This window comes from Glandiceps talaboti, chromosome 21 (genome assembly GCF_964340395.1).
Source record: "Glandiceps talaboti chromosome 21, keGlaTala1.1, whole genome shotgun sequence".
Lineage (NCBI taxonomy): Eukaryota > Metazoa > Hemichordata > Enteropneusta > Spengelidae > Glandiceps > Glandiceps talaboti.
The window spans coordinates 19,024,025-19,096,113 of record NC_135569.1 but is presented as its reverse complement, the minus strand read 5'-3'; the positions used below and the strand labels follow the sequence as shown (position 1 = coordinate 19,096,113).

General features: G+C 34.9%; 2 protein-coding genes across 3 annotated transcripts in view; both read left to right on the top strand.

Annotated features, from left to right (window-relative positions):
• LOC144451394 (triosephosphate isomerase-like) overlaps positions 1–31,587 on the top strand; it is a 32,844-nt gene extending 1,257 nt beyond the window's left edge. The window contains exons 2-8 of one of the 2 annotated variants that reach the window (XR_013482293.1): positions 3,254–3,377; positions 6,450–6,534; positions 12,159–12,291; positions 16,709–16,794; positions 22,011–22,098; positions 28,440–30,150; positions 30,199–31,587. Coding sequence is in view for 1 of the 2 variants with exons in the window: in XM_078142224.1 (XP_077998350.1) it covers positions 3,254–3,377; positions 6,450–6,534; positions 12,159–12,291; positions 16,709–16,794; positions 22,011–22,098; positions 28,440–28,558 (635 nt within the window). In the remaining variant the exon portion in view is untranslated. Of the gene's footprint in view, positions 1–3,253; positions 3,378–6,449; positions 6,535–12,158; positions 12,292–16,708; positions 16,795–22,010; positions 22,099–28,439 lie in introns of both variants that reach the window. The other variant, XM_078142224.1, reaches the window with a different exon arrangement.
• A 3,739-nt stretch (positions 31,588–35,326) lies between these two features.
• LOC144451324 (kinesin-like protein KIF3B) lies at positions 35,327–64,591 on the top strand. Its single transcript, XM_078142129.1, has 13 exons — positions 35,327–35,371; positions 39,023–39,080; positions 41,218–41,261; positions 48,059–48,162; positions 49,802–49,926; positions 50,370–50,578; positions 51,011–51,090; positions 52,963–53,047; positions 53,464–53,684; positions 54,932–55,016; positions 55,436–55,656; positions 62,751–62,926; positions 64,530–64,591. The coding sequence occupies exons 1-13, from the start codon at positions 35,327–35,329 to the stop codon at positions 64,589–64,591; spliced, it is 1,515 nt and encodes a 504-aa protein (XP_077998255.1).
• The last annotated feature ends 7,498 nt before the right edge of the window (positions 64,592–72,089 follow it).

The following is a 72,089-nucleotide window of genomic DNA, read 5'->3' as shown; positions in this document are numbered from 1 at the left end:
TAGTGCAACCCCTTTGCCAAACCTTTGTGACGCCTATCACACACGATAGTGCAACCCCTTTGCCAAACCTTTGTGACGCCTATCACACACGATAGTGCAACCCCTTTGCCAAACCTTTGTGACGCCTATCACACACGATAGTGCAACCCCTTTGCCAAACCTTTGTGACGCCTATCACACACGATAGTGCAACCCCTTTGCCAAACCTTTGTGATGCCTATCACACACGATAGTGCAACCCCTTTGCCAAACCTTTGTGACACATCCACACTCAAAGGTCATTTGAAGGTTCACTGGCAAGCTTGTTCAAATCTTTTTTCGATAAAGCTTCAATAGTTTAAGTTTAGTTTAAGTTTTAAGTTTAGACGAAGGTTTGTGGGTAAAGCTTATGTGAAGCTTACTTTCAAAGGTTAAACTAGGTTGTCTCTAAAGATTTGTAATGAAGCTTCGAAAGAGGTTTGTGGATAAAACCATGTTCGAAGCTTATTTTCCAAGGTCAAACTAAGTTGCCGCGTAAGAACTTTCGGTAAAGATTTGTAATGAAGCTTTGACTGAGGTTTGTATTCACAACTAGTTATGAAGCTTACTTTCAAAGGTTATACGAAGTTGCCTCAGAAGAACCTTCGGTGAAAATTTATACTGAAGATTAGACAGAGGTTTGTGAGTAAAACTTGTTACAAAGCTTATTTTCAAAGGTTTAAAACGAAATGCCTCTCAGAACCTTCAGTGAAGATCTGAACGTATAACCTCAATACAAGCTTCTGGAAAGAATATTTGTCTGTATGCGTTTTAAACGTAAAATTTGATGGAATTAGCAACCACGTCGACAACTTTGTAACATAACTTTATATATCTGCGCATTTGAAATATCGATTACTGGTATGACCTCTCAGATGTCTCAGAAAGCTGACCAATCAGTATGACGAACACAAATCTTTTTTACCCCTTTTTGGCACACAGCCAGCACGTGCATATCAAAACAGACGCGACGCGTTGGCAACACGACATCAACCTCTGAGCTCCCAACTAAAGATGATGACCTGATATGGAATTATGGATAATTTTTCAACATTCCCTTGAAATGGAAAATATTGTGACTGCTGTCAATGCCAATTGAAACAAATGACACAATAACTTTGTCTTGAAAGGTTTATGCATTGCGAAACGGCACGTTAGTCGGCCAAATAGAAGCAGACGACACATGCGTTGTAACAGATGGCCTGTACATCTGATGTGATGATCTGTACGTGAAACCAGTGAGATGTATTCATCATAAATGATATATCTGGCAGATATGGTTTGAAGAAAACCACTAAAGAATTGAAGCCAGTGTGGGTATGAAGTGACCTGTATGTGATTATTACATGTAAATATAAATGGGTAGATACACTACATGTATTAGAGAAAAATAAAATACATTCAGTTACCCAATGAATTCAATGAAAGAAATTAACTAACCAAAAGAAAAGAAAGCATAAACATATCAAAATGGAGTGATAAAAAACACGACCAAAACATTATCAAATTACTCTTGAAATAAACTCAGTAACATAGATACACACAAAATTATGGCAAATTGTTACACACTGGTAAATAATTCTACATTATTTTTTTTAACAACACCTTTTTTTTTATAACCATTCTATAGCTTGTTCTGTATTTGTGGAGATGTCAGACCATATATTACACAACCAAATGTATTCTTAATTTAGCAGCCACCAAGGCAAAGCAAGAATTTAATTTTCTCAAAATATAAAAATATTTTTACACCAACAGCTTCTATACATTATAACATATGAACTCATTTTTCCACCAGTTACCAGACTTTGCATGAATGGGATAGACACTATATTTTATTAGTTTTATTTGTGCAACAACTGGGTAATAATTGAAGGACCTGATTATATGTAAGAAATAAAAAGGCAAATCATATTGTTTGGTCTCTTTCACAAATACCCCAAATTATATGTGTCCTTGAACTCAACACATGGAAATTCATGGTGTGAACAAACAAGAAAATTCAAAGTGGCCATAAAAAAGTTGTATTTATTTGCTATTTTAAATTAATAAATCAATTATGTTTTTCTATTTAAAAAAAGACTAAACAATAATATAATACAAAGTCCACGTTTGTAACTAATTAATTTGTAAAAGGTTTAATACATGTTTAATACATGCAAAGAATTTATTTAATTAAACTATGTATGGTGGTAGACTTTGAGGTACAAATATAGACTTAATTTGATAAAATGAGACATCTTTTAGTGTAGGAATATAGAGATGAAACACATAACATAGCAAGAGAATTGCATATTTGGCCAAAGACCGGACTTTGGGTTAGTTCATCTTTCTGTTTGTTGTTCACTTGTGAGATTCATCTAAGAGTAAAAAAAATGTGAAAATTAGTAAAAGTCTGGATAGCCATTGTGTAAAAGTATATTTGTATTTGTAACAATAAACAGCAAAATGTAAGTCAATTACAACATCCACACCAACCATGTTGGTGATATAAATAAAGTACAAAAACAGAAAACAGCATGTTCAAGGACATGCAGCATAAAAGGAGTATTTAGTTTAATTTTAAAGTTCAGTGACTTTTATCTTGTAGACACTTTGCCAATGCCTTATTTCCTGCTTTCTCACACTTTGATTTAAAGACAGCCTGTACATTATTAGTTATTCTGGTACCATGGTATGATGATACTGTACTTTAGTCACTAAAAAGTATGTATGGGCTGTCTTTAAAATCAATATTGAACAGGCGGAATAAAGGAAATAAGGTTTTGACAAAGTTACACGAGATAAAAGTTATTGAACCTTTGGCAAAGGTTGCCAGTGGTGTGTAAGACTAGTCAAAGGTTGGTACCTTGAAGATTCAACAAACCTTGCTCTGCAAGATCTTCAACTCACCTTGGCAGTCCATAGCTTCGGCAAAGATTAGGAGTCCAAAGCTTCAACAAAAATCAGTACTCCAATGCTTCAACAAAGATTGGCAATCAAAAACTTCGAAAAACCTTGGCACTCCAATGCTTCGACGAAGGTTAGCAGTGCAAAGCCTTTGACAGAGATCGGCACTCCAAAGTTTTTTTTAAAAATCGGCACGCTGAATGGTTAATAATGCTTTGACCTCAACCTTCATATGACCATTGACCAAGCTTCAACAAAGGTCATGCACAATCGCGTGAGTACCGTTGTCATAATTTGTTTGTTTATTTTTTATTTCTTCCAATGATATGTTTGTTTTTATCTACAGATGTAGTTGTGTCACCACCAACAATTTACCTGGACTACGTTCAACAGAAGATCACAAAAGGTGTCTGTGTTGCAGCTCAAAATTGTTATAAAGTACCAAAAGGTGCATTCACAGGAGAAATTAGGTAAATACAGATTTGTTAAAAGGGCATTCACAGGAGAAATTAGATAATACTGATTTGTTAAAAGGGCATTCACAGGAGATATTAGTTAAATACGGATTTGTTAAGGGGGCATTCACAGGAGAAATTAGATAATACTGATTTGTTAAAGGGGCATTCACAGGAGATATTAGGTAAATACAGATTTGTTAAGGGGGCATTCACAGGAGATATTAGGTAAATGCAGATTTGTTAAAAGGGCATTCACAGGAGATATTAGATAATACAGATTTGTTAAAAGGGCATTCACAGGAGATATTAGTTAAATACGGATTTGTTAAGGGGGCATTCACAGGAGAAATTAGATAATACTGATTTGTTAAAGGGGCATTCACAGGAGATATTAGGTAAATACAGATTTGTTAAGGGGGCATTCACAGGAGAAATTAGATAATACTGATTTGTTAGGGGTCATTCACAGGAGATATTAGATAATACAGATTTGTTAAGGGGCATTCACAGGAGATATTAGATAATACAGATTTGTTAAGGGGGCATTCACTGGAGAAATTAGATAATACAGATTTGTTAAGGGGTATTCACTGGAGAAATTAGATAATACAGAATTGTTAAAGGGGCATTCACAGGAGATATTAGATAATACAGATTTGTTAAGGGGCATTCACAGGAGATATTAGATAATACAGATTTGTTAAAGGAGCATTCACAGGAGATATTAGGTAAATACAGATTTGTTAAAGGGGCATTCACAGGAGATATTAGATAATACAGATTTGTTAAAGGGGCATTCACTGGAGAAATTAGATAATACAGATTTGTTAAGGGGGCATTCACAGGAGATATTAGATAATACAGATTTGTTAAAGGAGCATTCACAGTGGTCTATCAGCTAGCCCTCGGATGTTCTTCCGATAAAATACGACACACAGCCGAACAACGCTATCGAGGATGGAACATCCGAGGTCTAGCGAATGTCATCAGGATATAAATAACTGCCAATCAGAGAACCGTATTAGCGACAAGCACAAACAGAGGACAATAGCTAAATTTTCATGCATATTCATCTTAAGGAGGGGCTTGTAAAAATAACCACCAATGCGTTAACTAAAATGTGTGAATGACAACGTCTACACACTCATCAAACACAATTACCATAAACTGATAAGACATAGTAAGACATAAATGTGTTTGTCAACACCTGCATGCAGAGATTGAATATATTAAAGTATATATATATGCATATATGGCCCAACCCACCGCTTATCGTAATCTCAATGGAATGTCCGGTCTGAAAATGACATTCGCTAGACTGTTCGGGCAGGCCCTCACATGCGAACTTCGTTCGCTTATAGTTATAGCATCGAAAGAAAGCCCGAACGTCTAGCAGCAAGACTACATTCACAGGAGATATTAGGTAAATACAGATTTGTTAAAGGGGCATTCACAGGAGAAATTAGATAATACAGATTTGTTAAAGGGCATTCACAGGAGAAATTAGGTAAATACAGATTTGTTAAAGGGGCATTCACAGGAGATATTAGATAATACAGATTTGTTAAAGGGGCATTCACTGGAGAAATTAGATAATACAGAATTGTTAAAGGGGCATTCACTGGAGAAATTAGATAATACAGATTTGTTAAGGGGGCATTCACAGGAGATATTAGATAATACAGATTTGTTAAGGGGCATTCACAGGAGAAATTAGGTAAATACAGATTTGTTAAAGGTGCATTCACAGGAGATATTAGATAATACAGATTTGTTAAAGGGGCATTCACTGGAGATATTAGATAATACAGATTTGTTAAAGGGGCATTCACAGGAGATATTTGATAATACAGATTTGTTAAAGGGGCATTCACTGGAGAAATTAGATAATACAGATTTGTTAAAGGGGCATTCACTGGAGAAATTAGATAATACAGATTTGTTAAAGGGGCATTCACTGGAGAAATTAGATAATACAGATTTGTTAAGGGGGCATTCACAGGAGAAATTAGGTAAATACAGATTTGTTAAAGGGCATTCACAGGAGAAATTAGATAATACAGATTTGTTAAAGGGGCATTCACAGGAGATATTAGATAATACAGATTTGTTAAAGGGGCATTCACTGGAGAAATTAGATAATACAGATTTGTTAAGGGGGCATTCACAGGAGATATTAGATAATACAGATTTGTTAAAGGAGCATTCACTGGAGAAATTAGATAATACAGATTTGTTAAAGGGGCATTCACTGGAGAAATTAGATAATACAGATTTGTTAAGGGGGCATTCACAGGAGAAATTAGGTAAATACAGATTTGTTAAAGGGCATTCACAGGAGAAATTAGGTAATACAGATTTGTTAAAGGGGCATTCACTGGAGAAATTAGATAATACAGATTTGTTAAAGGGGCATTCACAGGAGATATTAGATAATACAGATTTGTTAAAGGGGCATTCACAGGAGATATTAGATAATACAGATTTGTTAAGGGGGCATTCACAGGAGATATTAGATAATACAGATTTGTTAAAGGGGCATTCACAGGAGATATTAGATAATACAGATTTGTTAAGGGGGCATTCACAGGAGATATTAGATAATACAGATTTGTTAAAGGGCATTCACAGGAGATATTAGATAATACAGATTTGTTAAGGGGGCATTCACAGGAGAAATTAGATAATACAGATTTGTTAAGGGGGCATTCACAGGAGATATTAGATAATACAGATTTGTTAAAGGGGCATTCACAGGAGATATTAGATAATACAGATTTGTTAAAGGGCATTCACAGGAGATATTAGATAATACAGATTTGTTAAAGGGGCATTCACAGGTATAAAGTGTTGAACCTTGGACCATTAGCAAAACAATGCTGTCAAGCAGTGTGCAGCGTGTATCTCAGTTTACTTCCCATACATGTAAGTAATTGCAAGAGTGAACAACTGTCCTGTCAGTTTTGTCTATTTTTATTGAAAAATCTGAACAAGGAATCTGCAGATATGATTATCACCTTCAACTTTTCTTAAACTGCTGTTTACCATGTATATTATTTCATTTGTATTATTTGTCTACTATAGTCCTGCAATGCTGAAAGATATGGGTATTGGATGGGTTATCCTAGGTCATTCAGAAAGAAGAAATGTCTTTGGTGAAGGTGACCAGGTAAGTTGGAATCTTTACTTATATGTAGTATTATGACAGAATGCCATTTATGCCGTATTTGGAGTATTATGACAGAATGTCACAATGTGTGAGTTCCAGTGTGGCGGATTTGGAGTATTATGACAGAATGTCACAATGTGTGAGTTCCAGTGTGGCGTATTTGGAGTATTATGACAGAATGTCACAATGTGTGAGTTCCAGTGTGGTGTATTTGGAGTATTATGACAGAATGTCACAATGTGTGAGTTCCAGTGTGGCGTATTTGGGGTGGTATTTGCACAAATGCATGCTGTGTCCTCTGCAGCAGTACTTTCACGTGTGTAGCGAGTGAAAATGCAGCATACATGTAAAACACTGCAAGCACTCATGCAAATATCCCTGAGTACATCACACTTGCACTCAAGCATCATGGGGTTCTGTTATTATTATATATGTTTATCCGAAACAACAAATATCCCCTCTAAAATATGACACTACACAATCATGTGGTATTTTGTGTAACGAATGAATGACTGCATCCTTATTTGCATATCATTTGCATGCAGGTATGCAATAATGTTGCAATAATGTACTGTACATCAATAATGTACATTATTACACATGTACCAGTGATTACTTGCATTGATGCATAAACTCTTGGTATTTGCACTACAGTGTAATACTGAAAATATTACATTGTATTATTCATGTTCAGTCGTTCTTCATCAACTGTCGATAAATTTAAGAAGGATATCAAGACACATCAGTTTGCAAGAGCTTTTTCTAACTGTTCAGATTGATCTACTATTGTTCCTGTTAAGTCCCATAGAACATTACAGTGTATTGGATTTTGGTGCCATACAAATTCTTTTGATTGATTGATTGATTGATTGATTGATTGATTGATTGATTGATTGATTGATTGATTGATTGATTGATTGATTGATTGATTGATTGATTGATTGATGTATGCAAATGAGCAAATGTATGTATGATCTTTCCTTTTACGCAAAATTGTGTGAGTCTCCAGTAAATATTTGATTGTGTGAGTCTCCAGTAAGTATTTGATTGTGTGAGTCTCCAGTAAATATTTGATTGTGTGAGTCTCCAGTAAGTGTTTGATTGTGTGAGTCTACAGTAAGTGTTTGATTGTGTGAGTCTACAGTAAGTGTTTGATTGTGTGAGTCTACAGTAAGTGTTTGATTGTGTGAGTCTACAGTAAGTGTTTGATTGTGTGAGTCTACAGTAAGTGTTTGATTGTGTGAGTCTCCAGTAAGTATTTGATTGTGTGAGTCTCCAGTAAGTGTTTGATTGTGTGAGTCTCCAGTAAGTGTTTGATTGTGTGAGTCTACAGTAAGTGTTTGATTGTGTGAGTCTCCAGTAAGTATTTGATTGTGTGAGTCTCCAGTAAGTGTTTTATTGTGTGAGTCTACAGTAAGTGTTTGATTGTGTGAGTCTCCAGTAAGTATTTGATTGTGTGAGTCTACAGTAAGTATTTGATTGTGTGAGTCTCCAGTAAGTATTTGATTGTGTGAGTCTATAGTAAGTATTTGATTGTGTGAGTCTACAGTAAGTGTTTTATTGTGTGAGTCTACAGTAAGTATTTGATTGTGTGAGTCTACAGTAAGTATTTGATTGTGTGGGTCTACAGTAAGTGTTTGATTGTGTGAGTCTACAGTAAGTATTTGATTGTGTGAGTCTACAGTAAGTGTTTGATTGTGTGAGTCTCCAGTAAGTATTTGATTGTGTGAGTATACAGTAAGTATTTGATTGTGTGAGTCTACAGTAAGTATTTGATTGTGTGAGTATACAGTAAGTATTTGATTGTGTGAGTCTACAGTAAGTATTTGATTGTGTGAGTATACAGTAAGTATTTGATTGTGTGAGTCTCCAGTAAGTATTTGATTGTGTGAGTCTACAGTAAGTATTTGATTGTGTGAGTATACAGTAAGTATTTGATTGTGTGAGTCTCCAGTAAGTATTTGATTGTGTGAGTATACAGTAAGTATTTGATTGTGTGAGTCTCCAGTAAGTATTTGATTGTGTGAGTCTACAGTAAGTATTTGATTGTGTGAGTATACAGTAAGTATTTGATTGTGTGAGTATACAGTAAGTATTTGATTGTGTGAGTATACAGTAAGTATTTGATTGTGTGAGTCTCCAGTAAGTATTTGATTGTGTGAGTCTACAGTAAATATTTGATTGTGTGAGTCTCCAGTAAGTATTTGATTGTGTGAGTATACAGTAAGTATTTGATTGTGTGAGTATACAGTAAGTATTTGATTGTGTGAGTCTCCAGTAAGTATTTGATTGTGTGAGTATACAGTAAGTATTTGATTGTGTGAGTCTCCAGTAAGTATTTGATTGTGTGAGTCTACAGTAAGTATTTGATTGTGTGAGTATACAGTAAGTGTTTGATTGTGTGAGTCTAGAGTAAGTATTTGATTGTGTGAGTCTCCAGTAAATATTTGATTGTGTGAGTATACAGTAAGTATTTGACTGTGTAAGTCTACAGTAAGTATTTGATTGTGTAAGTCTACAGTAAGTATTTGATTGTGTGAGTATACAGTAAGTATTTGATTGTGTGAGTATACAGTAAGTATTTGATTGTGTGAGTATACAGTAAGTATTTGATTGTGTGAGTCTCCAGTAAGTATTTGATTGTGTGAGTCTACAGTAAGTATTTGATTGTGTGAGTCTACAGTAAATATTTTATTGTCTGAGTATACAGTAAGTATTTGATTGTGTGAGTCTCCAGTAAGTATTTGATTGTGTGAGTCTACAGTAAGTATTTGATTGTGTGAGTCTACAGTAAGTATTTGATTGTGTGAGTCTACAGTAAGTATTTGGTTGTGTGAGTCTACAGTAAATATTTGATTGTGTGAGTCTCCAGTAAGTATTTGATTGTGTGAGTCTACAGTAAGTATTTGATTGTGTGAGTCTACAGTAAGTATTTGATTGTGTGAGTCTACAGTAAGTATTTGATTGTGTAAGTCTACAGTAAGTATTTGATTGTGTGAGTCTACAGTAAGTATTTGGTTGTGTGAGTCTACAGTAAGTATTTGATTGTGTGAGTCTACAGTAAGTATTTGATTGTGTGAGTCTACAGTAAGTATTTGATTGTGTGAGTATACAGTATTTGATTGTGTGAGTATACAGTAAGTATTTGATTGTGTGAGTCTACAGTAAATATTTGATTGTGTGAGTATACAGTATTTGATTGTGTGAGTCTACAGTAAGTATTTGATTGTGAGTCTACAGTAAGTATTTGATTGTGTGAGTCTCCAGTAAGTATTTGATTGTGTGAATCTACAGTAAATATTTGATTGTGAGTCTACAGTAAGTATTTGATTGTGTGAGTCTACAGTAAGTATTTGATTGTGTGAGTCTACAGTAAGTATTTGGTTGTGTGAGTCTACAGTAAATATTTGATTGTGTGAGTATACAGTAAGTATTTGGTTGTGTGAGTATACAGTAAATATTTGATTGTGTGAGTCTACAGTAAGTATTTGATTGTGTGAGTATACAGTAAATATTTGATTGTGTGAGTCTACAGTATTTGATTGTGTGAGTATACAGTAAGTATTTGATTGTGTGAGTCTACAGTAAATATTTGATTGTGTGTCTCCAGTAAATATTTGATTGTGTGAGTCTCCAGTAAGTATTTGATTGTGTGAGTCTACAGTAAGTATTTGATTGTGTGAGTATACAGTAAATATTTGATTGTGTGAGTATACAGTAAGTATTTGATTGTGTGAGTATACAGTAAATATTTGATTGTGTGAGTATACAGTAAATATTTGATTGTGTGAGTCTCCAGTAAATATTTGATTGTGTGAGTATACAGTAAATATTTGATTGTGTGAGTATACAGTAAGTATTTGATTGTGTGAGTCTACAGTAAGTATTTGATTGTGTGAGTCTACAGTAAGTATTTGATTGTGTGAGTATACAGTAAATATTTGATTGTGTGAGTCTAGAGTAAGTATTTGATTGTGTGAGTCTACAGTAAATATTTGATTGTGTGAGTCTCCAGTAAGTGTTTGATTGTGTGAGTCTACAGTAAGTATTTGATTGTGTGAGTCTACAGTAAATATTTGATTGTGTGAGTATACAGTAAGTATTTGATTGTGTGAGTCTACAGTAAGTATTTGATTGTGTGAGTCTACAGTAAGTGTTTGATTGTGTGAGTCTACAGTAAATATTTGATTGTGTGAGTATACAGTAAGTATTTGATTGTGTGAGTCTACAGTAAGTATTTGATTGTGTGAGTATACAGTAAATATTTGATTGTGTAAGTATACAGTAAGTATTTGATTGTGTGAGTATACAGTAAGTATTTGATTGTGTGAGTCTACAGTAAGTGTTTGATTGTGTGGGTCTACAGTAAGTATTTGATTGTGTGAGTCTACAGTAAGTGTTTGATTGTGTGAGTCTACAGTAAGTGTTTGATTGTGTGAGTCTCCAGTAAGTATTTGATTGTGTGAGTCTACAGTAAGTATTTGATTGTGTGAGTCTACAGTAAGTATTTGATTGTGTGAGTCTACAGTAAGTATTTGATTGTGTGAGTCTACAGTAAATATTTGATTGTGTGAGTCTACAGTAAGTATTTGATTGTGTGAGTATACAGTAAGTATTTGATTGTGTGAGTCTACAGTAAGTATTTGATTGTGTGAGTCTACAGTAAGTATTTGATTGTGTGAGTATACAGTAAATATTTGATTGTGTGAGTCTACAGTAAGTATTTGGTTGTGTGAGTCTAGAGTAAGTATTTGATTGTGTGAGTATACAGTAAGTATTTGATTGTGTGAGTCTACAGTAAGTATTTGATTGTGTGAGTATACAGTAAGTATTTGATTGTGTGAGTCTACAGTAAGTATTTGATTGTGTAAGTCTACAGTAAGTATTTGATTGTGTAAGTCTACAGTAAGTATTTGATTGTGTGAGTATACAGTAAGTATTTGATTGTGTGAGTATACAGTAAGTATTTGATTGTGTGAGTCTACAGTAAGTATTTGATTGTGTAAGTATACAGTAAGTATTTGATTGTGTGAGTATACAGTAAGTATTTGATTTTAACACAATTTTGTTCTTTTGGATAAACATATGTAATAACGACAGAACCAAATGACGTGGGTGCCAGAGTAGCAACTTGAGGTATTTGCACGTCTTTTCTGCTTGCGATATTTTCTGATTCACTTTCATGAGCAAAGCCAGTGAAAATATAGCCACAGAGAACACCTCAAGTACTTGTGCAAATAATATTTCCAGTATGCCACACACACACACTCACTTATTATGGAGTTCCGTCAAATAATATCTCCAGTATGACACACACACACACACACACACACACACACACACACACACACACACACACACACACACACACACACACACACACACACACACACACACACACACACACACACACACACACACACACACATTGTCATAGTATTTTATACAAACAAATACCGTAATATCTCCAGTATGCCACACACACACTCACTTGTTATGGAGTTCCGTCATAGTATTTTATACAAACAAAATACAAATATTATGCATCTGGTATCATTGTAGAAAATGTATTTGCAGTTAGCATGCATTTACTTACAGAAGCCTTTTCATTTTTCTTTCAATAGCTAATTGCTGAGAAAGTAGCCCATGCCTTGAGTGCTGGTGTTAAAGTCATTGCATGTGTTGGAGAGAAGCTGGAAGAAAGAGAGGCAGGGAAAACTGAGGAAGTAGTTTTCAGGCAAACCAAAGCCATTGCAGGTATGTTAGACTAAGTCAGTCTAAGAATAGCCCACAGATTACGTCTATCTGGCTTGACCTTTTGTTCTATTGAAACACCAAGCATTGTGAGATAGAATTCCTGTCATACAAAATTCAAATAGCAAGTGAACAAACTTTGAGTCATATTGGATACAGGAGGTATTTTTAGATTAGATTAGGTTAGATTAGATTAGATCAGATTAGATTAGATTAGATAAGATTAGATTAGATTATATGTATTTTACAAGTAAGACTGAAAGTAAAGCACTTTTTCTCTATGTGTTACACTCGTTTATAGCATTCACATTACAACAAGTAAGACTGAAAGTAAAGCACTTTCTCTCTGTGTTACACTTATTTATGGCATTCATATTACAACAAGTAACACTGAAGTAAAGCACTTTCTCTATGTACTACACTCGTTTATAGCATTCATATTACAACAAGTAAGACTTAAGTAAAACACTTTCTCTGTACTACACTCGTTTATAGCATTCATATTACAACAAGTAACACTGAAGTAAAGCACTTTCTCTATGTACTACACTCGTTTATAGCATTCCTATTACAACAAGTAACACTGAAGTAAAACACTTTCTCTCTATGTGTTACACTCATTTATAGCATTCATATTACAACAAGTAACACTGAAGTAAAGCACTTTCTCTATGTACTACACTCGTTTATAGCATTCATATTACAACAAGTAAGACTGAAGTAAAACACTTTCTCTCTATGTGTTACACTCATTTATAGCATTCATATTACAACAAGTAAGACTGAAAGTAATGCACTTTCCTTCTATGCGCTACACTCGTTTATAGCATTCATATTACAACAAGTAAGACTGAAGTAAAGCACTTTCTCTGTGTGTTACACTCGTTTATAGCATTCATATTACAACAAGTAAGACTGAAGTAAAGCACTTTCTCTCTATGTGTTACACTCGTTTATAGCATTCACATTACAACAAGTAAGACTGAAAGTAAAGCACTTTCTCTCTATGTGTTACACTCGTTTATAGCATTCATATTACAATAAGTAAGACTGAAAGTAAAGCACTTTCTCTGTGTGTGTTACACTCATTTATAGCATTCATATTACAAGTAAGACTGAAGTAAAACACTTTCTCTCTATGTGTTACACTTATTTATAGCATTCACATTACAACAAGTAAGACTGAAGTAAAGCACTTTCTCTATGTGTTACACTTATTTATAGCATTCACATTACAACAAGTAAGACTGAAAGTAATGCACTTTCTCTCTATGTGTTACACTCGTTTATAGCATTCATATTACAACAAGTAAGACTGAAAGTAATGCACTTTCTCTATGTGTTACACTCGTTTATAGCATTCACATTACAACAAGTAAGACTGAAGTAAAGCACTTTCTCTGTGTGCTACACTCATTTATAGCCTTCACATTACAACAAGTAACACTGAAGTAAAGCACTTTCTCTATGTGCTACACTCGTTTATAGCATTCCTATTACAACAAGTAACACTGAAGTAAAACACTTTCTCTATGTGTTACACTCATTTATAGCATTCACATTACAACAAGTAACACTGAAGTAAAGCACTTTCTCTATGTGTTACACTCATTTATAGCATTCACATTACAACAAGTAAGACTGAAAGTAAAACACTTTCTCTGTGTGCTACACTCATTTATAGCATTCACATTACAACAAGTAAGACTGAAGTAAAGCACTTTCTCTCTATGTGTTACACTCGTTTATAGCATTCATATTACAACAAGTAACACTGAAGTACAGCACTTTCTCTCTATGTGTTACACTCATTTATAGCATTCATATTACAACAAGTAAGACTGAAAGTAATGCACATTCTCTTTATGTGCTACACTCGTTTATAGCATTCACATTACAACAAGTAAGACTGAAGTAAAGCACTTTCTCTCTATGTGTTACACTCGTTTATAGCATTCACATTACAACAAGTAAGACTGAAAGTAAAGCACTTTCTCTCTATGTGTTACACTCGTTTATAGCATTCATATTACAACAAGTAACACTGAAGTACAGCACTTTCTCTCTATGTGTTACACTCATTTATAGCATTCATATTACAACAAGTAAGACTGAAAGTAAAGCACTTTCTCTCTATGTGTTACACTCATTTATAGCATTCATATTACAACAAGTATAAAAGACTGAAGTAAAGCACTTTCTCTATGTGTTAAACTCATTTATAGCCTTCACATTACAACAAGTAAGACTGAAAGTAAAGCACTTTCTCTCTATGTGTTACACTCATTTATAGCATTCATATTACAACAAGTAAGACTGAAGTAAAGCACTTTCTCTATGTGTTACACTCATTTATAGCATTCATATTACAACAAGTAAGACTGAAAGTAAAGCACTTTCTCTATATGTGTTACACTCATTTATAGCATTCATATTACAACAAGTAAGACTGAAGTAAAGCACTTTCTCTATGTGTTACACTCATTTATAGCATTCATATTACAACAAGTAAGACTGAAAGTAAAGCACTTTCTCTCTATGTGTTACACTCATTTATAGCATTCATATTACAACAAGTAAGACTGAAGTAAAGCACTTTCTCTCTATGTGTTACACTCATTTATAGCATTCATATTACAACAAGTAACACTGAAGTAAAGCACTTTCTCTATGTACTACACTCGTTTATAGCATTCATATTACAACAAGTAAGACTGAAGTAAAGCACTTTCTCTGTGTGTTACACTCATTTATAGCATTCACATTACAAGTAAGACTGAAGTAAAACACTTTCTCTGTGTGCTACACTTATTTATAGCATTCATATTACATATAAGACTGAAGAACAAATGTAAATCACTCTGTGTGCTACACTACTAGGTTATTGCATTCATATCAAGTGTAAAGGTATACTGTTTCTATTGGTTTGTTTACAAGCCTGAGCATGTGGCCTTTATAATGTGGTCAGTTAGCAAATGAAACAGTATGCTTTTATACTTGATATGGATGCTTTAAATGATTGTGGAAAATACAATATTTTTGTGTTATGGGCTGTATTGTCCATAGAAACATCGAAATTTGTCTTGGCCCTCCAGGTATATAAGACCCTATGTGAACAGTCTGAATCTGAGACTCTCATTTTGAAGGAAGTCCAAAGTGAGACCATACCTGAGAGTGAGACTCTCATTCTGTATTTAAAATAGTATTTGTGACAGCTTGTTGTATGTGTAGTGTAGTGTAGTGTAGTGTAGTGTAGTGTAGTGTAGTGTAGTGTAGTGTAGTGTAGTGTAGTGCAGTGCAGTGCAGTGCAGTGCAGTGCAGTGTAGTGTAGTGTAGTGTAGTGTAGTGTAGTGTAGTGTAGTGTACTGTAGTGTACTGTAGTGTACTGTAGTGTAGTGTAAACACTGGTTGAAAACATTAAGTTCATGACGTGATTTCATTTGGCAATGGGCGATTAAAGTTGCTCAAAACTATGATGAAGTCTACTGTACAAAATATAACTTCTTGAATTTACAGAGTGCAACATATTAACAGTCAGCGTGATCAATCAGGTATGGGAGCTCACAGCTCTATATGCTGATGCCACAGGCTTTGATGTTGATGTACATGTGTATGGGCATTAAATGAGAGTCTAAAAGACAATCTCAAGTTTGCACACAATTACAGTCTATTTGATATATACATGTAAGAGTCTCAAACTCAGTCTCGGTCTCACTTAGCATGTTCTTCATTTTGAAAGTCTCAGTTCTGATCTCACTTAGCCTGTATTTGGGGTCTTACATACCTTGGCAACAGGCAAACATCAAATGTAATAAAAGACAAGACACGTGTACAGACACAAATCACCAATGTAAAACTGTAGGTGTACAGCCAATTTATAAATAAAAGTGCTTGTCAGTGCTACAGAAAAATGACTGAGAACAGTAGCATAAAAATGTGTGGTAACTCTTTGCCAAGTCCAAGTTTAAAAGTTTTACAGCAGATGGAATAAAGGACTTCTTAAAAAACTGTTCTTTTGAGGTCTGGGCATCATTAGGTGACAACTTGATGGTAAATATTGGAAGTGATCATGTAGTGGGTGTAGTTAGCATGTCAATGGATTGGCACTGCATTGGCACTGGTAACTTCTTCTCAATAGATATCAGATAATATGTAAATTGTTGTATGCTGTAAGACTAAACTCCACCCTAAACTCCACCCTAACTTTTTAATTTAAATCATGTGGGGGAGACTTTTGTAAATTCTACTTGGGTTCTCATGTCATTTTACCTGCCAGGTTGCCAAACAAAATTACCATACATGTGTAGACTCTATGGGGAAACACTGCCATTTTTAACCCTTTCTCCCTTTCTGTTACCGGAGTTCCCCGACCCCGTGTTTTATGTTACTGGTATTACAATGTTTGTTTACTTTCTGTCAGATGCTATCACTGACTGGACAAATGTTGTGGTCGCCTATGAACCAGTGTGGGCTATTGGTACTGGTAAAACAGCCACACCTCAACAGGTAAGAAAGTTCTTATTATCACCATGTTATTTTGTTGAAATGGAAAACCATTAACTGCAATAACTACCTGTCTACTTGATGAACTGTGTACTATAGCCTGTCTACTGACTAAATCTGTGACTCCACTACACTCATTCACTATAGCCTGTCTACTGACTGAATCTATGGCTCCACAACACTCATTCACTATAGCCTGTCTACTGACTAAATCTGTAACTCCACTACACTCATTCACTATAGCCTGTCTACTGACTGAATCTATGACTCCACTACACTCATTCACTATAGCCTGTCTACTGACTAAATCTATGACTCCACTACACTCATTCACTATAGCCTGTCTACTGACTAAATCTATGACTCCACTACACTCATTCACTATAGCCTGTCTACTGACTAAATCTGTGACTCTACTACACTCATTCACTATAGCCTGTCTACTGACTGAATCTGTAACTCCACTACACTCATTCACTATAGCCTGTCTACTGACTAAATCTATGACTCCACTACACTCATTCACTATAGCCTGTCTACTGACTAAATCTGTGACTCTACTACACTCATTCACTATAGCCTGTCTACTGACTAAATCTATAACTCCACTACACTCATTCACTATAGCCTGTCTACTGACTAAATATGTGACTCCACTACACTCATTCCCTATAGCCTGTCTACTGACTGAATCTGTAACTCCACTACACTCATTCACTATAGCCTGTCTACTGACTGAATCTGTAACTCCACTACACTCATTCACTATAGCCTGTCTACTGACTGAATCTGTGACTCCACTACACTCATTCACTATAGCCTGTCTACTGACTAAATCTATGACTCCACTACACTCATTCACTATAGCCTGTCTACTGACTGAATCTATGACTCCACTACACTCATTCACTATAGCCTGTCTACTGTCTGAATCTGTAACTCCACTACACTCATTCACTATAGCGTGTCTACTGACTGAATCTGTGACTCCACTACACTCATTCACTATAGCCTGTCTACTGTCTAAATCTATGACTCCACTACACTCATTCACTATAGCCTGTCTACTGACTAAATCTGTGACTCCACTACACTCATTCACTATAGCCTGTCTACTGACTGAATCTATAACTCTACTACACTCATTCACTATAGCCTGTCTACTGACTAAATCTGTAACTCCACTACACTCATTCACTATAGCCTGTCTACTGACTGAATCTATGACTCCACTACACTCATTCACTATAGCCTGTCTACTGACTAAATCTATGACTCCACTACACTCATTCACTATAGCCTGTCTACTGACTAAATCTATGACTCCACTACACTCATTCACTATAGCCTGTCTACTGACTAAATCTGTGACTCTACTACACTCATTCACTATAGCCTGTCTACTGACTGAATCTGTAACTCCACTACACTCATTCACTATAGCCTGTCTACTGACTAAATCTATGACTCCACTGCACTCATTCACTATAGCCTGTCTACTGACTGAATCTATAACTCTACTACACTCATTCACTATAGCCTGTCTACTGACTAAATCTATGACTCCACTACACTCATTCACTATAGCCTGTCTACTGACTAAATCTGTGACTCTACTACACTCATTCACTATAGCCTGTCTACTGACTAAATCTATAACTCCACTACACTCATTCACTATAGCCTGTCTACTGACTGAATCTATAACTCTACTACACTCATTCACTATAGCCTGTCTACTGACTAAATCTGTGACTCCACTACACTCATTCACTATAGCCTGTCTACTGACTAAATCTGTGACTCTACTACACTCATTCACTATAGCCTGTCTACTGACTAAATCTATAACTCCACTACACTCATTCCCTATAGCCTGTCTACTGACTGAATCTGTAACTCCACTACACTCATTCACTATAGCCTGTCTACTGACTGAATCTGTAACTCCACTACACTCATTCACTATAGCCTGTCTACTGACTGAATCTGTGACTCCACTACACTCATTCACTATAGCGTGTCTACTGACTGAATCTATAACTCTACTACACTCATTCACTATAGCCTGTCTACTGACTGAATCTATGACTCCACTACACTCATTCACTATAGCCTGTCTACTGACTGAATCTATAACTCTACTACACTCATTCACTATAGCCTGTCTACTGACTAAATCTATGACTCTACTACACTCATTCACTATAGCCTGTCTACTGACTAAATCTGTGACTCTACTACACTCATTCACTATAGCCTGTCTACTGACTGAATCTGTAACTCCACTACACTCATTCACTATAGCCTGTCTACTGACTAAATCTATAACTCCACTACACTCATTCACTATAGCCTGTCTACTGACTGAATCTATAACTCTACTACACTCACTCACTATAGCCTGTCTACTGACTGAATCTATAACTCTACTACACTCATTCACTATAGCCTGTCTACTGACTAAATCTGTAACTCCACTACACTCATTCACTATAGCCTGTCTACTGACTGAATCTGTGACTCCACTACACTCATTCACTATAGCGTGTCTACTGACTGAATCTATAACTCTACTACACTCACTCACTATAGCCTGTCTACTGACTGAATCTATAACTCTACTACACTCATTCACTATAGCCTGTCTACTGACTAAATCTGTGACTCCACTACACTCATTCACTATAGCCTGTCTACTGACTAAATCTATGACTCCACTACACTCATTCACTATAGCCTGTCTACTGACTAAATCTGTGACTCTACTACACTCATTCACTATAGCCTGTCTACTGACTAAATCTATGACTCCACTACACTCATTCACTATAGCCTGTCTACTGACTAAATCTGTGACTCTACTACACTCATTCACTATAGCCTGTCTACTGACTAAATCTATAACTCCACTACACTCATTCACTATAGCCTGTCTACTGACTGAATCTATAACTCTACTACACTCATTCACTATAGCCTGTCTACTGACTAAATCTGTGACTCCACTACACTCATTCACTATAGCCTGTCTACTGACTGAATCTATAACTCTACTACACTCATTCACTATAGCCTGTCTACTGACTAAATCTGTGACTCTACTACACTCATTCACTATAGCCTGTCTACTGACTAAATCTATAACTCCACTACACTCACTCACTATAGCCTGTCTACTGACTGAATCTATAACTCTACTACACTCACTCACTATAGCCTGTCTACTGACTAAATCTATGACTCCACTACACTCATTCACTATAGCCTGTCTACTGACTAAATCTGTGACTCCACTACACTCATTCACTATAGCCTGTCTACTGACTAAATCTATGACTCCACTACACTCATTCACTATAGCCTGTCTACTGACTAAATCTGTAACTCCACTACACTCATTCACTATAGCCTGTCTACTGACTAAATCTGTGACTCCACTACACTCATTCACTATAGCCTGTCTACTGACTAAATCTATGACTCCACTACACTCATTCACTATAGCCTGTCTACTGACTAAATCTGTAACTCCACTACACTCATTCACTATAGCCTGTCTACTGACTAAATCTGTGACTCCACTACACTCATTCACTATAGCCTGTCTACTGACTGAATCTATAACTCTACTACACTCATTCACTATAGCCTGTCTACTGACTAAATCTGTGACTCTACTACACTCATTCACTATAGCCTGTCTACTGACTAAATCTATAACTCCACTACACTCACTCACTATAGCCTGTCTACTGTCTGAATCTATAACTCTACTACACTCATTCACTATAGCCTGTCTACTGACTAAATCTATGACTCCACTACACTCATTCACTATAGCCTGTCTACTGACTAAATCTGTGACTCCACTACACTCATTCACTATAGCCTGTCTACTGACTAAATCTGTGACTCTACTACACGCATTCACTATAGCCTGTCTACTGACTGAATCTATGGCTCCACAACACTCATTCACTATAGCCTGTCTACTGACTAAATCTGTAACTCCACTACACTCATTCACTATAGCCTGTCTACTGACTGAATCTATGACTCCACTACACTCATTCACTATAGCCTGTCTACTGACTAAATCTATGACTCCACTACACTCATTCACTATAGCCTGTCTACTGACTAAATCTATGACTCCACTACACTCATTCACTATAGCCTGTCTACTGACTGAATCTATAACTCTACTACACTCATTCACTATAGCCTGTCTACTGACTGAATCTATAACTCTACTACACTCATTCACTATAGCCTGTCTACTGACTAAATCTATGACTCCACTACACTCATTCACTATAGCCTGTCTACTGACTAAATCTGTGACTCTACTACACTCATTCACTATAGCCTGTCTACTGACTAAATCTATAACTCCACTACACTCATTCACTATAGCCTGTCTACTGACTGAATCTATAACTCTACTACACTCATTCACTATAGCCTGTCTACTGACTAAATCTGTGACTCCACTACACTCATTCACTATAGCCTGTCTACTGACTAAATCTGTGACTCTACTACACTCATTCACTATAGCCTGTCTACTGACTAAATCTATAACTCCACTACACTCATTCCCTATAGCCTGTCTACTGACTGAATCTGTAACTCCACTACACTCATTCACTATAGCCTGTCTACTGACTGAATCTGTAACTCCACTACACTCATTCACTATAGCCTGTCTACTGACTGAATCTGTGACTCCACTACACTCATTCACTATAGCGTGTCTACTGACTGAATCTATAACTCTACTACACTCATTCACTATAGCCTGTCTACTGACTGAATCTATGACTCCACTACACTCATTCACTATAGCCTGTCTACTGACTGAATCTGTAACTCCACTACACTCATTCACTATAGCGTGTCTACTGACTGAATCTGTGACTCCACTACACTCATTCACTATAGCCTGTCTACTGACTGAATCTATAACTCTACTACACTCACTCACTATAGCCTGTCTACTGACTGAATCTATAACTCTACTACACTCACTCACTATAGCCTGTCTACTGACTGAATCTATAACTCTACTACACTCACTCACTATAGCCTGTCTACTGACTGAATCTGTGACTCCACTACACTCATTCACACTTAGTAGAGTCACAGATGTATATGTGTGCATGGTAGTATACATAGGTGTATAGTCACTTTTCTGTGATGTCACTTTTTTGTAGGCACAAGAAGTCCATGAAGCTTTACGTAAATGGATGAGTGACAATATTTCAGCTGATGTAGCAAAATCAACTCGTATTATCTATGGAGGTATGTACTAGTGTTGATGTAGCAAAATCAACTTGTGTTATCTATGGAGGTATGTACTAGTGTTGATGTAGCAAAATCAACTTGTATTATCTATGGTGGTATGTACTAGTGTTGATGTAGCAAAATCAACTTGTATTATCTATGGAGGTATGTACTAGTGTTGATGTAGCAAAATCAACTTGTATTATCTATGGAGGTATGTACTAGTGTTGATGTAGCAAAATCAACTTGTATTATCTATGGAGGTATGTACTAGTGTTGATGTAGCAAAATCAACTTGTATTATCTATGGAGGTATGTACTAGTGTTGATGTAGCAAAATCAACTTGTATTATCTATGGAGGTATGTACTAGTGTTGATGTAGCAAAATCAACTTGTATTATCTATGGAGGTATGTACTAGTGTTGATGTAGCAAAATCAACTTGTATTATCTATGGAGGTATGTACTAGTGTTGATGTAGCAAAATCAACTTGTATTATCTATGGTGGTATGTACTAGTGTTGATGTAGCAAAATCAACTTGTATTATCTATGGAGGTATGTACTAGTGTTGATGTAGCAAAATCAACTTGTATTATCTATGGAGGTATGTACTAGTGTTGATGTAGCAAAATCAACTTGTATTATCTATGGAGGTATGTACTAGTGTTGATGTAGCAAAATCAACTTGTATTATCTATGGAGGTATGTACTAGTGTTGATGTAACAAAATCAACTTGTATTATCTATGGAGGTATGTACTAGTGTTGATGTAGCAAAATCAACTTGTATTATCTATAGAGGTATGTACTAGTGTTGATGTAGCAAAATCAACTTGTATTATCTATGGAGGTATGTACTAGTGTTGATGTAGCAAAATCAACTTGTATTATCTATGGAGGTATGTACTAGTGTTGATGTAGCAAAATCAACTTGTATTATCTATGGAGGTATGTACTAGTGTTGATATAGCAAAATCAACTTGTATTATCTATGGAGGTATGTACTAGTGTTGATGTAGCAAAATCAACTTGTATTATCTATGGAGGTATGTACTAGTGTTAATGTAGCAAAATCAACTTGTATTATCTATGGAGGTATGTACTAGTGTTGATGTATCAAAATCAACTTGTATTATCTATGGAGGTATGTACTAGTGTTGATGTAGCAAAATCAACTTGTATTATCTATGGAGGTATGTACTAGTGTTGATGTAGCAAAATCAACTTGTATTATCTATGGAGGTATGTACTAGTGTTGATGTAGCAAAATCAACTTGTATTATCTATGGAGGTATGTACTAGTGTTGATGTAGCAAAATCAACTTGTGTTATCTATGGAGGTATGTACTAGTGTTGATGTAGCAAAATCAACTTGTATTATCTATGGAGGTATGTACTAGTGTTGATGTAGCAAAATCAACTTGTGTTATCTATGGAGGTATGTACTAGTGTTGATGTAGCAAAATCAACTTGTATTATCTATGGAGGTATGTACTAGTGTTGGTGTAGCAAAATCAACTTGTGTTATCTATGGAGGTATGTACTAGTGTTGATGTAGCAAAATCAACTTGTGTTATCTATGGAGGTATGTACTAGTGTTGATGTAGCAAAATCAACTTGTATTATCTATGGAGGTATGTAGTAGTGTTGATGTAGCAAAATCAACTTGTATTATCTATGGAGGTATGTACTAGTGTTGATGTAGCAAAATCAACTTGTATTATCTATGGAGGTATGTACTAGTGTTGATGTAGCAAAATCAACTTGTATTATCTATGGAGGTATGTACTAGTGTTGATGTAGCAAAATCAACTTGTATTATCTATGGAGGTATGTACTAGTGTTGATGTAGCAAAATCAACTTGTATTATCTATGGAGGTATGTACTAGTGTTGATGTAGCAAAATCAACTTGTATTATCTATGGAGGTATGTACTAGTGTTGATGTAGCAAAATCAACTTGTATTATCTATGGAGGTATGTACTAGTGTTGATGTAGCAAAATCAACTTGTATTATCTATGGAGGTATGTACTAGTGTTGATGTAGCAAAATCAACTTGTATTATCTATGGAGGTATGTACTAGTGTTGATGTAGCAAAATCAACTTGTATTATCTATGAAGGTATGTACTAGTGTTGATGTAGCAAAATCAACTTGTATTATCTATGGAGGTATGTACTAGTGTTGATGTAGCAAAATCAACTTGTATTATCTATGGAGGTATGTACTAGTGTTGATGTAGCAAAATCAACTTGTATTATCTATGGAGGTATGTACTAGTGTTGATGTAGCAAAATCAACTTGTATTATCTATGGAGGTATGTACTAGTGTTGATGTAGCAAAATCAACTTGTATTATCTATAGAGGTATGTACTAGTGTTGATGTAGCAAAATCAACTTGTATTATCTATGGAGGTATGTACTAGTGTTGATGTAGCAAAATCAACTTGTATTATCTATAGAGGTATGTACTAGTGTTGATGTAGCAAAATCAACTTGTATTATCTATGGAGGTATGTACTAGTGTTGATGTAGCAAAATCAACTTGTATTATCTATGGAGGTATGTACTAGTGTTGATATAGCAAAATCAACTTGTATTATCTATGGAGGTATGTACTAGTGTTGATGTAGCAAAATCAACTTGTATTATCTATGGAGGTATGTACTAGTGTTGATGTATCAAAATCAACTTGTATTATCTATGGAGGTATGTACTAGTGTTGATGTAGCAAAATCAACTTGTATTATCTATGGAGGTATGTACTAGTGTTGATGTAGCAAAATCAACTTGTATTATCTATGGAGGTATGTACTAGTGTTGATGTAGCAAAATCAACTTGTGTTATCTATGGAGGTATGTACTAGTGTTGATGTAGCAAAATCAACTTGTGTTATCTATGGAGGTATGTACTAGTGTTGGTGTAGCAAAATCAACTTGTGTTATCTATGGAGGTATGTACTAGTGTTGATGTAGCAAAATCAACTTGTGTTATCTATGGAGGTATGTACTAGTGTTGATGTAGCAAAATCAACTTGTATTATCTATGGAGGTATGTACTAGTGTTGATGTAGCAAAATCAACTTGTATTATCTATGGTGGTATGTACTAGTGTTGATGTAGCAAAATCAACTTGTATTATCTATGGAGGTATGTACTAGTGTTAATGTAGCAAAATCAACTTGTATTATCTATGGAGGTATGTACTAGTGTTGATGTAGCAAAATCAACTTGTATTATCTATGGAGGTATGTACTAGTGTTGATGTAGCAAAATCAACTTGCATTATCTATGGAGGTATGTACTAGTGTTGATGTAGCAAAATCAACTTGTGTTATCTATGGAGGTATGTACTAGTGTTGATGTAGCAAAATCAACTTGTATTATCTATGGAGGTATGTACTAGTGTTGATGTATCAAAATCAACTTGTATTATCTATGGAGGTATGTACTAGTGTTGATGTAGCAAAATCAACTTGTATTATCTATGGAGGTATGTACTAGTGTTGATGTAGCAAAATCAACTTGTATTATCTATGGAGGTATGTACTAGTGTTGATGTAGCAAAATCAACTTGTGTTATCTATGGAGGTATGTACTAGTGTTGATGTAGCAAAATCAACTTGTATTATCTATGGAGGTATGTACTAGTGTTGATGTAGCAAAATCAACTTGTGTTATCTATGGAGGTATGTACTAGTGTTGATGTAGCAAAATCAACTTGTATTATCTATGGAGGTATGTACTAGTGTTGGTGTAGCAAAATCAACTTGTGTTATCTATGGAGGTATGTACTAGTGTTGATGTAGCAAAATCAACTTGTGTTATCTATGGAGGTATGTACTAGTGTTGATGTAGCAAAATCAACTTGTATTATCTATGGAGGTATGTAGTAGTGTTGATGTAGCAAAATCAACTTGTATTATCTATGGAGGTATGTACTAGTGTTGATGTAGCAAAATCAACTTGTATTATCTATGGAGGTATGTACTAGTGTTGATGTAGCAAAATCAACTTGTATTATCTATGGAGGTATGTACTAGTGTTGATGTAGCAAAATCAACTTGTATTATCTATGGAGGTATGTACTAGTGTTGATGTAGCAAAATCAACTTGTATTATCTATGGAGGTATGTACTAGTGTTGATGTAGCAAAATCAACTTGTATTATCTATGGAGGTATGTACTAGTGTTGATGTAGCAAAATCAACTTGTATTATCTATGGAGGTATGTACTAGTGTTGATGTAGCAAAATCAACTTGTATTATCTATGGAGGTATGTACTAGTGTTGATGTAGCAAAATCAACTTGTATTATCTATGGAGGTATGTACTAGTGTTGATGTAGCAAAATCAACTTGTATTATCTATGGAGGTATGTACTAAAATTTATAAGTTTACTGAGAGATAACTTGCATAAATTGTTGTTAATTTACAACCCATAACACCAAAGTAAAGCTTTTTCTGTATGTACCACAATTGCTTCTATAGAGCCCATAACATCAAAATAAAGAGTTTTTGGGGTGTACCACAATCATTTATAGCATCCATACAACCCAAATCACCAAAATAAAGAGTTTTCGGGATGTACCACAACCATTTATAGCATCCATACAACCTATAACACCAAATAAAGAGTTTTCGGGGTGTACCACAATTGCTTCCATTCAACCATAACACCAAAGTAAAGATTTTCGGGGTGTACCACAATCATTTATAGCACCCATACAACCCATAACACCAAAGTAATGAGTTTTCGGGATGTACCACAATCATTTATAGCATCCATACAACCCATAACATCAAAGTAAAGAGTTTTCGGGATGTACCGCAATCATTTATAGCATCCATACAACCCATAACACCAAAGTAATGAGTTTTCGGAATGTACCACAATCATTTATAGCTTCCATACAACCCATAACACCAAAATAAAGAGTTTACGGAATGTACCATAATCATTTATAGCATCCATACAACCCATAACACCAAAGTAATGAGTTTTCGGGATGTACCGCAATCATTTATAGCATCCATACAACCCATAACACCAAAGTAATGAGTTTTCGGGGTGTACCACAATCATTTATAGCATCCATACAAACTTATCAAGTGTAAAAGTATACTGTTTCAACTGCTTATTGACCACATTAGAAAAGCCACATGCTAGGCTTGTAAATAAACCAATTGAAACAGTATACTTTTACACTTGATATGAATGATATAAATGAGTGTAGCACATAGAGAAAGTGCTTTACTTGAGTGGTACTCATTGTATTTGGATATTGGTGGATTGGTGTGGAGGAAGGAGGGATAGAATTATATACACTTATTCTAGGAGTTCATAAAAATGACAAACAAAGACAATATCCTATTTTTGTCAGACTTTGAAATATTACTCAGAAGTTCACTGTGCCAGTTTGAATATTCCAATTGCAATTCTCACTTTGTACATTTGTATGTGTATAAAATCCATAGAAATAACATTTATAAGCACCATCAAGTAAATTCATGTGTATGTTTGGGAAGGTTTGTTGGTAAATTTAGAAAAACAAACAAAATTTGTTTTGTTCAAAAATTCCACAGAAGGCCTTTTTCATACTATTGTACATGGAAAGACATTTGAGATGTCTTCAGAATAACTACACATATTTCTAAATAGTTGTCTTAAAGATGCCATATGGATCAGATTTGGGTATTTATTTTGGATGTTAAAATTATAAAAACAACTTTACTATGTTTTCATACTTGATAAAACAACGTGAAATAACATATGCCAAGTCTGTGTTTGTAACTCAGTAAATTGAAAAAAAAAGTTTTAAAAAGTTTGTTATTGTACATACAATAACAAATGTTTTGGAATGTTTTGCAATTTATTACTTTACAAACACAGTATAAGTTATTTCATGTTTTTTTTCAAGTACCCAATTCTCATCCATATGGCCACTTTAAGACAATCATACTTTGCATGTTGATATTTATATTTCACCTGTGCAGTAGATTTAGGTACAAACAGAAAATAAATCAACAGAAAATGGAGTTTTACATGACATGCTAATATTGTGTTTTTGTCTGTGTTTGATTTTTCCCTGTCTGTCTGTGTGGTTTTGGGGAACTTGAAGGACAACAAACAAAGTATTTAGTTAACTATAAACATGACTCCACACCTTCATTATACTTCTAGGTTAACTGGTATTTCTATGGGTCTTCATACATGTACAGTCAGATTTGCAATATAAAATGAGAAATACTGTTTCATGGTTGCAGAGAATACAATTATATGTACTGAGATAATGTTTTTTTATGGTGTTTAAGTTTCAAGTTTAAAGTTCATGTCTTTATTTTTTGTTCAAAGGTTCTGTAAGTGCTGGTAATTGTGTTGAGCTTGGAGGTCAAGGTGATGTGGATGGTTTCTTGGTTGGTGGTGCTTCCCTTAAACCAGACTTTGTGAAGATTATCAATGCAAGATGTTAAATATGTAACACTGGACATTTACTTACGTACATACTAGAGATGAAATCATGACGACTCTCTACTGAAATATATGTAAATGTCAATCATTCTAGAGAAGGCAGTAATTTGGGATGCATGTCTTGACTACTGAACATTTAGAGCTTGAAATAAATTGAATTAAAACTAAGTTGATATGATACATAGATTAGAGTATTTGATTGTTGCCAACCTGTTATTCAATAGTGTTATGATAAACACTGTTAATAATCATCAATAAACAAACCCCAACAAAGACACTTTGTAATTAGCCTACATCATGTTATGTTGCTGTCTAAATGCTCAACTACAAAATGTTATGCAACCATTCTTCTCTGTACCTTCGTTATATATCATGCCAACGTAGACATTTGTTTCTTACTGTGATATATTAAAGCCGAGTTTACACATTGTTTTAGGATAATTTTTGCTGTATATTGAATGGTACTTGTGGTATTCTCACTGAAGTTACCTAGTCTGGATGTGGTTTCTAACTAAACCACGTCTGGTCAAATTCCTTTAATCAGCACAAAAAGTTGTTCATCCAATCAGTGAACCCCAACTGTTATGGTGATGTAAACAGTGTATAAATAGCGTCTTGCGCTGACAAATATCATTATAGAATCGAGCCATTAACTAAGGAAGTGGGGTTTCTTATCTTTCTTATCACTGAATAATATTTGTTGGCAATATTTACAAATGTGATAAAGCACTATTACATAGCACATCAGGCAAAGCTTAGCTCAATTATCTAAGTGTGAAGCCCCTAATGTCATATCAGTTGTCATCAGTTTTGCAGACCCATTATCAGTGACATTGCAAATAACTTTAGAGATGCAAACAATTTTTATGACGCCCAACTTGCTGGCTCACCAAATCAGGAAAGTCGCACTTGAACTGCTAATGCAAAGATCCGTCATGACCATATTGGGACATTACAGTAACTTCCCCAATAAACACTAACTTTATGAGGGGCTGCTGTTATTTGTTAGAATTTTGTGATTGATTTACAAAGACATAATGTTAATGACTGTGTGGGTGGCTGTGCATGAATTTTAAATTGCATCTCAGGACTTCTAGAGTAACTACTTTGACTATTCAGTGAGTGGAGGTATAAATGGTAATGATACTGTATAGGAACTAGACTGTGAGTGGAGGTGTAAATGGTAATGATACTGTATAGGAACTAGACTATGTGAGTGGAGGTATAAATGGTAATGATACTGTATAGGAACTAGACTGAGTGGAGGTGTAAATGGTAACGATACTGTATAGGAACTAGACTATGTGAGTGGAGGTATAAATGGTAATGATACTGTATAGGAACTAGACTATGTGAGTGGAGGTATAAATGGTAATGATACTGTATAGGAACTAGACTGTGAGTGGAGGTATAAATGGTAATGATACTGTATAGGAACTAGACTGAGTGGAGGTGTAAATGGTAACGATACTGTATAGGAACTAGACTATGTGAGTGGAGGTATAAATGGTAATGATACTGTATAGGAACTAGACTATGTGAGTGGAGGTATAAATGGTAACGATACTGTATAGGAACTAGACTGTGAGTGGAGGTATAAATGGTAATGATACTGTATAGGAACTAGACTATGTGAGTGGAGGTATAAATGGTAATGATACTGTATAGGAACTAGACTGTGAGTGGAGGTATAAATGGTAATGATACTGTATAGGAACTAGACTGTGAGTGGAGGTGTAAATGGTAACGATACTGTATAGGAACTAGACTATGTGAGTGGAGGTATAAATGGTAATGATACTGTATAGGAACTAGACTATGTGAGTGGGGGTATAAATGGTAACGATACTGTATAGGAACTAGACTGTGAGTGGAGGTATAAATGGTAATGATACCATACAGGGACTAGACTAAAGGTTACCTAGCCATGCATCAATTGTTATCGGCAGAATTCAAACTTGGTATTCAGGAATAATGTATTGAGTGACTCTCTGACATTTCCTCTAATTTAAACCATCTATTGCACTAACAGTACCACTAGACATTGAAGGTATGAATACAACATTTGATTTTATTCAACTGGAGTACAAAACTATATAAACTCTGCCACTTAAGTCACTGTGTCTACAACACCAGTCCATTAGTCATGACACTCGGTGTCAATTACACATACCCCGGTATGTCTTGAAGAGACTGGACATTAAAAGTTGATGTGTCCAATAAATGAAGTTATGAATGAAATGCAGTCAGATACATTTATACAGCAAGATAACGTGGTTATCCACCAATAGATTCAACTATTATTGCAGTGCACACTTGACTTTACATGTTGACAATACACCATTGGAAAGATTTGTGTGTCAGTAACGTTAATATATGAAATCATACATTGAAATTCACATGACCAGTATGAAAGGAATAAACACAACTGTGATTTTCAAGATAAACTCAATTGATAAGACCCCTGTATATAAACAATTACACTCTTTGGAAAGTTCGGTCTAAAAATCAATGCCAAGTGTGGTACTAGTATCTGAATACAAGACGCTAATATCTAGACTGACTGTTACTTAGAACACTATTTTTTTAGACAATGTTGCAATACAATGGATTGAACCTTAGACTGAGATTGAACACAAGACATCTATTTTACAACCTCCTGTTATCAGATACCCCACTTGGCATTGATTGTTTGAATTGAACTTTCCAAAGAGTGTAATTGTTTATATACAGGGGTCTTATCAATTGAGTTTATCTTGAAAATAACAGTTCACGCTGGTCATGTGAATTTCTTTGTAGATTGTACAAACAGGACTGTGATTTATGGTATGCTGAACTTGACTCTGTGTGACATTACAAACGTTAGTAAGCCATATGATAAGTACTTGTCATCCATCAGTCAATCATATGCAGTATGTATATTTTATAGAATAATGTGACCATTGAGATTGTAACAATGCATGCTTGTGTGTTCTTAAATTCTATAGTTTTATTGTGTGTGCTGTAGATACTATGCTGGAAATCAGTATGTGATACATTGATATGATTCCAATAAACTGTTGGTCACACTATCTTTTCTTCCAGATGTATTTAGTGGGTAGAAGTCTGTCTGTCTGTCTGTCTGTCTGTCTGTCTGTCTGTCTGTGTGATCGTTTTCTCCATAACAGCTTGCTCAATTCAAACGAAATTTTGAAGACGTATTCCGTACGATAATGGCAAGATTTGATTAGGTTTTGGTAAAAATCCTGTGAATATTAATGAGCAATTTACACAATTAATGATTTTCGGTAATTAGGCTATATCTCAAGAATGCATGCTTCAAATTCATTATAAATTAGTACACACATTTGCGATACCAAAGCGCACTTGTCCTGAAAATATTATTGATGTAGCTTTTAGTTTTAAGAAGTTATTGGCATATTTTTGTAGGCCACTAAAAAGGAAAAAAAAGTTTCTCATCAGGAAATGTTGTCTAAAGTGGTGCGACAGTGCGATTATTTTTTTTACATTCTCAACAAATGTTAATCAATCTAATTATTATTGCAGTTCCTGTTCTTTTTAGTCCCCGCCGGACGAAGTCCGGGATGGGGACTTATGGATTGGGTTCCGTCTGTCCGTCCGTCCGCAGCCATTTCTTGGAGATGCCTGGACCGATTTTTTTCAAACTTGGTACAGGGGTAACATACAATGGCATACATATGCATGTCAATTTGTTTCATGATACGATCCAATATGGAAGCCTAGCAGCCATTTTGTTTGCAAATTTTCCCTGTCTAAAGCCATAACTCAGACATGCTTGAACAGATCTCATTCAAAGTTGGTATTAGGACAGTGTTCTATGACATACATGTGCATATCCATTTTCATCGTGATATGATCCAATATGGCTGCATTGCAGCCATTTTGTTTGCGAATTTTCCATGTCCAAAGCCATAACTCAGACATGCTTGAACAGATCTCATTCAAAGTTGGAATTAGGACAGTGTTCTATGACATACATGTGCATATCCCATTTTCGTCGTGATACAATCCCCCATACCCGACCAATCCTTTATTGTTGTAGGCATGTTCCATGTCCAACAAGCAGACACAACATATCTAAGTCTGCTTGATTTAGGTTCACAAGTGTTGTTGCGTGATCAGAGTAGTGATAATTCCTTAAAACCCAATCATAGCGGGGTCTATGTCATTCTCAATGACTTGTTTGATGAATGTCGTCAAGATAAAACAATCACATATATTTTCCTGAAACCAAGGAAAGCTTGTATTCTGGTCATAGGCTTAGACGGGGCCCTATACAACATACAGTACAACATATAGAGTCATGGGATTGCATGAGACCCAGTACTACTTAATGTTGGGCATAATCAGGTTTGATGGCCGAAGAAGCCGACAAGCTCTTTAGTCTACATGAAAACTTAATTTAATGAAGTTTTGACCCCACATCTGGGATGTCTACTTCAGGGTAGAATGGTGTAAGTTGGTGTTTAGGGTAAGAATATGGTGTAAGTCTGTGTTCAGGGTAAGAATTGTGTAAGTCTGTGTTCAGGGTAAGAATGGTGTAAGTCCGTGTTTAGGGTAAGAATTGTGTAAGTCTGTGTTCAGGGTAAGAATGGTGTAAGTCCGTGTTTAGGGTAAGAATGGTGTAAGTCTGTGTTCAGGGTAAGAATTGACAGGTGTAAGTCTGTGTTTAGGGTAAGAATGGTGTAAGTCTGTGTTTAGGGTAAGAATGGTGAAAGTCTGTGTTCAGGGTAAGAATGGACAGGTGTAAGTCTGTTTTAAGGGTAAGAATGGTGTAAGTCTGTGTTTAGGGTAAGAACCTTTTTTACTTTCTGCATTACCCTGGGCGAAAACCAAACAGAATTGTGGCAACAAAAGTAGGTGTTCAACATAGGTGTAAAAAAAATCCGGATATCTTGAAGAAGGAAAGAAAAAAAATATGCCAGGATAGGTGAAGAAGAAAAAAAAATTCACAGGCAAGCTGTTGGGAAAAATAAATCGCCACCAATTTTCCAAGCCCCCCCCCCCAGGATATCAAATGGTCTACCCCTAATTGCCTTTACGTAAACACTCAATAGTCAGTGTGACCAGTGACTTAAAATACTAGTATAGTTGGCGAGACAACTGAAAAATAAACTATTTTGGGTTGAATACATCTACTGAAAAACAAACTATAAATTCATTAATTTTAACTTGGCAGGACGTTACTACATTGTATACTGATACAGGGATGTGTTATGGCTGGGGTTCCATTGGGAATGAATACATGTGTCGGGAAGTCCGATCCTAGACCCCTAGTCCTGCTTACAGATGGTGCACCATTTCGCTCGCATATGGCAAAAATGTGTATCATGCAAACCAGTGAAACGCAAAAGGGGTTTATATCCCAAGCTGAAAGATGGTGATATTGAAGTAACAGAACCTTTGAAATTTCATGTGAATACCATACAAGCCATAGTTTTGAAGAATGAAATTAAAGTTTCAAAGTGTCATGTCAGTTTCATTTCAAGCAGTCGAAATCAAAGCAACTAAGGAGAAAATTAAAGAAAATGTTTTTGCTTGTTTGTGGGGAATTAGGGGGGGGGGGGTTACTCAACTTGGATGATTTTTGTAGAAGCAGACATTTATGACCCAGGGGTATCTCAGGGAGAAAGTCTTGGATGTATTTAGACGTTACGTTAATCTTGCAAACTCGTGTAATAAGCCCTTTTTTATGCTCTCGATGTAGTTTAGAATGTTCATATTTGATTAGCCAATCACTTCTTAATAGTGTAGATAGTTACCCATCTACACTGCGTAGTGCTGTCTAGTTCATAGATCCTCAAATTGTCTACTCTACCCCCCGCCCACATGGTCAGTGTTTGTTTGTTCGTTGGTTTGTTGTCGTTTACTCATGTATGTATCTACTCATTTGTCGGTTAAATTTGTTTGTTTGTTTGTTTTGTTTATTTGTTTGTTTACTTGTAAGTTCATTTGTCTGTATGTTTGTTTTTACTTCTTTGTGTTTTGTTTGTTTACTTGTTTGTTTATATTTGTAAACAAAACTAACTGAGCCTGAGCTCCCTGTGGTCTACTGCTTGGGGGCATACACTTTGCATTACAAAAATGTATTTAGTTGATCAAATGAGAGTATAGGAGAGAGTATAGTGTCTGACGAACGATCAAAACCCAGGGTAACATTTAAAACTCAAAAGATGGAAGGCATCAGAACTCGAAAGGTATTTAAAAGACCATGGCCTGCTAACATCTGGAAGAAAAGATTATTTGATTGAGCGAATGTGCCTGCATGAAGGCATAAGTGCCCGTACCAAACGTAATTCCTTCGTTTAGGGGGGAGGGGTAAGAGTTCATTTCGTTTTGCACGAGTCAACTTAATCGCTATAAGGATTTTTAAAAAGTGACACTTGTGTCGGCTGGTTAAATGTTCGACACGACATCCACTTGAAGAAAATACGTTACGGTGAAATCAGACAGGTCTTGTAGCTTGAGGACGCTATTTTCACAAGCATAAAACTTTTTGAAGATGGAAAACTTATGAAAAATGTTACTAAACCAGTATTCTGACCTCGTTTATTATACCCTAGTTGTGATTACCTCTGAACCTGGACGATTTTCTATCGCTTTATTGTGCCACATCATGTACCCGATGATCGAAGGGATAGTAGATCACGTGCTCAGTGTCATGCTCATTAATATGTTAATACATTAATAATCACGTGACAACATTATCACTTTCAAAAGATTCGCGCCAAAGACATTCGCGCAAGAGAATGTTTGAAGTTGCACAAGTGTTTGAAGTTGCAGAACATATAAAGGTAACTTTTCCTGCTTGTGATGAAATAACTTTTATATATAAAATAGACGTTTGTGGGGTTTCTCATACTACTTTATACTATACAGTCGCCAAATGCGAAAAAATACCTTGGTTTTTCATGTTTTACAAAAATCAATGATTCGTGTTGGCGAAGTCGTTTTTCATTGTGACAATTTACATGAGATCGAACAACATGCCGTAAATAACACCATATCTAGTTCATTTGATCACCGTTGGCTCTTTTTCACCACAACACTGACCAAAATTGACGTGAATATTATGTCATGCCACTTGATACGTGTTCGGCAGGTAAATCACTGTTTGGTTCCCTTTACTCTCAGACCACTTATTTTTAGTGGTCTGGGGTTCACCCGACCCCAGCCCGTTTTTCACTGCCGACACTAAATATTTACGTATTCGATGGATGCGGATATACTGACATCACCGTTCTTCCATGGATGTACATCTGATAGGAAGAAATTTAAATAAATAACACAGAAACGAAAGTGCTAACCATGGCCAGCCGTTCAGGCCAAAAATATTGTTTTATTTTTCGTACTTACAAACTTCAGTGTTCTCCACGAGGGGGTTTTGAGGAGCGCACCGCTCCTCTGTTCTCATGGACCGCCCAAGCTGCAATAATTGTAGCGTTTGATGCGATTTTGAGGGTTTTTTCGTCTATTTTTGTGCCTTTTTTCGTTCCGAAGTTTAAAGTTTCAAAATCGGCAAATACAGCAAGGCATGCAGCATTTTGAAACGGGCGGTACACTGACACCTCGCTCACGTTTTCAATGAGGTCTCGTCTATTTGCGTTTGCGTTAGAGGAATTGTAGCGTTTGATTCGGGTTAAACTTCGGAACCGAAAAAAACCTCAAAATCACATCAAACGCTACAATTATTGCAGCGAGGACCGCCCCTCTGTTTTACAGGACCGCCCCTTCGTTTTGGCGTGAACGTCTTCAAGAGATTCTATTCAATGCAGTCAATGAAGGAAGTGAACAGCGACACTGCGTCCTATCATCATTTATATGAACTTATTTATCGCCTTGATTATAATAATGGTAGCCGAAACAAAACAAGGTAAATGTAGTACCTTCGTAAAGTAGAAGACGGTACGTTGGTATTTTCTATGGCCGGGTATATCAACCCGGTAATTTCCAAGCCTTCCCGTAACGCATACGATGTACGATGCCACGGCAATTTTTGCATTGTATCGATGAATACGAACAAAAACCTAAATTTTATACATGTTCTTTAGAAATAACTACTCCGGTACGGTTCCATGGTAAAATTGATGTCCTAAATGGTCAAGTTTGGATGTGAATCGCGATCGTAGTACCACGCGAGGTAGCTCTCCGATATGGCAGCAATCATGGCATGCATTTGCACTGAACGTATTTGGTTATTCTTAGCCCAAATTCGTCATATTAAAAATGTGCGTATTTCCGGCAAATTTTGATGAAAAATCATTATTCATTCATGAAAATTAAAAAGATATCAAAGTTTAGAAAAATAAAGGGAAATGAATTGTTTTCAATCAATTTTTATGAACCAACAACTCATAACTAAGTGACACTGATAGCTAGCCTAGAGGTGCATACGTCAACAATGCTGGAGAATTTGTTGTGTGTGTAAAACATGCTTGCAAACATTATTTTTACATCGGCTGTGTAACTGTCAACCTCCTTCCTGAAATTTTTACATTGTGAATTATGTTAAAGGTTTGGAAATTGGTGATCTCAACACATTTCAGTGCATTTTAGTTTGCTAAATGGATAAAATAGGAGTTTTTGATTTTGAAAACTTTTTTCACTTCCTAATATTATGATTTGGAAATTTGCTAATGATATGCAAATAAATAAGCCTACCAAAACATGTGTTTACCCATAGCAATACATGGTATTTCGGTTTGCTCGCGATATAACAAAATGCCCAGGGGTGCGCGAGTGGCACCCGTCAGATATGCTAACAGGACACCTTTCTGAGGTGGAATCTGCAAAAAAAATCATATAACTCGCATTGCAAGGTTAACCCCCCAAACCACCTCTGGCAACTGGACTATATACTACAATGTACGATGAAGTAAACTGAATCTTTACAACAACAACAACAACAACAATAATAATAACAACGTTACAGGGCGATATAGAAATGCTGGTTTATGTTGATATGTAATACAACAGGTCGACGTCAACATGTGCGCTTGTACTAGAAGTAGTACCTTACTGACCCATTGGAAATAAGCATTCAATTTTCCTCACATTTTTGTTCCGAAAGCTATTTTGCTCATGCTCACAGTACAGTGTACCATCGTATTTCAATTCTGGCCAGTTTCACAATAATGAATGTTATTGATGCAACAAACTTTAGTTGTTTTAGATTAACTACCTTTAACCTTTGCACACTAACTGCGAGTGGTATATTTCTTTCAACAATGATGAAGTAACCAATAAATTCTCTAATAATAAAAAGTCCTTGTATCTCTGTAAATTAGTGGGCAATATTATCTGTAGGTGATGTTATACCTGCACTAGTTTGTAACTGACTATCTCTAGTATTGTTTTGCAATTAGACAACCACAATCTGTTCACTGAAAAGTAGTGATCTATCTTATCCATTAGTACTTTAATATTAATTAAAGTTTTAATCGTGATCACTGTTGAGGGCGCTGATTTTGGGTGCTGACCTAAAATCAATTTAATATGATTTATCAAGTATACAGCTACAAAAAATGTGTTCACTTATAAAGTTATAGGTGATTCAATACTGTTCAGGGTGTACAATATTTTGATTAAGTTATTGTAAGTTAATTATTACCAAACAAAATATTTAAAAAAATATATATATTCAGTTACAGCTAGTGCAGCTTTAAAATAAGTTGTATCAATTCCAACCAGAGATGATTTCAACTTCCAGAAGTCAAAACTGAGGTGGAAATATGTTACTATGATACATTACAGAAATATGTATATATGACTTGCACAAAGTCAGCTGTGAACCAATTGTTGGTAATTTTATTAATGATGAATTAAATACATTTGTAATCCATGAAAACAATTTTTTTGATTTATATATCAACATAGCACAGTTATTATTCATCCATGCTACATTGTATGCTACATGTATGTTATCAAATTTTGGCAAGTTTGATTGACCCTGAGAGTGACTATGTCAGACGTGTGATGTCATTCAAAAAGTTTATTTTATCCTGAAAGAAAAATTAGTTTAATTAGAGATGACAGCAGTGCATAAAAAAAGTGTTTCTTGGTCCTTTTACAACCATGATATTGACTTGCAATATCAATCGTCATATTGTATGAAAATGATGTCAGGAGAAGCTGACTTAGGTCTCAACATAAAATTTCTTGTACCCGGCATTGTGGCCTGATGACATCGAAAATCTCAGTAGCTTTTCCATGCCCACATACATCTTTTATTTAGCATTTCTCCTCCAGAACTAAACTATCCTACATCACTGTATGTCATCAGTTTAAAGCCCTAACATAATGGCTAATTTATTCACTGAAAGAAGCTAAGTTAAACACTTTCTGAGATTCACTAATTCAGTGTTTGAATGTTTGAATTTGCTAGCGAGAGCCCTGCAATAGTAGTACATGTGTATAATTTTTATCATTTATTTATGTCTACACAGATGTTGTTAATGAAAATTATAAGGTATATCATGAAATTAAGAAAACAGAAGAAAAAGGGTGAGTATCATGCTGCATAATATGTAACTCATTTTTAGACTTAGAACAACTGAACTTCTTAGGTTCATTAGTGCTATAGGCATGGAAAAGTGTCTGTCTGCCTGTCTGTCTGTCTGTCTGTCTGTGTGTAAATGCAATGTGCTTTTCTGGTATCATCACCTCCAATTCTAGTGTTCTAAAGAGTGTACAAAGCTGGGAAAGTTTTAGGCCAATTGTAATTATTTTGACCTAGGGAAACAAAGCTTGTTAGCCCGTTTAAACATTAGAAATGAGGATATTTGTAGCAGACATTGGTATTACTTCCAACAATACAATTATTATACCTGTGATATTGGAAGTACAGGCAGAAGATAATTTCTAGACAACATTTTCTTCAGAACTAAAAAAAGTACTGATCATCATAAAATAATATCAGGGTTAAATTTCAAAGTACAACTGATGCTCATTGGGAAACCATATTGAAATGACAATAAAGTTGATTTAAGTGCAACGGTAATCAGGCTATATTTAATAAAGTATCAGTCATCATAGAATGAAAAGAATAAATGTCATTGGCTAAAATTTATTGGACATCTGAGGGTTGTTATGTATATATCAGTGGATGAAAAAACAAACACTAATTTGGTTGCGATAGACTTCGATGGTAACATTTAAAATAGCACCAATCATAGAATAAAATTTAAACAAGAAATGTTGTTGACCAAAATGCGATGTTTTAACTCGGAACACTATTTCTATAGTGGGATGAGGTTTCAATGAGGTGGAAGTTTTCTTCTCGAGGCATCTTTTGATTCCAATGACCAAACTTTGATGTCAACTTACTAATTATCATCCACTAAAATTATATTTATAATTATATTATAATCCACCTACATTTTAATGTACAATCAATAAAAGAATGTCTAACTCATAAAATTGGCTTGAAATAGATTGCTTTTCAAACTAGAGGATGCCAAACAAGCCTATATGTATTTTATCATAGATGTACCTGGAATTGTAACATGTTACACATGATGCATTGCTGTGATTTTTGTGAATGCTGTGATCAGTAGCCAAAAGTTTGCTTTAGAAGGAAAAGTAGAAATGATGTTTTGGCATACATTTATATAGTCAACATGAATTCTATTATCTTTTAGTTGACTAGTTTCCTTGGATATTACCATGGCAACCATCATAGTATCCATAGCAACCTCTCCAGTTTACAGATATCACTAGTTTTGCAGTATCAAAAATATTTGCACGTGTGCATACCCAAATTTTTTAATTCTAAATTTGAATAATTTATTTGTGTACTTGCATACCAGTAGTGAATTTTGGTATTAAAGCGAGGGAATTGAGTATTTTTTGTGAGAAACCCATAGAAGTAATTGTTAAAAGATTTTACACTGGCCAGGGTTGTTAATAGAACATTGTAAACCCTGTAAGAAAATAAACCATAAAAACAAACAATGTCGTGTCACACAAAAACAATATATCTAAAAAAAAAAATGGAAGTATTGCAGATAAAAACAGAATTAAAATTATTGCAACTAGCAAAATCATAAAGTTGAAATATCTTGCTCTCATTTATTTCTACTTCTTTATTAACAAAATTATTACAGTTTGATATTAATGTATTAATACATATTCATATCATGTGCTGAAATACTATGTTTTGAAATTTAGGACATTTGAAATTGCCGACAAACTCAAATCCTAGAATACATAAAAATACTGTCACTAGAGGGCGCTCCAATCCCAAAATTAGTGTGGGACACTGAATATTTTTGTCATATATATTTTAATTTTTCAAGTCTTTGATTACACCTTTACAAATTTGGGAGAACCTGTAGTGTATTTTGATAATTAATAATGAGCCTCCTTAACTTAAAGTAAAAAAAAAAGACAACGTGGGACACCATATTTGGTGATTGTGTACGATTTTGGCAAACAAATTTGGTTTTTGGTAAAAAAATAAAGTTGCGCTACAATCCCATTGGTGCTATTTGTAAAAATACCTAAATAGGTAGCCAGAAAATTTTCGCCACCTAAGTGAATTTCCTGTGGTCATAGATAATTTGAATGACAAACAAATGTATGGTTATTATGATTTATAGTGTTTGTGTATAATGTTGAATGTTCCATTTCTTTACTGTAGTGAATCCAGAATGGATAGAAATGACAGAACTCAAACTGAAAAAGGTAATTAGAAATTAAGTTGATCAAATCAAATGTCTCCATGTAAATAATTAACTGTTACAGTGGACAATGTGACATAAATGGAAAAAACAACATATTTAAACAATAATGTATCCCAGCCCATAATGGACGAAAGCAAACTTTGAACGACATAATGGGCGAGGCGACAGCCGAGCCCATTATGGAGTGCAAAGTTTGCTTGAGTCCATTATGGACTGGGAGGGCGTACATTATTGTTATTATTTTATAGTTTTGCCAATTCCAGTGAATTTGTAGACCGAGAAACGCAAAACAACGTATAATATACACAGCGCTGAACATCGTCTGCCATTTTCGGCCCGGAAGCTGAATACTAATCATAGCGACACACGTACGTACACGTACACACATATACACTTCAATGAACTGCTGTGAACACAAATTTGTTTCATTTTAATTTCAATCTTTTAAAAAAAATATTCTTATGGTGTTTACCCCATAATTTCCCTGTTCTTAAATACCCACACCTTTATTGCCTTACGGAATAAGCTTGTATTGTTATGCTCGTTCCAGGCCGCGATGCCCAATAACGGAGTACATTATCAGTAATAATGTACAGCGATGACGTCACAAAATTCACTGGAATTGGTAATGCTATAATATAATACAACATAATGTATTTAATAATAGAAGACTAATTATTGAAAGGTTTAGTTAGATTATTGATTTTGATTAATCTTTGACCTCAAATTGATATGACCTCAATTAACATCACCATGACCAGCAGGAAGGGAACTATTAGTTTTTATGACTGGAGGTGGGCCAATGACTTTTTATTTTTGTTGTTCTTAATAATAGTGACCCCCTCCAGTTCATCCACAAAACAACCCCCCTTCCACACTGAGACCCTCCCCTCCTATCTGTTGACAAGAAACATTCTTTTTGTTCTTGCAAAAGACATTCCACATCCTGCATAGTTAATTTTACATTTCACATTTTCAGCAATTTAATTGTATCTGGTAATTTGCTAACCAAATCCATTGCTTTACAAGTATTTATAGACAAGAACCCTATGACAAGTATCATTATCTGTTCATGGACATACAAATATTCATAGTTTAGTAACCAAAAGTTCTCATGACACATGTAGACTTTTGAGTCTTGATTTTTGAAGCATTATGTAGCGATATGACTCACCTCTTTGAATACACGTATGGCTTTATAGTCAAGTTTTGACCCCATATTTTGAACATGGTTGTTTCCATGGGTTGTTTGAGGCCATCTTTATTGGGAAGTAGATGTCCCTCCCTCCAGCCCCGGGCAGCCAATGAACTAGCGATGACTGAAGCATGTATGTGAATTTGTGAAAGTGTATCAAAAGTGTTCAACACTCATGACCACTGAGGCAATTTGACCCCTGTTTCTGGCTTTTGACCCCTATTTTTGAATTTTTGTAGAGTTTGGGGTTGTAAATTTTGTCCACCAGGGTACATATGTACCCCCCCCCCCCCAGTTGGTACTCCCATAGAATAATGATAAAAAAAATATCATATAGAAATCATAAATGGGGTCTTTTTATTAACACGTTTCCATGGTAACCAAAATCACCATAATATGTGAATGATTTTTCCAAAATTGGACATCAAACATGGAAAAAAATAAAAATTAATGAAAAATTTTCCTTGTTTTTGACATGTATGATATGGGGCTATCTGTTGTAACACAGCCTATCAAATACAACTGATACTTTATTAAACAGAGTAGACTAAAAAATGTTTTCATTAAACACCTACATATCTGGAAAATAACATGATAAATTTAATTATAACAGTTTGTTATGCTGAGTTCAAAAATAGTTATCATTTCAGGAACATCTGTTGCCATGGTAACCTAAATCACCATATTATGCATTATTTGGCAAAATTTATGTAAAATTCAAAGAACAAATTTTTTTTTACAAAAAAAATTCCTTACTTTTGGGAGATATGCACTAGTGCTATCCATTGTAAGACAGATTATCTAAAATTGGATAGTGGCTTTAAGTTTCATGGAAACATAAAATACGCTTACATTACAAATGCCATGTTTTAGTAAAAAAATACATCTGACATACACCTAGAAACGAATGGGTTTGCTATTAAAATACCAAATATTTTGTTACTCTTAAGTCCAAATAAAATATGCAACTAGTGACAAGCTGAGTGGTTGTAAAAGCTTAACATGTATGTCAGAAGATCTGTGCCAATTACAAGGTCCAATTACGATCCCAAATTTCATTGGGCCTGGCCCGACTACATTACAACATATCACGCGCAAGGGTGCTACATGTACATAAACAAACCGATGTGTGGGAATGTGAAGAAAATTACAGGCCTTCGCTAGTTTTCTGTTAAATATTACATGTAAAAGCCTGCAACAGTTAGCAATAATCGGACAGTATAACACAGAACTAACAATATACTGCATGAAATTACAATTTAATACAAATTACTCAGCTTGAAAATACAACCCCATCTTGACTTATTCTTGTCCTTTTCAGTTGCGCTGACATTTACAAACATGTACGTTAATGAAGTCATCAGCTCTACATACCTTTTGCTATGAACATAGTTATATATATATATATATATATATATATATATATATATATATATATATATATATATATATATATATATATATATATTATATATATATTAATATATTATATATATTATATTTGCATGCACACGTAGTACATAAACTTCAGTTGAATATATGACATGACCGTGTTATATATATATATATATATATATATATATATATATATATATTATATATTATATATATTATATTTGCATGCACACGTAGTACATAAACTTCAGTTGAATATATGACATGATCGTGATGGATAAGCAATGTAACTTTCGATAATATGTAGTTCTTTGAGTAATAAGGTCCAGTTTGACACAACATTGACACCCGTGTATCAAAATATCAATCCAAAGTTGCGTTCAAGGAAACCGTTAGTTGTGTTATGATTGAACACAATGCCGCCGGATATCGTTGAGGATGAGTACGGTAGCCTTCCATACCTTCCATTTTAAAGGGAATATTGATAAATTATCCATGATTTCAAAGTTGTGTCACCGCCAAGGTTGTGTGCTCAGACCTTTTATTTGTGTAGTTTTAGTACGCGCACACTGCAGATGCACGTAAACACCTTGTGAATGTGATACAATGTTACACAGTGTAACAATATCATCATGCCTGGAATGACCTATATCAAGTTTTCTCCACATATATGCCGTACATTTCATAATTTCACATACGTTTTTGCATTCGGATTAATTAATATATACATGTTATCGGCTATTCATGAAAATACAATTTTTAATAAATGAAACAATATTCTTACAGCATTTTACAGTAGCAGAAGTTATGACACAGGTCAGGTCAACTTTCAATCTGATTAAAATCCGATGTTGATGTAGGCTAATCGTGTATTGCTATCTTACCATCGTTATTTAGCTTGAATTGACCTTCGTACAGGCTAAAAACGTAAACATCTACAATTCAAGCTAAATAACGATGGTAAGATAGCAATACACGATTAGCCGACATCTGCATCAGATGGGGTCAACTTTATGACATATATGGGTCAATATATGAATCATCAGTCTGTAACTTTGGCATCAACCTCATGCTTTAGAAAAATTCCCATGCGGCATCAGGAAAAGGTGACCAAGTGGAAGATTTGCCTCAAGAAGTCTCTAACAATTGATCTTCATTTTGCCTTATACATGGGCCAATGTTTTCATTGTTGGTGGCACACCCATGTCTAAAATTTGTCGAAAAACCCTTAATTTTGAAATTACCCTTATTTCTTATTCCTTTAGGAACCAGTCAGTTTCTTCGGCCTGGGGGGGGGGGGGGGGTCACCCTGTTTTTGAAATTGGCAGTAGGGGGGGAGGTCATACTGTTTTGAAAATTGTGAATGTGTGGGGGGGGGGGGTCATTGTGTTTTGGATTGTGGTGGAAGAAAATAATCCTTTTTCTACAATGGCATATAGCCTTGTCTGAAATGTGGTACATGTAAATATTTGTTCTTGTCCCTGTTTCTTACATGAATTCATTAATATTACTTATTAGTTCAATTATAACTATAAATATACATATATCATAACATGTATTACCTAGCTACCACACTAGTTACACAGAACATTTCATGTAAATGCTTAATGGCTGTTTCACAATCAGTGCTTCACTTATATTGCACTTTGGGGCAAAAGTGAACTTGAAGGTTTCATAGTGGTAATTTTCATAGATAGTTTATAAAAAAAGATAATCTAAAATGTTCCCTATTCGTCACTAAGAACTTGTCAGAACGGATTAATACACTTTCTATTTTGGAAACTACATGTTATTGACACTACAAATCACCACATCTCATCAGATTCCAGTTTCTTTTATACACTAGGTATGACCACCTAAACTTCTCTAACATACCGGTGACTTTACTATACATATTAATGTATTGTATGGCAATATAAATGCCACTATACCAAAGTTACAGGGCCATTTTTACGTGACACAGGAAACTCATTTAAAACTTACATTTACGTTAGCTATTTGAAGCTTGGAAATTACCTCAAAGGCTATGAATAACCTAAACATTGCCTTAATAGAAGCAAAAAACTGCAGATCTGCCAGGGGGAAAAACCCCCAAGGACTCCCTCACCCCCAGAGGTCACTCATGCATTCAACCAACAATCAGATGCACCAACAACCTTTTTACTGCCATAATGGTATTAAACTTTTCTTAATTTTTTTTTCCAATTCTAATTTGAGATGATAGTCTTTTAAAGATGTGAAATGTTTGCCAAGGTAGTCTAAAATTGCCTTAAACTCCAAATCTCCCCTACCAATGATACTACCAGTAGATGTGCTGACCTTTACTACATGTATATAATGATGCCATTTAGCGGTTTAAGAAACATATTTCAACCCTATGTAAGTTTCTGATACTTGATGGTGCTGTTTTGTAAAGCATGGATTGAGTTATTGCTTGAAAGGGTCTGAATACACTAAATATTGGCTTTAAGAGTAAAAAACCTCCAGGACTGCTAGGGGGAGGAGACCCCCCCCCCTCCACTACATGAGGTGTACATATCCCAGTCTCAAGCTCTTCCCCTACCTCTTACTGTCAAGATGCTATCAAACTTCAAAATATTTTTTTCTTTTTACATGTTGGCGCTGTCTTGTAAAGCTTGAAAATTATTGGCTGGAAGGGCCCAAATAGTCTCAAAATTGACTTTTCGGAGTTCTAGGGGGGCTTCAAGGAGGAGAACCCCCATACGATATATACATATTCTCTGCTCAGGCTTTCCCATACATTTCACTGTCAAGATGCCATTAAACTCCTTTTGGAATATATTTACCCTGTGTAGTCAATAATTATAATTATGATAGTGTTAACCCAGGATCTTATAAAGTAGATGCAAGACAGTCAAGCAGTCCATACTGAGTCACGATCAAAAAATACCTGTCATGTGAATATTATAATTATATCATTGGGGGGGGGGGGGGGGGGGGGGGGTCATCATGTTTTAGAATTAAGTGATAGGGGAGGGGGGGGGGTCAGCCTATTTTTGGTTTTACAGATGGGGGGGGGGGGGGGTCAATGACTTTGTCGGCCCAATTTAAGAATCCACCCCCATTCCCCAGGCTGAAGAAACTGATCAGTCCACTGTTAAGTTTAATAATGGCACTGACTCAAACTTCCCTCTCTTCATTGAGCAGACTGGAAATTTTAATGAAAATGTTTTTGAATAGGTTTGAATAATGAAATGTGATGAATGTCCTCGATTTCAAAATAGAAATTAAAAAATGTCATCAAAAAGTTTTCTGTACTACAACTGTTTCAGAACTAGATACTAGTAATTCAATTCACCTAATACTGGCAATGTTTTGCTGACAAAATTTTACTCATAGTATAAGGTCATTCAGTGAAGATACTCAATTTAATCCTGACTTTGTCCTAAGTGATAGTTGTTTGTACACAAGTAAATACTGTTTGGGAAAGACAGGATTCCATATGACATGAGCGAGATGTAAAATCTAATTTTCCTCATAACTTTGCACACACCGTGTCTGTACTATAAAAATCCTAGCTATAGTAATTAGCCCTTTCGTAGATCAGTTATCAAACAAGTCTGTGTTTCTAATTTAGTTTATCAATCATTCATATAATATATTGTCCAAGAATCCTGAGTGATATTGTGTTCACCTTGGAATATATCATTCTTGGTAGTTTATGGCGTAAAACAAAAATTTAGCAAGACAAAAGGGGTTTCATGTATTAAACTTGGTGACAATCATGGGTATCAGAGAAAAAGTGAAGACAAACACAGAAAGGTTATTTTGGATAAGAAGACATGCAGTTCATACCAAACTATAGTCCAGTCAAAATAAGGTTTGACCCGTACATAATTGCAATATAAATTATTTTTAGTGCAATGCTTACTCAGAATTTTATGCCGAACAACTTTCAAAAATCTAGAAAAATCTAATGAAAACATGGGGAAAATAAGGTTTTTATAAATTCCCAATCTTTTTTCTTTTTTTCTTCATTCAGCCAGAAAAAACTTGTGACCGAAGGGTTGTCACTACCCGTCTATAGCTACTTGAAGTGACAAAGCCTCTTAGGTCACTCTTATTTTCCTTGAATGAATAAAGAGAAATAGTGGGGAATGACATCTAAGTACCGGTATAATAATGACACTTTTCCTTGGTATTTATTTCTCTAATCAGAAACATATTTATCATATTTTGTTTTTCAGTCAGAAGAAGTGGTGGTCAGTCGTCAACCAATGAACCAGGAAGAAATTGCTGCAGGACATGAAGGAGTGATTGAAATGGACATTAACATTGGAAAACCACTCTGGTAAAAAAATGATGTTTGCAACCCCACCAATTTAATGTTTGAATTAATAGACCAATTCATATATACTCAGACAATATAACAACCTTATGATAATATGCATATCAGTCATTTACCCATTTATGGCCAAACAAATCTCTTCTTATGTCAACAGTGCTCAAACTGAAGATACATAACCACAAATTCACCAGGGACTACCTTGCATCTAAAGCCTTCAAACATCGTTATAAAATGAGTTCTAATCCTGTGTCAAAAAAACTTGTATTGGAAAAACAGTTCACAGGGATTTATTTGACCCATACTTTAACTCTACTCAATATATTAAATTTTATTTGCCAGCAGTTGAGTATAACATTTACAAATTACTAGAAAGTTTGGTTTCTATGAAGGAACACTACATCCTGTGTGCCTCATCATGTCTTTAAGTTTGTATACATCATGACTGTCTGGTAACTATACCCCTTGCTGTCTATGAATCTGTGATTTTCAGGGACAATGAGTGCTCCATACAATAGATGATCACTGAATATGTGTAATGTTTTGGCATAAAATCAACATCACTAAGGGGTTTATGTATGAATTCAATTGTTTCTCTGCCATTGAAGAGCTGAACATGTTTTTTTTTTTCTGAAGGACATCTGTTCAAAATTATATGAGCAATTAGTAACATACATGTACATGACAAATATGAGCTTCATTACACAACAGTTTATGAAATATCACTTTAAAAATGCTAACAAGTTCTGAAAATACAAGTACAATAAATGAATGATTTACAGAAAATAGAATTATAGTAAAATTCCCCAATGGTTAGTTGCATCTCATCTCTTATGGGTCAACAATTTCCATTGTGACTTCTTCCCCATTGTAAAGAAAAGTATTACCACCTATCAGCTATGATGACCTACAGCATGAGGTATCAAGTATACCACATATAAAGATGAACATAATCAGTGTTTTTAAAGTGGTAAAAGTTCTTGTATTCCTGATCAATTTATTAATTTTGTGTACATGTGCCCCATGGTCAACGTGAAATAACAGAAAACATGTACAAATGTAAAATGCTTTGAAAATTGTGTTTCAACTAATAAAGAAGGCAAGTTAGGTTCATAAAACATCGTCAATATGATGGTAATTTTTTTTGAAAGACAATGCGGTTTGATTGTATGTTTTGCTTTCCAGCATATGGTACTAGTATATTAGTCAATTGTTTTTATTTTAATACATACCCAGTACATGTAGTATGTACCCCTGTTGCAATCACTGTAAAAAGACTTAAATGTTGCAATTTTTGTTGCCATATATCATATGGTGTCTACCTAGAGAATCACTGCATCATGCATGCTGCAAAACACAGGTTCATATGGACACAGCACAGTAGTGAACTTCATGCCAAAAAAAAATCGTACTGTAGGTCATGTCTAACCGTAGTTCGCTTCAGCATGTTCAGATTTTTTTTACAAAACAAAAATAGTCGGTAACGGTACCGTACCACACCACTGAACTGAGGCCAGCCACTAATCAGAACTAGTATTACCACTGTTGATATATGCACAAACTTGCCCTTGGCTAAATGTACCATCATTTTATTTTGATCATTTTAATTTGATAGTTATACATGTACATGCCTGAATCATTTCAGCTTTATAGAAAGAGGATTGTACGAAGAGAGATTCCGTGTTCTAGTCGACTCTGTACTAGAGGGCTTGAATGGTACGATATCTTCATATGGACAAATTGGTACAGGCAAGACGTTTACTATGGAAGGTCAGTTATTAAACATAACAATTATTTGTTGAATTAGATGGTGGGATCATCTTTGCTAATGTCAGGACCTTTCAGGATGTAATGTATACTATGTAATGTTCCAATTCCTAGTACATAGCTTAGTTTTGTGAGTTTTTGCTACTGTTTTTATTAATCAATAACTAATTGTAGATAGGTAATGCTATTAATCAGAATGATTTAATAAATTTCATAAAGATATTTGATGCTTTTTTTTCAACAGACTCCTAAAAGTTAATTTTAAATAAAAACAGCAAAAAGTTGCATTTTGCAAATTTACCATCATCTTGAAATTGATGTGTTAAACTCAAGTTTAACTTGTATTTGTCAAGATAGTTATGTCAAATATTGAGAATGAATACAAAATGCTCAAATTATCTGAGCAATGGTAATTGTAAACTTACATGTATGATATCATGTTTCAGGTGTATGGAGTGATCCAGACCTCCGAGATTTGATTCCAGATTCCTTTGACCACATATGTACACACATATCCCAGTCAGAAAATCAACAGTATTTAGTGAGAGCATCATACTTGGAGATCTATCAGGAGAAGATCAGTGATTTGCTTTCCAATGTCCAGGAGGAACGGTTAGAATTGATAAAACGACCAGATGTTGGTGTTTATGTTATGGTGAGTATTTAGAGTAAAATAGTTTAACTTTTCAACTTGCAAACTGCACTAGCTGCAAGTGGGACATTATTGTCTGATATCAGGATCATGTTTGTTCATTTGATTTCAGGGTACAGACCCAACCATCAGTTTGATGGTATTCATTGTAATATCATAAATGTATTCTATGTTTACCCATAGTTTGTTCAATAACTTCCGGCAAAACATATTTAAAAAAACATTTCCTGTTTCAGCTAGTGTAGATTTAACATTGTTATTATCATGGCATTCAAAGCTGTAAAACCAAAGTATACATACTAGCTATAAAGTCATATTTATATGTATTCTTATATTATTCTGTTTAAAAAACTTAAGTTGAAAAATCATAACTTTAATATTTGATGGATTTATGTAATGTTGTTTGTTCTCACTGTTTTTTTCATTTATTTACAGAATCTCATTTCATTTGTTACAAAAAGTGTGACAGAAATTAAGCATATGGTGAATGTAGGTAATCAGAACAGAGCTGTTGGGTAAGCAAGCTTCTTGTTATTCTTATTGAATTACAAGCATGAACTTGGTCTTTGTTGTTTCGCATTGTGTTGTCTAGAAAAACAATAATGAAGTAGTTTTTGTTAGCACAACTGAAGTGATAAGGTTAAATCTGTCTGTCTGTCTGTCTGTCTGTCTGTGGAGGCGTGTGTAAACAACTTAGTCAAATGCTGCTGAATGGATTGCCATGACATTTGGTGTGTGCATTACCTAAATTGGGTGTCTAGTCTAGTTGGGAATTTGTTCAAAGCAAAATGATCTTACCACCGGAGTGTGATTTGGGTCAAAAATAGTGATTTTTGGTGACAATTATTTACACCGCTGTGGAATTATTTCCACCACAGTGAATACATTTCCACCATGGTGGGTATTATTTCGAGTTGGTTTCTAGTTTCCGACATTTTCACTTTTTTTGTTAAGTTGTGTATTTTCCACATTTTCTGTTTTGAACTTTGACAATAAACTGAAACATTCACAGATGAAAATGTTAGAAATTCAAAATCATCCAATGACACCAAGGCGCAAAAAAAATTTGTGTGGTACCAATTACCTTCAGTTTTAAAATAGGTTGGGTATGTAGATTTTTTATTTTATTTTATTATATATTTTTTTCATGTGCGAGTGTCTAGTTCAGGTTTTCCACTGTTTTCCAAATGGTTTCTGTATTGTTTATTTCTTCAGATGTACAGCCATTACAGATTGGGAGAATAGTTTTATATTGTCTTTTTTTAAGTTGACGTCAGTTTCCACATCCTTTATTTCTTGTGAGATTTCATGATTTTTCTTGAATACTTAAAAAATAGTTTAAGGTTGTTGTGAAAAAACTAGTTATGGTCGGGTAACTGAAACCAAACAACTTTCTTTATTTGGCCTAACAAGCCACCGTAGTGTTGTATGAAACAGAAAAGCCCAACAGTGTTGTGAAATTTGCTCTATAATGTTTTTTGTTCTTTTTTTTTTTGGAACAATAAATGTGGATGTTTTTCTTGGACATTAATGGAGAAAACTTTAATGGGAGAAAATAAAGCAGTTTCTTTTATGTATACCGGTAGTATGATAGGTCTGCTGATATTCTAAATGCTTATTACTATTATAGTATAGAGATTGTTTAAAAGCTAGTGCAAGGTGCGTTGTCAAATTAAAAGTCATTCATCAACCACTGTACATGTACTGGTCTTGTTTATATTATAACTTGCCAAGTGTGTAACAAAGTATTTGCAATCAATCATACTTGACTTGCTGTTGTTTTGAATGACAACACTTTCACATAAAAAATGTATGCAAATATATCTAACAACATGACCACACCCATACCAATAGCCAAATGATCACGTATATTGCAAAGATAGCAACATGGATGGATAGGCAACTGGATTGTCATTCAGCAAATGAACACCTATTGTTAGCACATGGACTAGCATATGGATAAACATTAAAAAATATTTACAGTTGTGCTACAACACCATTGGTGGTATTTTTTGTATTTTAAATGGCTCTGATCACTGCTACTGTGGATTTCAGCCGCTATATAAATTTTTTGTATGATATAATATTGTTATTATTCCAATATATGAATATGTTGGTACTGATATATATATATATATAAATAATACTATACTCCAATTACAGGTAGCACAGTTTATACATTGTACAGCTATTAGCCGACAGATATTTTGAAAGTTTGCTTGTTTCAGAACTTTTTCCATTTCTGTATATCTTTAACTAAATGTTTGACCATTCAGTATACCAGGTAGGCCTGTTATGGTAAAGAAAAACATATTATATAGAATTGACTCGGAGGGCACTGTCACATGTATAGTGATGTCTAATAAATGGATATTTTTTTTTTACAGCGGTTACTGGCATGGTGATGTGGTTGTTAAGTTATTTAATGCAGATACTGATAACAATTTACAATTACTACCATTTAAACAAGAGGTGAGTGTACATTTGCTATTATTTTGTACATCATCTTGTTTTATTGTTAATATTGATAACATCTAACATATTGGGATGACTTTTGTCCATTCAACATAATGTACTTAATATTGAAGGAATGGTGGGGGGGGGGGGTGATAAGTGCAGTCTTCACACACAGCTAATCTGATGCTTTAAGCCCAGTGTAAAAGCTGTTATTGAGCTCTACTGGTGGAGTGGCTATTATTTAGTTATTTTTCTTGCTCAGTGTGACAAGGGGAAACTTTTAAAGTCTTTAAGTTAGTTTTTTAGTCCAAGCTTCCCTTACACCATTGATACATTGAAATGAAATAATTGATTCACATCTTCTATCCCAAATGACACAAGCAGTGATAAGTTGTGTGTACCTGTTCTTTTATTGGTTATTGTATCTTCAGGAAGAACATGCGAAAGAAGCAAAAGAAATTAATTTGTCTTTGGCAGCATTGGATAACGTTATCTCTGCTCGAGTTGATGGCAAGAGTACACACATTCCATATCGTGATTCCAAATTGACCAGACTTCAGCAAGATTCTTTAGGTGGTAATGCCAAGAAAGTGATGGTAGCTAATATTGGTCCTGCTAGCTACAACTATGATGAATCTCTGACAACATTGAGGTATGTGATAGTTTTCTAAGATTAATCAGTTGGCTTCTCACCTGGTATGAGGAAAGAGAGGTACACTTCAAGTTAGTCTAGAAGCCAACATGGTCTTTAACTAAATCGTGTCTGGTCAAAGTCCCTCACAAAAGGTTCAATCTTCATCCAATGAGTGAACCCCAGCAGCTCTAGTGATGTAAACAATGTATAAGGGGATGTGTCATTTTTAACAAAAACGTAATTTCTTCGTTTTAGTTTAACCCCCCCCCCCTCCCCCTAAAACAAAATGTCCTAATGCGAAATGGGAAACTGAACGACCTGTCCTACATAGTACATGTACATCATATAGTACATGTATGTTTATATCATATATACCATGACATTGATAAACACAATAAACTCTAATTGCAATTCAAATTGTAAAACATTTGGCTGTCTCTGCAAAACATTATCTAGCTTCAACTGGAAATTGTATTTACCAGTTCTCATGCTTTTTAGCCATCAAGTTGTTTCTGTTGAGTCCTTTTTATTCACACGTATCCGTACTTTATACACATTGATATTGACTGTCGCACCACAACAGTGATCAACACATTGACGATGGCCGTGGCTTTCACAGTCATGCATGTTTCAACTATCACTTGAAAACATCTTCAAATCTGTTATTTGGAAATACTAAACTATTGCTGAATAATCATTTCAGGCGATCAAACTTTTTGATTTTCACTTTAATAGAAGGATTGAATCAAACATCAGTCGAAAGATCAACTTGTTGTGAATGCTGAAATAAACATTCACAATACCACACTATCACACTATTTTATTTTTGTTAGGAAAGCTCAAATTATTTCAAACAATATATATGATTAGTTTTGTCAGGAAAGCTCAAATTAATTCAATTGTGAATATATTGGTACTGATATATATATATATATATATATATATATATATATATATATATATATATATATATATATATATATATATATATATATATATATATATATATATAAAACAATACTATAGTACTCCAATTACAGGTAGCACAGTTTATACATTGTACAACTATTAGCCGATAGATATTTTGAAAGTTTGCTTGTTTCAGAACTTTTTCCATTTCTGTATATCTTTAATTAAATGTTTGACCATTCAGTATACCAAGTAGGCATGTAATGGTAAAGAAAAACGTAATATATAGAATTGACTCGGAGGGCACTGTCACATGTATAGTGATGTCTAATAAATGGATATTTTTTTTTTTACAGCGGTTACTGGCATGGTGATGAGGTTGTTAAGTTATTTAATGCAGATACTGATAACAATTTACAATTACTACCATTTAAACAAGAGGTGAGTGTACATTTGCTATTATTTTGTACATCATCTTGTTTTATTGTTAATATTGATAACATCTAAGATATTGGGATGACTTTTGTCCATTCAACATAATGTACTTAATATTGAAGGAATGGTGGTGGGGGGGGGGGGTGATAAGTGCAGTCTTCATACAGAGCTAATCTGATGCTTTAAGCCCAGTGTAAAAGCTGTTATTGAGCTCTACTGGTGGAGTGGCTATTATTTAGTTATTTTTCTTGCTCAGTGTGACAAGGGGAAACTTTTAAAGTCTTTAAGTTAGTTTTTTAGTCCAAGCTTCCCTTACACCATTGATACATTGAAATGAAATAATTGATTCACATCTTCTATCCCAAATGACACAAGCAGTGATAAGTTGTGTGTACCTGTTCTTTCATTGGTTATTGTATCTTCAGGAAGAACATGCGAAAGAAGCAACAGAAATTAATTTGTCTTTGGCAGCGTTGGATAACGTTATCTCTGCTCGAGTTGATGGCAAGAGTACACACATTCCATATCGTGATTCCAAATTGACCAGACTTCAGCAAGATTCTTTAGGTGGTAATGCCAAGAAAGTGATGGTAGCTAATATTGGTCCTGCTAGCTACAACTATGATGAATCTCTGACAACATTGAGGTATGTGATAGTTTTCTAAGATTAATCAGTTGGCTTCTCACCTGGTATGAGGAAAGAGAGGTACACTTCAAGTTAGTCTAGAAGCCAACATGGTCTTTAACTAAATCGTGTCTGGTCAAAGTCCCTCACAAAACGTTCAATCTTCATCCAATGAGTGAACCCCAGCAGCTATAGTGATGTAAACAATGTATAAGGGGATGTGTCATTTAAAAAAACAACGTAATTTCTTCGTTTTAGTTTTACCCCTCCCCTAAAACAAAATGTCCTAATGCGAAATGGGAAACTGAACGACCTGTCCTACATAGTACATGTACATCATATAGTACATGTATGTTTATATCATATATACCATGACATTGATAAACACAATAAACTCTAATTGCAATTCAAATTGTAAAACATTTGGCTGTCTCTGCAAAACATTATCTAGCATCAACTGGAAATTGTATTTACCAGCTAATTCTCATGCTTTTTTAGCCATCAAGTTGTTTCTGTTAGGTCCTTTTTATTCACACGTTTCCGTACTTTATACACATTGATATTGACTGTCGCACCACAACAGTGATCAACACATTGACGATGGCCGTGGCTTTCACAGTCATGCATGTTTCACTATCACTTGAAAACATCTTCAAATCTGTTATTTGGAATTACTAAACTATTGCTGAATAATCATTTCAGGCGATCAAACTTTTTGATTTTCACTTTAATAGAAGGATTAATTGAATCAAACATCAGTCGAACGATCAACTTGTTGTGAATGCTGAAATAAACATTCACAATACCACACTATCACACTATTTTATTTTTGTTAGGAAAGCTCAAATTATTTCAAACAATATATATGATTAGTTTTGTCAGGAAAGCTCAAATTAATTCAATTGTGAATATATTGGTACTGATATATATATATATATATATATATATATATATATATATATATATATAAAACAATACTATAGTACTCCAATTACAGGTAGCACAGTTTATACATTGTACAGCTATTAGCCGATAGATATTTTGAAAGTTTGCTTGTTTCAGAACTTTTTCCATTTCTGTATATCTTTAATTAAATGTTTGACCATTCAGTATACCAGGTAGGCATGTAATGGTAAAGAAAAACGTAATATATAGAATTGACTCGGAGGGCACTGTCACATGTATAGTGATGTCTAATAAATGGATATTTTTTTTTTTTACAGCGGTTACTGGCATGGTGATGAGGTTGTTAAGTTATTTAATGCAGATACTGATAACAATTTACAATTACTACCATTTAAACAAGAGGTGAGTGTACATTTGCTATTATTTTGTACATCATCTTCTTTTATTGTAAATATTGATAACATCTAAGATATTGGGATGACTTTTGTCCATTCAACATAATGTACTTAATATTGAAGGAATGGGGGGGGGGGGGGGGGGGTGATAAGTGCAGTCTTCATACACAGCTAATCTGATGCTTTAAGCCCAGTGTAAAAGCTGTTATTGAGCTCTACTGGTGGAGTGGCTATTATTTAGTTATTTTTCTTGCTCAGTGTGACAAGGGGAAACTTTTAAAGTCTTTAAGTTAGTTTTTTAGTCCAAGCTTCCCTTACACCATTGATACATTGAAATGAAATAATTGATTCACATCTTCTATCCCAAATGACACAAGCAGTTATAAATTGTGTGTACCTGTTCTTTCATTGGTTATTGTATCTTCAGGAAGAACATGCGAAAGAAGCAACAGAAATTAATTTGTCTTTGGCAGCGTTGGATAACGTTATCTCTGCTCGAGTTGATGGCAAGAGTACACACATTCCATATCGTGATTCCAAATTGACCAGACTTCAGCAAGATTCTTTAGGTGGTAATGCCAAGAAAGTGATGGTAGCTAATATTGGTCCTGCTAGCTACAACTATGATGAATCTCTGACAACATTGAGGTATGTGATAGTTTTCTAAGATTAATCAGTTGGCTTCTCACCTGGTATGAGGAAAGAGAGGTACACTTCAAGTTAGTCTAGAAGCCAACATGGTCTTTAACTAAATCGTGTCTGGTCAAAGTCCCTCACAAAACGTTCAATCTTCATCCAATGAGTGAACCCCAGCAGCTATAGTGATGTAAACAATGTATAAGGGGATGTGTCATTTAAAAAAACCCTGCAATTTCTTCGTTTTAGTTTTACCCCTCCCCCTAAAACAAAATGTCCTAATGCGAAATGGGAAACTGAACGACCTGTCCTACATAGTACATGTACATCATATAGTACATGTATGTTTATATCATATATACCATGACATTGATAAACACAATAAACTCTAATTGCAATTCAAATTGTAAAACATTTGGCTGTCTCTGCAAAACATTATCTAGCTTCAACTGGAAATTGTATTTACCAGCTAGTTCTCATGCTTTTTAGCCTTCAAGTTGTTTCTGTTGAGTCCTTTTTATTCACACGTTTCCGTACTTTATACACATTGATATTGACTGTCGCACCACAACAGTGATCAACACATTGACGATGGCCGTGGCTTTCACAGTCATGCATGTTTCAACTATCACTTGAAAACATCTTCAAATCTGTTATTTGGAAATACTAAACTATTGCTGAATAATCATTTCAGGCGATCAAACTTTTTGATTTTCACTTTAATAGAAGGATTGAATCAAACATTAGTCGAACGATCAACTTGTTGTGAATGCTGAAATAAACATTCACAATACCACACTATCACACTATTTTATTTTTGTTAGGAAAGCTCAAATTATTTCAAACAATATATATGATTAGTTTTGTCAGGAAAGCTCAAATTAATTCAATTGTGAATATATTGGTACTGATATATATATATATTTATATATATATATCAGTTTCTACCCCTGATGAGTGAGGACTACGCACCTCACAAAACAGTTCTGTAGGGTCTATAGCATATAATTTGGTTCAAATTTTCAAAATCTGTATATAATTCGCTCTACTACCCGTATTGAGCACTTTTATGTGGTTTTATCTACATCCAGTCAATTATATATATATATATATATATATATATATAAAACAATACTATAGTACTCCAATTACAGGTAGCACAGTTTATACATTGTACAGCTATTAGCCGATAGATATTTTGAAAGTTTGCTTGTTTCAGAACTTTTTCCATTTCTGTATATCTTTAATTAAATGTTTGACCATTCAGTATACCAGGTAGGCATGTAATGGTAAAGAAAAACGTAATATATAGAATTGACTCGGAGGGCACTGTCACATGTATAGTGATGTCTAATAAATGGATATTTTTTTTTCTTACAGCGGTTACTGGCATGGTGATGAGGTTGTTAAGTTATTTAATGCAGATACTGATAACAATTTACAATTACTACCATTTAAACAAGAGGTGAGTGTACATTTGCTATTATTTTGTACATCTTCTTTTATTGTAAATATTGATAACATCTAACATATTGGGATGACTTTTGTCCATTCAACATAATGTACTTAATATTGAAGGAATGGTGGGGGGGGGGGGGTGATAAGTGCAGTCTTCACACACAGCTAATCTGATGCTTTAAGCCCAGTGTAAAAGCTGTTATTGAGCTCTACTGGTGGAGTGGCTATTATTTAGTTATTTTTCTTGCTCAGTGTGACGAGGGGAAACTTTTAAAGTCTTTAAGTTAGTTTTTTAGTCCAAGCTTCCCTTACACCATTGATACATTGAAATGAAATAATTGATTCACATCTTCTATCCCAAATGACACAAGCAGTGATAAGTTGTGTGTACCTGTTCTTTCATTGGTTATTTTATCTTTAGGAAGAACATGCGAAAGAAGCAACAGAAATTAATTTGTCTTTGGCAGCGTTGGATAATGTTATTACCTCTGCTCGAGTTGATGGCAAGAGTACACACATTCCATATCGTGATTCCAAATTGACCAGACTTCTGCAAGATTCTTTAGGTGGTAATGCCAAGAAAGTGATGGTAGCTAATATTGGTCCTGCTAGCTACAACTATGATGAATCTCTGACAACATTGAGGTATGTGATAGTTTTCTAAGATTAATCAGTTGGCTTCTCACCTGGTATGAGGAAAGAGAGGTACACTTCAAGTTAGTCTAGAAGCCAACATGGTCTTTAACTAAATCGTGTCTGGTCAAAGTCCCTCACAAAAAGTTCAATCTTCATCCAATCAATGAACCCCAGCAGCTATAGTGATGTAAACAATGTATAAGGTGCTGTGTCATTTTAAAGAAACGTAATTTCTTCGTTTTAGTTTTACCTCCCCCCCCCCCCTCTCCCCCTAAAACAAAATGTCCTAATGCGAAATGGGAAACTGAACGACCTGTCCTACATAGTACATCATATAGTACATGTATGTTTATATCGTATACCATGACATTGATAAACACAACAAACTCTAATTGCAATTCAAATTGTAAAACATTTTGCTGTCTCTGCAAAACATTATCTATAGCTTCAACTGGAAATTGTATTTACCAGTTCTCATGCTTTTTAGCCTTCAAGTTGTTTCTGTTGAGTCCTTTTTATTTCACACGTTTCCATACTTTATACACATTGATATTGACTGTCGCACCACATCAGTGATCAACACGATCAACGATGGACGGGGCTTTCACAGTCATGCATGTTTCAACTATCACTTGAAAACATCTTCAAATCTGTTATTTGGAATTACTAAACTATTGCTGAATAATCATTTCAGGAGATCAAACTTTTTGATTTTCACTTTAATAGAAGGATTGAATCAAACATCAGTCAACGATCAACTTGTTGGGAATGCTGAAATAAACGTTCTCAATACCACACTATCTGGGACAATCTAGTCCAAGTTTAGAGGTCATGTCAAACATGTGACATCTCATCGGTAATTTCCGGATTTACATTTCGTATTAGTTTCATGTTATACCCCGCCATGGCCAAACTTAGAACCTTCTCGTAGGTGGATTTTGGCAACGTCCTCTCCACATAGTCTATTCAAATCAATTATCGTGAAGGCCCTTTAAAAGTTGTCACTATGATCGAACGATCGGCTTATCACGTACCCACTTCGGTAACTTTCGGTGACAAGATCACATGTCGTTACCTACATAGTGGAGTGCAGTGTTGTTTATATTTGTGTACGATGAATTTCCTCATGTCTAAACAGCTAACCCGTCTAGAATTTGGCATTAGGTAATTGTTAGGACAAATAGAAAAAGTTGGTTGATTCCGGTTACCCGAACCCACCTGGTTTTTCACGCCGACCCTAAACTTTCTTTTACACAATTGAGAAAAAAAATAAGAAAATCATGAAAATTGTGTTTCGCAAGAAATAGTGGATGCGGAAACTGACATCAACTGTACATCTGATGAGAAGAAGCCCATAACACAGAGACCATATGAAAACAACAGAAAAACATAACTACCTGAACTACATACTCACAAATGAAAAAAAAAAATTAAATATACTAACAAATGAAAAAAAAAAATTAAAAATAAAATAAAAAATCTACCAATTTTAAAATTGAATGTAATCGGAACCACACAATTTTTTTTTACGCCTTATTTCAAACAATACATATGATTAGTTTAGTCAGGAAAGCTACAATTATTTCAAACTAAATGACCAGAGAAGAGTAGACTTTAAAAAAACATTCAAAATTTTGTGCAGGGACGTCACGTCACATATACCGTACCTACATGGTGTCGCAGCTGGCCGAAATCTTGTGATATGTGAGACTTACATGTACTATACTTTACTATGGACGACTTCAAAAACTCGCAAGATTTTGTGACGTCATTACATGTACCCACCATGTTGGAATTGTGTATGCAGTCGCCCTAGTCGAACTTCGCGATGGCCAACTATTAACCTAAAAGTGTTTTCAGAGTAAATTTGAACAAAAAACTAATGATCGAACACAGCATCCCCACTTTATCAAAACGTATATGAGTCTGTTATACTTTTTTGGCGCCGTTGAAGAATACAAGTCGAAAGTCTATAGCATCACATTTGTTACATGTATTTCAAATGATCGTGGACAGTGGAGGGGAAACACATTACCGCACATGGCACGACGGTGTCACAACATTTGAAGCTGGGCACAAAACATTAAAGCAGTGCACTGGCCGTCGATACCAGGGCACTGCACCCTGCTAAAAACTCCTCATGATGGCGACTGCCAAAATTACTGTGAAGTATATGTTGTGAATGATCATTTTACCGTCAAGATCGAGTGAGAATTTCTGTTTGCCACAGTGTGGCGAACAAAGCATAAAATATTTTCGTCAAATTGAGTATGAGTTCACGTTTGCGAATTTGGCGAATGTTAGTGCGAACAGTCTTGCTCCCTCCCTGGCTAAATGAAGGAATTACGTTTGTCGTGTGTCAGTTTTAAAATGTAGTAAGTAGTATCCTGAGCTGACAAATATACCATATTTACATAACTGCCCCAATAAACACTAACTTTATGAGGGACTGTGGTATATTGGTTAGAATTTTGTGATTGATTAACAAATTAAGACATGATGTTAATGACTGTATGGGTGGTTGTGGATGAATTTTAAATTTCATCTCATGCATCTCAGGACTTCTAGAGTAACAACTTTGACTATTCAGTGAGTGGAGGTATAAATGGTAATGATACTGTATAGGAACTACACTATGTGAGTGGAGGTATAAATACTGTATAGGAACTAGACTATGTGAGTGGAGGTGTAAATCATAACAATACTGTATAGGAACTAGACTATGTGAGTGGAGGTGTAAATCATAACAATACTGTATAGGGACTGGACAACACTTTAGTATAATTGCATGAAATGTACCAGTTGATATGTTAACTGGTTACAGTACTTCAGGTGGAATTAAAGGGATGTAGGTTTGACTCCTATGTGTCAATATGCTCATTATACTAAGTCTTTCATAACTATGACTGGGTAACACTTGCACAATTAACTTGCTAATGCCATTATACAGTAAGCGATACTATCTCTTAGCTAGTTTTCTAATAAATCCTGTGAATTGTTAGAGTCCTTAATACCCATCATTAGATTTATCTTGAATGCAAATATATCAATTCAACTGGCTATCATTTCTTGTCATTTCTATAGATATAATGCCGATAGTGCCAAGAACATCAAGAATAAACCAAAGATTAATGAGGATCCAAAGGACGTTTTACTTCAAGAATTCCAAGATGAGATTGTAAGACCAAAATCACAGCTGGATAAGAAGAGAGGAACTGGTCAGAGGACATTAGAGAAGAGACAAAACAGGGGGACTGCAGGTATATGTATGTATACAGACTTGTGTCTGCCAGCCAGTCGGGCTGCATGTGTGTCTACATGTCTCTCTGTCTGTACTCGATTGTTTTTGGAATGGTGCTTTGCCTCACTTTAATTTTGTGTTTGATATTTTCTTTGCTCAGGTTCAGTAGCATTGAAGCAAATAATGCACTGATGTGTTTAGTAGATAGGTTAATTTATACCATTGATAAGGCATTCGCTTTCAAGCAAACACACTGTAATTTGAAATTACATTCCGGTTTGCAATAGAACAGCTCTAAAGGCCTACTCTGCATGTAAATAGGGGTCAGATTATGATGACGCACGTTATGCTAGATGATTTTGACCATCTAACATGCTAACACGTCAGCTCATAGGGTCCATATGAAACTACTATTTTAGAGAGTATTACAGAATTTTTGTCTCCTAATGTTGGACTACAGTATAGATATACAGGAAAGAAATTGGTCGCTTTATTTTTGAAAATTTTTGAATAGTTAAACTTGAGACTTGCCATACTTTACCATTGAGGATTTCTAAAACTTGCGATAGTTTGTGATGTCATATTATCTACCATGTTGGAAAATACATGCATTTGACAGTCACTAGAAATTCACTATTTATGATGTCAAACTACTAACTAAAAGTGTTTTCAGGGTAAAATTTAACATAAAACTGATGATCACACAAAATATTGTGACCACTTCATTAAAAAGGTATAGTAGTAGTGTGATGCTCTTTTGATGACAATGAAGAGTACACATGGAAAATGCAGGCAGCCTGCAGTATAGTGTTAATTCCCACGCGTTCTTGTCTTCGTCTTTGTAAATAGTTGAGTATTTGTCATATTGTAATTAATGGTCATCGTGTTTGTTGTTTTCACATGGATTTTGTAGAGCATTGTTCATTGTCAACTTGGAAAAGGAAATGCTTCTTTAAGAGGCTGAAATGTTGTATTAGCTTTTACAAGATTATCCTTGATTGGAAGCAAAAGTGTCATATTTGTCCATCTGTCTGCCCATCTTTGAGAGACTTAAAGTCAAAAACCACAGGCAACATTATTTTGAAATGTTGAAACCACACCCATAGCAGCACCCAAATTGTGTTGCATATTGCAAATGTAACAACAGGAATGGGTACACAAATGAATAAACTCTTGCAAAAAGTATGAAAATATGCCAAGTAAACTATCCCACCAACAGCAACAGTCAGATGTCTGTATAACTTTAAAATGATTATTAATTTCTTTAAAAGAAAGTGCACTACCCTGTGTGTGTCTCAGTGCTCTTTTCAATACTCAAAAGGGAAGAAAATGGAAAAATGACAAGAAAGTTGGTTTAGAAAGATAAAATAAACATTACAAAGTAAACAAAGCTAAAACGACAGTGATAACGTAAAATTATGATGTCCCCAAAATGATAAAATGGCGTAGTCTTTGTTCTAAGAAAATCACACTTGTTATTATTACTTTAAAAAGATTAGTTTTAAGATTACATTAAAAGATTCAATAGTAATATCCAAATGAATGTTAAAAGGAAGCTAATTCCACAGAATTGGAGCCACAATTGAAAATGCATGAACACCATAATTTATATTTGTTTGTAGTTAGTGAAAATAGGGCAATTTTGAAATTGTTCTCTGCTGAACATGTCGCCAATGAAGATTGAATAAACATGTGTGATGTCTATAATTAAATATATAATGTGTGTATACTTCACAAAGATAAATGACTTTGTTTGACAGGCAAGTGAATAAACATTAAACAACAAGACCATGCCTATAGTAACAGTCAATAATTCATGGGTAACAAATGTGAATTAGCATGTTATGTGTGTAAACACTTTTTTTGAATATCACAAATTGTATAGTTGTTATTGCATCACAGGAATAAGATTTGGGGAAAAAAACATCATTTTGGTCAAAAAGCTTATCATGTAGTTTGGTCTGGCATGTGATGGGAACGTTCTTTTGGGTGTGTAGATTAAGATTTGTTCATAACAAGATAATTTCATCAGTGATATGCAAATAAGGGCTAAAAATATGTCCTTTGGTCAAAAACATAAATGTGTATCTCAAAAAGTACTTGATCAATCAGACTGAAAATTTGGTGAGATGTTTCTAGAAGGGTAATTATTCTGCACATTTTGTTCAACATTTTGACACAAATAACCACACCCTAGCAACAACCAAATACCAGACTATATTTTGCTAAAATAACATGATCTGGTAGACAAGTTAGGAAACATTCAAAACGTATATGTATGTAAACATCCCTAGCAACAAGACCATGTCCATAGCAAAAGCCAAATGGTCACATATAATGCAAAGATAACATGGATGAATGAATAAGCATTCAAAAATGTAAGCAAATATGATGCCTAGCAACAAGCCCACACCCATAGCAACCACCATTTGATCGTGTATATTGCAAATGTAATGACATGCACATTAAATTTGATTGAAAGTGATTAATGGCTGACTAATCCAATCATGCTCCTGCAAACTTTGGGAGATCAAACAGACTTTGCTGCACTTCTGATGCTCCTATCATTCCAATGACAGATTACCTGCATTCAACAATGTATTTCTTGAAAAATTAAGTGAAAATTTCTTTTGGTAGTTGTCAAATTGCCATTGTAGATGTTACGAGAGTTCTTCATTATTTCCGTCATGTGAAAATTGTATTTTGTTAGAGAAAACACAAATAAAAATTGCAATCGCTCATCATTGGGTTCTAAACTGTTTACTTCCATATCTTCAAAATGGCAAGTTAGAAAAACATGGCTAAAAGGCATATGTGGAACTTCAATACATATAGATATAGCAGAAATTTTAGAAGCAATAACAGGCTTTTAACATCATAACTATGAGTTACGTGAATTATGTATGGGTAAATGAACATTGAGAAATATTGGGTACTTTTGGGCACTTAAGCATATCTCCATGTATGGGGTACTGGTGGTGAAAGGGTTAAATCATGTTTACAAGTAATATAAGTAATATGTAACTATAGAGGTCCTATTATCAATTTTTGGCAATTTCCAAATATCATTATTTGTCATCTTTCCTCCCAATGTTGTGTCACCAGCCAGTTTATCTATTGGATATTAGGTACTTTTCACTTTTCTTTGAGGTACTTTTCACATTTTGAGAGCAATGGCAGAAGTTAGGTACAATCAAATTGGCTTGAGCATATACACAATGAAGCTGCCTTTGTATATCTGCATTGTCCTCCCCTGATGAAGACACTATATAACCTAGTAGGTACTTTATAGTATTCACAAACTGCAGGGGTTTGCCATATAATAATATGCTGGGAATTCTACCTGGTTTCCAAGACCCTGGGAAAATAGCCATACATTCTGTTTTGGTAGTATGAAAGAATATCGTGGTCATTTCCATAATGCTTGCAAATGCCTAATAGCAATTTGCACAATGCTTTCGCTGAAGGACAAATCAAAACTAGATCATCTGCATTGAATAAGTGGTTTATGACAGTGTTTACCAAGCAACATCCTGTGCATGCCGACTGAAGCTTTGTACTAAAGATCATCGACATATACAGCAAAAAGCTTAGGTGAAATAATGCTACCATGTCACATCACCATTATTATTATTATCATTATCACTTTATTTCAGATTATAGAAAATAATCCATAGCAAAACAAACAACAGACAAAACACATTAAAATAGACGCTTACTCCAAATACTCCACAAAGCACTATGTGTTAATACTGAAAGAGATAAAACAGCAACCACACACGGGTTACTTGAGAAATGCAATCTGCTCAGAAAGCTAAGAGATTTTTTCCTAATGATCTCATCAAAAGTTAAAATCGAAAAGTTGACAAACATTGCACTATTGCTCTGATTAAAAGAATGTTTAACACCTGCCAATTTATGGAAAACCTGTGAGTAAGCTCACTTGGCTAGATTAAAATACTTCACAAATAAGAACAATAAGGAATATCACAAAAGACAGAAAATAAGTGACATTTAACAGAGAGGGACACAAATTTAAAGTCACGAATTAGAGCATTACCTCTGACATAAAAAAAGTAGAGTCTGAGCCTGGATGTCCTCATTATCCTTGAGGTCGCAGGTGATCAAGTGACAAAGGTATTTGTAAACATCGACGTAATTCAGCAATCTACCATTCAGGTAAATTGCAACTGGTCTGAGCCTACGTGCATTATGTTGAATTAGCATACAAACTGTCTTTTTCTCATTGAAAAGTATAGAAATAATTTCACCATAGTGGCCACAAGTATTAGCAAGCATCTGCTGGCCATAAGCTCCAGTAGATATAATAACTAAATCATCAGCATAAATTAAATGGTTAAATCACTTTATAGCCACCAAAAAGGCAGCCATAGGGAAGTGTTGAAAGATTCTTACTAAAATCATCTAAATACACAGTGAAAAAAAGAGGTGAAGTAATTCCACCTTGTTTAACTCCATTCTTTGAATTAAAAAATTCAGATAAACACCCATTCCATCTAACCACAAAGTCTTGATACCTGTACATGTATGCTAACATCTTAATTAAGTTTGACCCCTTTGTCTAATAATTTATTGAAAAGAATATCATGATGAACATAATCAAACGCTTTAGATGCATCCATGAAAGTGATGAAAACGAGAGTATTACAACGTTTATAATGATTTTTAAAATTTCTTTCAGAACAAAGATTGACATATCAGTACCATGCCCTGGTTTAAACCGAAACTGGTGGTCAGTGGTCGACAGACAATTTATACAGCGATTTAGCCAAACTCTCTCAAGCAATTTAGAGGCGATAATTAGATTTGTCACAAATGTCTCCGCCTGGACTTTTTGGAATTGGAACTAAAACTGTAGTCAGTAATTGTTTAGGAACAACACCATGAATTAAAATAGCCGAGAAACAAAGGGACAAAAGAACACAGACTCTGGAAGGGGCGTACTTCAGATGCTCAGGTGTAATACCATCAATACCCGATGATGCACCTGTTTTAAGGTTCTTAATTAAGTCACTAATTTCTTCTTGATGCACAAACATGTCATCACAGAGCTTAATATCAGAAATAACAGGTGTAAAATCTATACCAGTTTTTTGTCAGAATAGTTTCATAATGACTTTTCCACATATTTACCACCTCAGCATCACCAGAATGACCACCCACAGATGATGGAGCTGGTGTTTTACCCTTATGCATAGCTATCTCTTTCCAGTAAGCATTTGGGTCACTCTTTAACTTTTCGGCTAAGGCATTTGCACGCATTTGTTTTTCTGCCTTTTTACATAGTGCAAATTGCCTCTTGAACTGTGCTCTTGACTTGAGCATAAGCTCAAAAAATGGACCAAATTTAGGAGACCCATAATCCTTCCAGATTAAAAAATCAGTCCGAGCTTTATCATAATGTTGTTTTACTAAAGTGTTCCAACCTTTTATAGTTTGCTTATTGGAGTTAGAAGCTTTTGGAGAGTCTTCTCTGCTGCAGACAACAAAGTCGAAATACTATCATTATAAAAAGTGTCAATCAATTCAGAGTGAGTACAGCAATGTGGGTCAGTACATGCTAGTGCGTCAACTGGAAGATAAACTTTAGAGAGAAGTCTATCACACAATACTTTATAGTTTGCTAGGTGGCACGAAGAAGCTTTGTTCCAGCTAGGTTTGCAAACATTAGTTTTTTTGGTGAAATACTCGGCTTGGGAAGCAGATTGGTCTTTAGGTTGAACATTACAGGAAAATGATCAGATGAAATGATATCGTAATTAATCTTAACAGAGTCAATGATACTATTAGACGATGGTGAACATATTATGTGATCAAGCTAACTACGGGCTAAACATGTCACCTAAATATGTAAAAGTACTAGGGGAAAGGTGTTCAATATCTGCAAAGGCAAAATTGTTTTCTTTCACAAAACTGTCTAAAAGTGCAAATTCATGTTGATTCCTCATCGGATCTGCATTAAAATCACCAGAAATAAGGCAACAACAAGTGCCTAGCTCATTAATTGTAACTTGTAGTAAACCTAATATCCGCTGAAACTCGTCACAGTCAGAGTTTGCCATTACTGGGACAAGCCATTAAAGAAGCAAGTCCACTTGTTATCAAAGAGTACCAATATTTACACATGTGATGATGGGCTCTTACATAACACAAGTAAACAGTGTAGTTCACAGCGTAAGATCATTTCTAAGGAGTGGGTCAATTGAGGCAAACCTTATCTCCGTCTTATATCAGTTGTTATCAATTTATTAGGCTATTATAAGTAACACTACAAACAGCTTTAGAGATGCAAACAACTTTTATGACACCCGTTTTCGTCAGGCAAGCCCACGGGTTTGTTGCACTTGGACCGTTAATGGCTTGTGAATGTCATGCATTGCAGTTGGCATATACATTGAAAATTACAATATCTTGTTTATCTGACAATTGAATATGAATACCTACAACACTGCTTTCACAGTCTAATAAGATAGATGAAACACCATTGATATTTTTTCGCCAAAGAATACCAACGCCCCTATATGGTCTACCAGTGAGGACACTGTGTGATCTATCAATGGAACTCACTCCAACTGAGGTAAACTCATTATGTATCGTATTGAGAATTGATAACTTGTCTTTGTCAAGCCAGTATTCTTGAATCAATAAAAAGTCACAAGAGTTAAGCAAACTATTACTAACATTGAAGGGGTCTGACACTGCGGAAGCCCAACATACAAAAAATAATTGTTTGCTATACCAATAATGTAAAATGAGAACTATAAATGATGGAATGCCCCTATAAATCAATTTTCTAAATAATGTCCAATGATTTTATCCCATCAAATGCCTTTGTGGCATCTATGAAACACAAATATACTGGTGTATTATGTCTCTTGTAAAACTCCATAATTTCTTTGAGTACAAAAATACACATATCTGTAGAGTGATTACTTTTAAATCCAGTTTGTAGATCTTTGGTTTCAATTCAAGTTACAATACATGATAAAATACACAATTCCAACAATTTCAAAATGGCCGTTATATTAATAAATAAATAGGCATAAATAAGGCCTATAATTATTTGCTGATGAAATGTCTTTTGACTATCTTTCACGGATGACAGTCGCTCATGCCTCCGACACTTGCTGATCAGTACGTGGTTATAGTATTGCTCTGGATCGGAGTGAGGCAACAACTTCAGTTTCAGATAAAACGTGGCAAAAAGGCACAAACGACTGTCAACAGTCTAACTATAACAAAATGGGTGTATAGCTCCCTTACTTACTCACATCTGATAGCTGGCCCCTCAGCAGTGTCTTTAAAATATGAGCTACGTTAAACCTATTGTAAATAGCTTATGTTAGCATAATCTAGCGGATATTGCAGTTGAGCAGTGTCAAAAGGGTTAAATCCAAATTGTAGATTACTGGTTTCAAGTTACAATACATGATAAAATACACAATTCCAACAATTTCGAAATGGTCGTTACAAATTAATGCATGCAATAGGCCTATAATTATCCGATGATGTAAGGTCCTTAGACTTGTCTTTCACAGTGGGACAAAAAACTTTCATGAACCCCCAAGTGTCAAATTATTTGCTATGGCCTTAGCCTTAGTTTTACCATCATCTCTTTTACATGATTTTTTAGCATGGGTTTTCCACATGAGATCAAACAATTGGCCTGATTTAGGTCTGCCATTTACCACCCATATTTTGATAGCCTCCCAAGCAGCATTGTGAAAGTTAAGCATATGCTCATTCCAACCAGGAAGAACATTGAAACCAGATTCATTGAATGTTGAAGATGGAATACATGTTGTTGGCAGCTGATTTACGACATGTAACGATATTCATGTAAAATGTCTGTAACCCATACAGGTGGTCACCCTTCTTATAATTCGGGTCACGACACACAAAAACTTCACTGGGCATTTCAAGATTGTGAAATAAATGGCCAGTTAGATTCTTAGAGGTGCACAAATTATGTGGCGAAGCTTGGCTCCAATTAGAGATTCAATTGGGGTTGCACATATTGTGCAGAATAGGTTCAGCTTGAACTAAACCACCTGTTTCTATATTAACCCAAAGAGGAAATATATGATCAGAAGAAATAAAATTGTAAAGAATGCGAACATCAGATATGGCATTGCGGACCGCATGATTAGTTACAATGTGGTCTAACCAACATGTACTACCATGTGCTTCACTGATGTAAGTGAAAATATCAACACCTTTGTCAAGCTTTTTGACATCAGAAATATGAAAATTATTTTCATGACAAAAGATATCAAGCTCATTGCCGAATAATGTATCCAAGTTGGAGTTGAAATCTCCAATAATAACAGCATTACCAGTTTCTACATCATCAATGATGTTTTTGATTTTTGCTAGATAAGAGAAATAACTCATAATTGTCATTTGAACAAGTTGGAAGATAAACACATATAATAAACAGTTTTGCTGAAGATGTGATGATTTCTACATCAAATAGCCTAGTGGCAACTATAGATACTTTATAGTGACATTGTGTCCCAATGATTTACACCACTGATAGCAACACCACCATATGGGCATCCTACGTGAAAACCAGAACTGTTGTCAATAACAGAAAGTCTGCAAATGTTGAAGTCCCTGTGAACCCTAGAAAGTAGCAAGAGTTCTGCTTTGGTCAACCAATGTTGTTGAATAAGAATGACGTCATGTCTACATGTCACAAATGGTTTTGACCGAGTCTAAGGATGATTTTATTGCGCTATAGTTGTAGGATGTAAGCTGTAGTGTCATGGAAATTGTCAATAGAATTTACGGATGAGTATTCCATCTGGCCATAGTGCAGGATCACAAACTTTATCAGCAAAGTCCCGCGTTGTTTTAATTAGGAAAGATTTATAGGTGTCATATTTTGTAGTGAGCTGTTCACAATTTACAGAAATCTGACATCGCCTTTTGATGTAATATTTAAAGTCATCCGGAGTCGTTGTGGAGCAAGTCATCCGGAGTCGTTGTGGAGCAAATCTGGTGATGAAAAATTTAAATGGTGGATTTGGGTGAACAACCTTAATTGAGCATTCTTCACCTAGCCTTGCTGCCCCAATGTTTATGATACTTGCATATGATTATGGTTAACAAGAAAATAATTGAATGTGCTCTCTGATATTCATCAGCTCTTAGGGGTA

What these genes read in the sequence shown, in the direction of transcription:
- LOC144451324 (XM_078142129.1), top strand. Translation starts at nt 35,327, where the DNA reads ATGTTTGAAGTTGCACAAGTGTTTGAAGTTGCAGAACATATAAAG. An exon ending in TACTACCATTTAAACAAGAG is followed by an intron (nt 53,048 to 53,463) that starts GTGAGTGTACAT and finishes TTGTATCTTCAG; the next exon opens with GAAGAACATGCGAAAGAAGC. An exon ending in ACAAAACAGGGGGACTGCAG is followed by an intron (nt 62,927 to 64,529) that starts GTATATGTATGT and finishes ATTTGTTTGTAG; the next exon opens with TTAGTGAAAATAGGGCAATT.